The 63,643-nt window shown below is 40.2% G+C and overlaps 1 protein-coding gene across 1 annotated transcript; it reads right to left on the bottom strand.

Annotated features, from left to right (window-relative positions):
• Nucleotides 1-17,357: 17,357 nt before the first annotated feature.
• LOC103185939 (natural cytotoxicity triggering receptor 3 ligand 1-like) lies at nt 17,358-29,490 on the bottom strand. The gene is made up of 8 exons (XM_007904703.2): nt 29,196-29,490; nt 26,898-27,209; nt 24,201-24,314; nt 23,039-23,082; nt 22,674-22,784; nt 21,627-21,743; nt 18,439-18,554; nt 17,358-17,828 (listed from the first exon to the last, which is right to left on the bottom strand). Exons 1-7 carry the CDS (start codon nt 29,488-29,490, stop codon nt 18,462-18,464), a joined length of 1,086 nt encoding a protein of 361 aa, XP_007902894.2. The 3' UTR covers nt 17,358-17,828; nt 18,439-18,461.
• Nucleotides 29,491-63,643: the final 34,153 nt, after the last annotated feature.

Below are 63,643 nucleotides of genomic sequence, written 5' to 3'. Positions count from 1 at the left end.
TGTTGATAGATCGTTCCTCTAACCCTTGGGATGATTCTTGTTGCTTCTCTCTCCTTCCTTCTCTGGACTGTCTCTAGGGCAGCCCCTATGTTGCGGTGACAGCTACTGTACACAGTGACTTATAAGGTTTTGAATCTCAATAGTATCATTCAACCAAAAATTAATGCAGAGATTTAAACTTTGTATTGCCATCCCAGGAGTCCTTGCCAGACTACACTGGCTCCTTATCACAGAATCGATTGACTTCAAGATCCTCATACTGGTTTACATAACCACGCATTCCCTGACTGTCCCCCACAATCTCTCCGACCTGTTTACTCTCCACACCGCTCCCCGCCGCCTCCCCTCGAATGGCTTTGGCCTCCTGCTGGTTTCTCGTCCCCTCCTTTCCAACATCGGTGGCCGAGCTTTCATCCATTCCTGGTGATGGGCGCAAGTTGTTTCATTGCATAACAGTATGAGCACAAGTTGGTCTTCAAATTAATTGTAAAGAGCATCTTCCAGACAGACAAATGTGAATAACACAAACCATTTGAAGGTCGAAGAGATGAAATTAAATAGTTGTAAATAAAATGATACTGAAATTGCCATAGCATCAACTTGACATTAGAGTCCCAGCTGTTTGTTCAGACAAACAAATGTGAATAACAATGACCCGCTCTGTTCTTCTCCACCTCTGTCTAACACCTTAGGCTGCCTAAAACTTTCATACACGCAATCATAACATCGAGGCCTGATGTTTGCAGGACAACTGGACAATGTTTGAAAGTGCGAATGCCTTACAGATGTGTTTCACTCGCTTGTTTACCAGCGTTGTTTAATGAGGCGAGAATGGAACCCGAGCCCCTCCTTACTCCATTCATACCTAATGACCACACAATCCGACACCACAGTAAAGAGCCCAGAAAACAAAGTTTGGCTCCATAAAGTAAACTTTTATTGACAAACGAACAAAAATATGATATATTTCACATTTTACAACTGCAAGCATTAATAATAATAGTAATAACAGTAATAATAATACTAATATGGTCCTTTGAAGATACACTGCGAGATATAATATCACAATATAATATAACAAAAACAAAAATATTACAACAATAATGTAATCACCATAATAATAGCAATCATAATATTAATAGCAAGAATAATTGTAAACATGAGAAACTAACCCCACCAAAATCCAACAATAGGAATAATAATAATAATAATAACAATAATAACAAGAATAATACTAATAACAATAATAAAGATAATAACAATTAAAAATAATAATAACATGATCTTCCAAGGAGAGGAGCAGAGGAGCCATGATCCAGCCAGACGAGAGGAGAGGGGAGGAGTGTTCGTTGCTCTCAGTCATTAGTTCTTTTCCTCCAGGGAAAACAACACCAGCAGCAGGTCCTGTGTGTACGAAAGAAAACAACAGTGATTCCCGGAAACAACTGGAAACAGCTGAATATTAACAGGATCACAACAGTATTCGACTCCCACCGACAGTCTCCGCATCACAGAATCCAGCCGTTTCTTCAGTGAATGCAACGTCCTGTGCTCAACCAGCCTTCCTGGCAACCCAGAGAGTCTCACTGAGAGAGCATCACTGAGAGCGCATCACTGTACCTTTTCCTCTTTTTCTTCTTCTTCTCGGCTTCTGCTGCTGCTGCTCCTGGTGGGAACATAAAAAGACACTTTGACAATGACCCTCCCACACGCGAGTATCCCTCCAGACCGACCTCTCTGCAAACTCTAAGGTCTCACTCAGCCACGAGAGGGATTGGAGGATTAGGAGCAAAGTCTTTGAAGCAACGAGACTCGGGTGGAATTAAACAAGGAGCGAGACCAGGCTTGTGATCCAGGCAGCCCAACGAGTGCAAGATCCTTTCCCCTCCCCTCCAGACATGGTGCTCGTTCATATTCCCTGTAAAGGGTAACAGGCTGAGGGGATCTGCTGGAATGTGAAGACAGAATTCCTGTTCCCATTTCCAGTTTCTAGCCCCTGAGCTGATTGGCAGAGACATGACCTGCCCCAAATGGGTGACTGAGAGGAACTCACACTCTCCAGGAAACGGACAGAGACTTTTGCTTACCCCTGGAGAGTTCCTTCACTCCCACTTCGACCGATGTCTGTGGGGACAGAATTTGCTAGAGATTAGACAGTCACTGAAAATCAGCAGCTTGAATATAGACTGGAGCTCCTCCACCTTCTCCACTTCTCTTGCGATCGCAGCATTTCTTGCATTACCTGCTCTCTCTGGCTGCCCTGAACTTCTTCCTCTTTCTGTTCTTCTTTGTCCTAAAGACAAAGTGAAAGATTCAGGCACTCGCTCAGATCTTGTGTCATCCTGGTTCAGTGGTAGCGCCCTACTCTAAGACAGAAGGTTTTGGGTTCAAATCCCACATCGGGACTTAGAATCACTTAGTCTAAGGTGACACTCCAATGCATTGCTGGGGGAGTGCTGCTTTGCTGGAGGCACCAATCTTCGGATGAGATGCTAATATGAAGTCCCATCTGCCTGTTCAGGTGATGTTAAAGATCTCGTGGTACAATTTGAAAAGAGAAGGGAGCTTCTCTCTCCCAGTGCCCTGGCCAACAATGCCACAGGTAAAATTGGTCACTCATTCCACACAGTTTGTCGGACAATGCTGTGCGTAAATTGGCTGCCGCGCTTCTCCCACAAAGAAACAGTCACTACACTTTACAGCATATCCTGTGAAGAGCTTTGAGATGCCTCAATGACACGATAAGGCACTGTATCAAATGCAAGGATTACTATGGTAATAAGTATTATGAGACTCCTGATAGCGAGGCGACAGGTGATAGGGATGCGGGTGGGAAAGCTCTGCTGCACTGTATGTTACCAGCCGCCACCGTCTACACTGTAAAGCATCTGCTCCCTTGGCCCATTAGTTACACAGCGACTTGCCTCCCTGGGCTCACTCACTGACTGTGGAACGTCCACTTTTACAACAGTTTTATTCTTGGGTTCCTCCATGTGTTCGTTTTTCTTCAGCCTAACAAACAACAACAACAACAATTTGCACAATGCCACTCACATTTCAAAAGCTTCACACAGACATCAGGAGCTCTGAGCAGCCAGGGGAAGGGCAGGGTTTGAGGATAGGAATGGCCAAAGTGATTCATTTCTGAGAGGAGTTTGAAGGCAGAAACAGACAATGCGAGGTGAAGGGAATTGGGGGCAGTTCATGAAGTGCGGGTGCGTAGCAAAAAGCTTACCTGCTCCTCGCCTCATCCCTCTCTGCCGTGATGTTCTTGACCTGGAAAGTTGACAGAAAGAAGAGGATTATCTGCTGGCAAAGCCCTGGCTGAAGACATTGCCAGATTGTGCTGGAGAATATCAAGTCTCCAATCCCGACCGCTCGGTGACTCTATGGGTCTGACACTCACCACTTTGGCATGCCGCTCCTGAGCCTCTTGTGCCATCGCCAGCTCCAGGTCAAGGGGGGAAAGCAGTCCTTTTTCCTGAAATACAAAGCTGCTGTTAGTGTGCGCTGACTTAGTTTCTTGATTCTAACTACCCTTAACTATCCAGATCCTTGGGACGTCCTCACATTGCAGGGGTGTGGGAGGCTCAAGTTTCCTATTTGATTTCTGTATGTGTTGGCTGGGAATTAACTGGAGTTTGTCCTCGCCCCTCCGACCCCTGTGTGTGAGAGTAGCTTCGTAGATCAGGGACATCACCAGACTTCTTGTCCATTATCCTGGTATCTCAGTCGGGAGCTCAAAGCCACCTGTCATGGACATACCAGCCTCCCACTAACTGGGATGGTTTCTTGCCATGTCCAAAGATGCAGTTGGATTGGGAATTGCCGTGTGCTGGATGCCGGAATGGCTCCATAGCTTTTTGTGGCAAACTTCTGTGTGAAACTGGCTTCCGCGTTTTGTCCGCAAAACACACAATCACTACACTTTCCAGTATGTCCTGTCAAATGCTTTGAGATGTCAGGATGACATAAGAAGCTGCTGTATCAAATGCAAGAATTATTATAATTATTGTTACCTGATTGGAGGAGTTTGAAAGAAGAAATTCCATGCACCGTTGTGTCATTATTTCTTCTTCCTGAGAAAAAAATGGGTTGTCATTGAGATTGGCTCCGGGTTAGGCAGTCAGGCACATGGCCCTACTCACCCAGCAGACAACAACAACGACAACAACAATTTACATTTGTATAGTGCCTTTCCCATCAGGAGGAGGTCCCAACCATGGAAGACGGTGAGATTACTTTGGGAAATGCTTTACAGAATCTCCGGTGAAGCGCTTTGAGATGTATGAATGACATTATAAGGAATCAAATGGAAGCATTATTGTTATAATAAATATTATCCAGAGATTGTATGGGTGGGGACACAGAGCTGCACTGGATGTGAATGGGACGTAATCAGCTGCCACCACCTATGCTGCTCTGTAAAATGCCCGCTCCCTCATCACATTAATTACACAAAGACTTGCCCGCCTGCGCTCACTCACGGTCTGTGGGAATTGTTCTGTTCCAAACTCATTATTCTCCTCCCTTGTCTTCTTGCCGTTTTGCTGCCTAACAAACAACAACAACAACAACTTAACCTATAGATGATGCTGCTCACATTAGACTCAAGTCTCAAAGAGCTGCACACAGACACTGGGAACTCTGATCAGCTGTGGGAAGGGCAGGGTTTGAGGATGCCGCCAAAAGGAACGGCCAAAGTGATTATTTCTGAACTCGATTTGAAGGTTGGAAGAGACGGTTCGAGCTGAAGGGATTTAGGGGAATTTGCAGACAGCTGTGCGAGTAGCAAAACCCTTACCTGCTCCTTTCCTCCTCCCTCTCGGCTGAGATGTTCTTGACCTGTAGCAGAGACACAAAGCAGAGGATTAGCTGCTGGCAAGGCCCTGGCAGCCATGACTGTCTGAAGACATTGTAGGACTTGGCTGGAGAATGTCAAGTCTCCAAACCTGGTTGCACTGTAACTCGGTGAGTCTCCGGGTCTGACACTCACCAGGTTGGCTGGACGCTCCAAATCCTGTTGAGCCCATGCCAGCGCCAGGTCACGATATGCCACTTGATCTTCTTCCTAAGAAACAAACCTGCCATTGGTGTGTGCAGAACCCATGTCTTAATACAAACCCTGTTACACCGCTCAGTGGGCACTGGCCTGCTTCATGTCTCCCACCCTGCCAGCTCTTGATTCCATACCACAGCTTCAGTGTAAACCCTTAATTGTCCAAGGCTTTGGGACGTCCTCCCAAAGGGAAATGCGCTTTTGTTGTTGTTGTTGTTGTTGTGTTGTTGTGGTGCCGAGCAGCCGTGATCCAGCGAGCAGGCAGTTGGTGTAGTCCAACATGTATCCTGTATGGTATTTGTATGTTGTGGGTGTGAATTAAGTGGGGACTGACCTCTCCCTTCCTTTCTCTTGTGTGTGAGAGGAAGCTCTCAGATCAGGGACAACTCCACTTGCCAGCTTCTCACTGACTGGAATTGGCGCTGTCCATGTCTGGCAGTGCAAGTCAGATCGGGAATTGCCATGTGCTGGATGCTGGAGTGCGATTCCCAACTGGGGATTGATGCATGTTTCCCAATGCCTTTCTCTCATTGATTCCACGGCTCTTTGTGGGAAACTTCAGAGTGCAACTGGCTGCCGCATTTAGTCCCCAAAATGTAGTCTCTTCACTTCAAAGTATGTCCTGTAAAGTGGCTTGATATGTGTCAATAAAATGATAAGGCGATGTATCAAATGCGGTTATTATGATAATTATTATTATTACCTCATTGCATGTGTCAGAGAACATAAAATCCATGAATAATTCCTTTGCACTTGTCTGGTCCTGAGAAAGAAATGGATTGTTATTCAGACTGGCCCCAGTCAGGCCGTCAGGCACACGGCCCTCCTCACACAGCAGGCAGTTGCAATACTTTGGGAAATGTTTTTAACATTGATTTTTGCTGATTTTAACCCAACCTGTAGTGTCACTCAACTGGTCACTCGTCTTGGACATTCCCAGGCTCACAGGCTGTGTACAGAGGCAATGAGAGGGTCATGTCTCCTGTACGTTGGTCCGTGTGTTGTGGCTGTGAATTGTGTGGAGATTGTCCTTCTCCTCCCACACCTCTCGCACGTGTGAGAGGAGCCTCTGAGATCAGGGACATCTCCACACTCCACAAGCCTCGCCCACACACTCACCTCTGGCCGTGGCTCCTCCTCCTCATCCCCCCGCGGAATGTCCTTCACCTTCATCGCCGTAGCTTCCAGGTTCCTAAGGCTGAAGTGAGATTATAATAATAATAATTCTTGCATTTGATATCGCGCCTCACCATGTTGTCGAAATGTCTGAAAGCGCTTCACAGGATATACTGTAAATGGTGGTGACTGTGTGTTTTGTGGAGTGGACTATATGTGGCTGAAGTGGCTACAAGGTCACAAGCCTGGCACAGAATATGGAAATCAATCCTGTCCTCTATGTGAGTCTCAGTAATCCGGTTCCTGAGCCGGGCGGGTCCACAGGGCACTGCTGATGACAGCCGGGCTCATGGACAGAACTTGGAAAGGCCGACCAGCCACTGTGGGCAGAGAGACATTCACACTCAGCTCCTGTTAACACTAAAAGCCAAAGCCCTAACGGATAGGCTCGTCCGAGCTGGAAAAGCAATGGGAAACCTTGCCAGACAGCAACATCAATGGTAAGCTATGCGGTTTTAGCTGGTTACACTCCAGCCGTATCCCAACGCATAATCTGGGGCGCGAACACTTGGCTCTTGCCAACCTGCACCTAATAATTTCTCGAATTAGTTAAGCAGGTTGTATCCCTCCAGGGAGAGAGTGTGCATTCCCTTCCATCTCTGGAATTTCCATGTGTAGGGGGGATGAATGAAAACTTCAGCTTGGTTTAGATCAAATGAGACACTGGATACCCCCCCCCCCCCCCCCCCCCCCCCCCGCTGCCCTCCACAACATGAGGATAATCATTAAAGAAGCAGATCAGAGGGCTTAGGGTTTAAATGTGGATAAATCTTACTGTGGGAAGTCAACGTGAAAAAAGCTCTCAAAAAAATCAAGTGGAAATCTAGGATTTATAAATATAAATCACAGGGTTAATGGTTGATATATATAAATCGATAGTTACACCTTATTTTGAATATGGTGTCCAGTGTTTTATGTCACCCCACTTTAGGGAATATTCATGTGTAGGGAACGTTCAGCCAGATTGCCCCAAACTTCTAGAATTCCTTATAGAAATCCATCCTTCTCGCCCGTCCCTCTCTCCTATCGAATCCCACCTGAAAATGCACCTCTTTGACTGTCCTTTTCGCCACTCTCCCCTCCCACCTCGGTTTCAGCTCCGGCAGCCCTCAGCCTTTGTAAAGAGCTTTAAGATGCTCTCCCAACAGTGAGAGACGTTACATAAATAAATTATGGTTTGAGCCAATGTAATAGTTACGATCTCTGACTTATTATGACACTTACCATATACAGTTAAATGTGATCCAGATCCATTTACTGTTATATTTCCCTGAAACACCATTGTACAGTAATAGGTTCCAGAATCCTGAAGTTCTGCATCCAGGAGCTTGAGGGTGGCTCTTTCAGAAGCTTCGAGGTGAGATGTTTTCTTGTGACTGCTTCCCATGTATTCGCTCGCTCCCTGCTTCCACCAGTAAATTTTCACTCTCTGGTTGCGAGAGAAGTTGCAGGAGAATGTCACATCTTCACCTCTGTTGATAGCGATGTGTTTGGGTCGTTGCATTACTTGGATCAACGTAACGTCAGCAACTGTCAGAAATAAATTCAAACATTGTTTTGAAACAAAATACTATAAGAGATAAACACTTTCTTTTTCCGAACACTTGGATATTGAATATGCACAAACCTTTAGAAATTATCCACAGGAGAGACAGACACTGAAACACAACACTCGCCAACATTGTGATCTCTGACTGAGACGAACTCTGAATCTGTCACTGCTTTGTAACAAGGGGTTGCATTTGCTTGAGATGAGATGTGAGAGTGATGCTTGGCTTCCTGTCCCTGAGGGCGTAGATGGCCTCCCACTCTGATATTATAAAATGTTTTCAGACTTTCGCTGTACGTGAAAGGTGTTATATTAGTGAGACCTTATGAGTCGCCAATGAATTGTTTTGTCACAAGATTGGAGAGCCCAGCTTGCCTATTCCTTGTTGATAGCTCATTCCTCTAACAATTGGGATTATTCTCATTGCTTTTGTCTCCTTCCTCCTCTGGGTTGGCTCTCGGACAGCCTCTCTGTTGGAGTGACCAAAACTGTACACATTGATTTACCAGGTTCTGAAGCCTCAATAGTATCATTCAAAACAATGATTAATGCAGAGATTTAAAGTGTGCATCGCCAACTCACCAATCTTTGCCAGGCTACACTGGCTCCTTAACAATGAATGGATCGACTTCAAAATTCTCACACAACCCTATATTTCCAGTGGTTAGATTGGTAGCTCATTGGTTTGAGCACTCGCCTTGTAAGCGAGAGACCTGGGTTCGATTCCCGGCAGGGCGAAACCTTGGGCGAGATTCCTTACTCCACATGCCTGATGATAATCCCTCATGAAAAAAAAACAATAATAAATTGGTCACTTGAATTCAGGATGTTCTGGGATACTGCTCTGCACAATCAGTTGCCTTGTTTCGACCACAAATATGCAGTCAATTCACTTTATAGAATATTTTGTGAAGCACTTTGAGACATCTAGAAGATGTGAAAAGTGCTATATCAAAAGCAAGGATTATTATTTATTATAAATGAATTGTGAAGCGCACCTTTCAGACATACATCTATAAATAAAGTTAACCATTTATAGCTTGAAGAGATACTGTTAAATAGTTCTAAATAAAATGATGTTGACATTGTCTCAATTTGGTAATAGAGCTCCCAGCTCATATATACTCAAGGCGCTGTAGCAACATATGGCCGAGTCCATTACATTCCACTGTTACCCGAACAGAAGATCACTTTTAATCTATGGATTTGGGGAGTATTTTCCAATTAATGTCAAAATCTGTGTGCTAAATATTGTTTTGAATGATATTGTTGAATCGACTGTGCATTTTCTGTGCCACTCTTGCTTCCAAACACAGTCATTAACTTAACAGCAATGTGTTTTAAAACGTTTTCATTTCATAAAGGCAGCAGGTGAATTGCAAGGATGAGCAATAGGTGTCAGCTTGTCTTAGCATTCTAGCTATTGAGTCAGAAGATTATGAGTTCAATGTTGACAAGAGTATTTTAAGAACATTCTCTAATGGGGGTGCTATCCTTCGAGTGAAATGTTTACTTGAGGTCCAGTTTGTCTTTTCAGCTGGGTGTAAAATACCCTACATCGCTACTGGAAAACAGAAGAGATTTTTTCCTGGTGTCCTGGCCAGACATCGCTAATTAAAAATGATAATTTATTTAATATCTGTTTGTGGACATTTCTGTCAAATTGGCTACCGTGTTCACCTACTGTAATGTAGTGCTGCACTGTTCAATATGAAATAGTATAATCTTTACATTTGAAATAGTGCATTTCACTCATGGAGGACGTCTCGAAGCACTTCACAGGATACACACTAATTACAGTAGACAATATTTGCCTTTGAACCGCTTTAACATTACAGCTCTGTTTCGAATCCCAAGTTTATTATAACCATCAAATAACCCTTCAATATTAGATATCATAACTGATTTTTTCTAAATTTGGTAAATGTGTGGGGTGCCATGTTTCTGTGTTTTGCTAATTCTCTTTATACTATCATATAACATGAGCTCACTCCTCTTCTTCATCTATATGCTTCCTCTTGCGCTTCCGCTTTCCATACGCAAAAATGTTGATGTGTACGTGAGATACATGGAACTCTCATTTTGGTTTGGATACTTCCAAACATGGTGCTGTATTCCAGCAGATGTCAGACATCAGCCAAGCCCAAAAATGCAACTATTCAGGTTTCCAGCACCTTCACAACATCACCTGAATCAATCAATATTGCTCTCCCTGGTGCATTCATCACGTCCAGGCTTGATCATTTCAATTCCCTACTCATGGGACTCCCAGCATCTCACTACGCAAGCTGCAGACCCTCCTGTGCTCTGCAGCCCTTCTCCAGAACCAGACTCTTAACACCTCCAACAAAAACAGAAGTCGCTGGGAATACTCAGCATGTCAGGCAGCATCTATGGAGAAATGAAAGTGAGTCAAAGTTTCGGGTCCATGTCCCTTGGTCTGAACTGGGGTATGTTTTGAGGGAGAGGCTTTTAAAGACTAACAGAGAGGGGAGAGGCAGGCCAAGGAAGGCAAAGGAGAAAATAGCGTAGAGGACAGGGGATGACGGGTTAAAGAGGTGTTAATGATACAAAACATAGCAGTTTGGTGGTAGGGGGAGGGGGTTGTTATTGCAACAAAGCAGGGGAGTAGAGGTGTTAATAATCCAAAAGAAATGAGGGGAAAGATGCAGATCAGATGACATTGTAATGATAATAACAATAATAATAATAATCCTTGCATTTGATATTGCGCTTTTCACGTCGGGAGGACCTCCCAAAGGTCTTCACAGAACATACTGTAAAGTGAATTGACTGTACATTTGTGGGCGAACGCGGCAGCGAATTGCGCACAGCAGTGTCCCACAAACAGTTGTAGATTGAAAATGACCAATTTATTATTGTTTTTGGTTTTGGAGGGATTATTATTAGGCTCTGTGTGGAGTAAGGAAACTTGTCCAAGGTTTCGCCCTGACCTGCTTGGAATTGAACTCAGGTCTCTCACTTGCAAAGCGAGTGCTCTAACCACTGAGCTACAGGACTGCACTGCCATCACTCCCACTTTGAAAAAGCCCTCCCTTGGTGCATCGCAGCTATCAAGCTACCGGCCCATCTCCAACCTCCGCTTCCTGTCCAAGTTCCTTGAAAGAGTTGTCGCCTCCCAGCTGCGCTCTTTCCTCTCCACCCATGCATTATTCGAACCCCTTCAGTCGGGTTTCCATGCTGCCCGGAAACCATCCTGGTCAAGGTCACAAATAACATCTTGACCATCTGCGACCAGGGCTCCCTCTGCCTCCTCGTCCTCCTCGACCTATTGGCAGCATTCGATACGGTCAACCACTCTATCCTCCTGCATCGCTTGTCCTCCCACCTCAACCTTCAAGGCCCTGTCCTTGAGTGGTTTAGGTTGTACCTCTCCCACCGTCTCCATTTTGTTTCCACAATCGGCTTTTCCTCCAGCCCCCGCACTGTCTCGTGCGGTGTCCCTCAGGGCTCTGTCCTCAGTCCCCTCCTCTTCACCCTCTATATGCTCCCCCTTGGTGATATCATCCGCAGACATGGGGTTAACTTCCACATGTATGCGGATGACACCCAACTCTGCATTCTTCCTCTACCCTCAACTCCACGACCACCGATGTCCTGACAGCCTGCCTGTCCGACATCGAGTCCTGGACGAGAGACAACTTTCTTCAGCTCAACGTGCGCAAAACTGAGGCCCTCCTGATTGGCTCACATCGGTGCCTCCGCACCTCAAACGCTGACAGCATCAGCATCCAAGGCTGCACTCTCCACCTCTCAAAGCCATCAGGAACCTCGGCGTTCTGTTCAACCCTGAGCTGTTCTTTCTTCCTCATATCCACTCCACAACTTGCACCGCCTTCCATCATCTCCAAAATATCGCCAGACTACGGCACTACCTCACCCCTTATGCTGCTGAAACTCTGGTCCATGCCTTTATCACCTCAAGGCTGGACTACGGGATCTGTCTCCTCGCCGGCCTTTCCGGCACATCCCTCCACAAGCTGCAGGTCATTCAGAACTCTGCAGCTCCTGTAGAGTCCCGCACCAGGCTTTGTGACCACATCACTCCCACCCTCGCTCACCTCCACTGCTCCCCATCCCCCAGAGGATTGAATTCAAGACCCTCATCCTCACCTACAAGGCCATTCACGGCCTTGCTCCCTCCTACCTCTCCGACCTACTATCCCCCTACCTACCTGCCCATACTCTCCGTTCCTCTGCCTCCGGTCTACTCCACATCCCCCGTCCCAACTGCCCTACCATCATTGGCCGGGCCTTCAGCCTCTCAGCCCCTGGGCTCTGGAACTCCATCCCCCAGTGCCTTTGTCTTGCTTCCTCCCTTTCCTCCTTCAAGGCCGGTCTCAAGACCTTTCTCTTTGACCGCGCCTTCAGCTCCCCTCTCGACTCTCTACCCATTCCTCGCTCCCTCGCTCCCCTCCCCTCACCCTGACCATATCCCCCCTGCTTGAGTCCTGACCCAACTGACCAGCGCCTTGGGACGTCCTTCCGACGTGAAAGGCGCTCTATAAATGGAATCTTGTTGTTGTTGTTGAAAGGAAATGTGAGGGGAAGATTTGTTTAGTGGTTGGATCACGCTGGAGGTGCCGGAAATGGTGGAGAATTATTTGTTGGAAGTTGATGCTGGTGCGGTGGAAAGTGAGGACAAGGGGGACCCTATCACATTTCTGTGAAAAGAAGGGAGGGGTGGGCGCAGAGGTGTGGGAAATAGGGAGGACACCCTGCCTACTACATTGGATGGGAATCCTCGGCTAAGGAAAAAGGAAGACAATTCAGATGCTCTGGTGTGAAAGGTGGCATTGTCAGAACAGATGCAGCAGAAGCAGAGGAATGGGAAAAGGGAATGGAGCCTTTACAGAAGGTGGGAGGAGGTGTAGTCCTTGTCACTATGGGAATTGGTAGACTTGTAAAATATATCTGTTGATAATTTATGCCTGAGATGGATATGGTGAGGTAGAGGAAGTGGAAGAGTCAGAGATGGACCATGTGAATGTTATGGAGGGTTGAAATTTGGTTGTGTTATTGGTGAATTTTTCCAGCTCACTGCTAGAGCAGTAAGTAGCCACAGCACAGTCGTCAATGTATCTGAGGAGCAGGTCAGGGAGAGGACCTGAGTCCTTAGCCTGCAACAATTTAGCCTGTATCCATCTGAGAGTGCTCCACCATTGGCAGTCTGCTTTTGAGGATTCTCCCCGAAACCTTGCAACACACGCCTTCATTCCCTCCATCTGGCTCCTCCTTCTATCGTCCTCCGCCACAGTCAAGCGCTCTCAGACGCTACTTTGCTTGAGGAGCGCTATATAAATGCAAGTTGTTGTTGTTGCTCCTTCTTCCCCATTCACATCTTCTTGTTCGACAGTGACGACCGTTAGACAACCCCTTCGCTGGGCGTCAGGTTCTTACACTGTTAAGCGCTCCAAGACTCGATCCTGCAGGAAATAATAATCCTTGCATTTGATATAGCGCTTTTTCACATCTTCTCGTCTTCTCAAAGCGCTTCACAGAATAGACTATAAAGTGAATTGACCGTATATTTGTGGGCGAATCAACTGTGCATTTTCTCTGCAAATGAAAATCAGTTTGCTTGCAAATAGTGTCAAATTAGCTTGCTTGCTTGCAAATAGTGTCATTCAACTTGACAGCAATGCGTTTTGAAACGTTTCAACACCATAAAGGCACAATATTAAATGCAAGGATGGGGAATAAGCGTCAGCTTGGCTCAGCACTCTGGCCGCTGAGTCAGAAGATGATGGGTTCAACCTTGTCATGAGTACTTTCAGAACATCCTCTTATGGGAGAAAGTTTTACCCGATGTTCTGTTTGCCTGTCCATGTGGGCGTAAAGTATCCTACGTCCCTACCGCAGAAAAAAACGATTTTCTCAGTGTCCTTGCCAAACATCCCGAGGTAAATATGATAATTTATTATAGATCTGTTTGTGGGATTTTGCTGTGCGCAAATTGGCTAAAGTGTCATCACATTAAATCCAGTGAAGCGCTTTGTCCGCATGATAAAACATTGATCAAATGGGAGGATTATGATCATTGCTATCACTATTGGGCAGCTGGTGATGGGACGAATTAATGCAGAACTGAAACTTTCTGCAGATTAAACAATTCTGTAGTAGTATTCTATAGCTTTGCAGTCCTCCTGCAGTTCATTATTGAAGTGAAAGAAACATTAACATAAATCAACAAAATAAATCTAGATATGAAGTTGAAAGCTGCATACGCTCTTGATGAGAGGAACACATAGACAATAATTATAATCAATAACTGTGATACTGGGCAACCAAGATATCGTGACCATTGTTCGGTGGAGTGTTCAGGGCCGAATGGAAATAAATAGATGGGGAGTGGGAGAGCATTGTGATAATATTGTGATAAATGAATGGTAACAATTGAGGTTTAAGAGTAAACTCAGTTCAGTTGATCAGTTGTCTCTGCAGCAACAGATTGCGGTTTCCAAACTCGTATCTCAATTAACCTCATAGACAAGGTGAACACGGCATAAGAGTTAACGGAATTCATTGATCGCAAATGTTTTTTGCTTCAGAGACAAATGGGTTTCAGTGGACGAAACCTTAAGCCAATGGCGAGGACAGTCCATGTGGTTGTAAGAAAAGCGTCAGCCGCTATGGTTCCGTTTCAATTTCCTGCTCTATGTTTAGGAGCTCAATCATTAGGTTCAGACTGAACACCAACTGCAAATGTTAACATATTAAAATAAGTTGAGAACGCGGCAGAAATATGTTTAAATTATAGAATCAGTTTTCCGGTAAAGGCTTCTGTAAAACAATACTCATTGTAAAACTTTTTAAAATTACTAAACTTATTGCAATGTCTCCTCAGGTGGAAAATTCCCAGTCGGGAACACGTAAAACAGGAGAAGAATAACATATGTTCAGCCGCAATGAATGGTCAGTTTGCGATGTATTTGCTGATACCCAAAGAGCTGTAACCCAACACTGTGTCGCGTGTTCAGTAGAGGATGCGAATAAATAGGTGACAACATGAAGGATGTTACAAGAAAAGGTTTCAGAGTACTTAATTGTACATTTTAATAACATATTATTAATGGTTATTTCACTTTGGTTTTTGTGTGCAGCGCTGCGTTTCTCTCTGTTCTGCTAATTCCGCGCTCTCTTAATTCGGAGTATTTCTGCTTCTGTTCAGCTTTTCATCTGCTTTACAAACGCTCTCTCTGTACCAGAGACATCAACATGTTTCCAAATGTTCCTCACGTGGTCTGTAAAGCTGCGTGTTATACGATTGGTTCGTTGTGTTAAATGAAAGCTGTTTGAGCAGATGGGTATGAGATGCGAAAAAAGTACGTTTCACAAGTGGTTTTGTATACATAGAAGAAGCCCTGAATACTGAAAATCAAGTTCACAGCTGTGCGGCCCCCGCAACAGGTTATTAAACATGAAATATCACACGGGACACAAAATACTTCAGATGCTGGAAATCCGAAAACAAAAACAGAAGTCGCTGGGATCACTCAGCAGGTCAGGCAGCATCTATGGAGAAAGGAACGTGAGTCAACGTTTCGTGTCCACGACCCTTCGTCAGAACTCCGTCAGGCCCCAATTCTGATGAAGGGTCGTGGACCCGAAAGTTTGACTCATTTTCCTTTCTCCATAGGTGCTGCCTGACCCGCCCAATATCACATGGGCGTGTTGTACCTTTCCTCCCAACTATGTAGCATAGGTCTTCATAGAAATAATCACATTTTAATGTTTTTCTTTGCTTATTAGTACTAAAAATTGTATTTATTTCAACAACTTTAAACCGTGTCGATATCCTTCACCTTTCTACTTTCTCCCCTGCGTTTCCTCACCCTTTTCTGTTTCTGGTTTGTGCGAGAGTCACACACCATTCCATTGCTGTCTCCTTTTCTTTCCCTATCAAATTTGGCCCTTTGGTTTAGAACATCTCATCCTTATGTGGGGCGTAGGAGGGGGAGATATTGCTTACGCAGAAAAAACACTTTCCTTTTTATAGCAGCTATGGAGTCGACAAGCCACAAAGGATTTACACGAATTAATGTTAAATATAGTGACTGTATTTTGTAAACACATGTGACAGCAATTTTGTGCACAGCAAAATTCTACAAACAGCCATAAGATGATTGACAACTAAGCAGAAGCTTCTTTTTTTCAGGAATGAAGTAATAAGATCATTAACTTGCAGAATCGACAGAGTAAACTTCCTAGAGTCTCATCCGAATGACGTCACCTTAATGCTGCATTATTGCAGCATTCCCCCCCCCCCAGCAATATACTGGAATGTTATCCAGGACCATTGTGTCCTAAATCTACTGCTAAAGCAGGAAGCATTTCAATAATAATAATAATAATAATAATCCTTGCATTTGATATAGCGGTTTTCACGTCCGGAGGACGTCCCAAAATGCTTCACAGAACACACTGTAAAGTGAATTGACTGTATATTTGTGGGCGAACGCGGCAGCCAATTGCGCACAGCGATGTCCCACAAACAGTCGTAGATTGAAAATGACCAATTTATTATTGTTTTTGGTTTTGGAGGGATTATTATTAGGCTCTGTGTGGAGTAAGGAAACTTGCTCAAGGTTTCGCCCTCTGCCTGGAATTGAACTCAGGTCTCTCGCTTGCAAAGCGAGTGCTCTAACCACTGAGCTACAGGACTCCACACAGTAGCACAGGTAATAGGTAATACAAAACCAGGCCCACTGTATTTAGATCTGAAAGAAGTGTCAGACAACTTAACAGAAGGGATTTGAGTTCAAAGTGAACCCACTGTGGAGTCCAGTATAGTGCACAGATAATGAAAGAGAACACGTGCAGAAGATGTGCAGAATGAGTTGATTATTGAAGTGTCAGCACTTGTCATTGATTATGTTAATCCTGAAACTTTAGGTTTGAAATTCCACTTAGATTGATATTAACATTCAAGATTCTTCAATACAGTAATGGAAGATAGTTTCCAGTAATCCTTAACAAGAAATGACTTTCACATTAAAACTGATTATGTGTCGCAATGTCTACACGTTGTAATGCATATTAATCTTACATTGTAAAAATATATTAGTCTTAAAGATTGACAATAGGTAGAATTCAGGCCTGATAGCTGCAGCCGCCTACATGCTGAATAATGCAGAAACCGCTAATGGTGGAGAAAAGTTCATAAAACCACACTCTACATTCAGTCCGAGAGCATGAGACACTTGTAATGGAATCATTTAGTGTGAATATCACAAACCACAAAAACAACAGGTTGAAAGCCCAATTACTTCCTGTCCAGTACATTTTAACAGATACTTCATGGGTAGAACACCCACACCTCAATCTTTCCACTGCTGAAGGATGAATTGATCAATTTTGAGCCACTTTGATATTTTATTCACCAGATTTGAAGCTAACTCATACCACCCTTGCTGAATATTGAAAAAACAATGTGATTAATGGAGAAATCACACGACTTCTGCTTCAGATTGTTCTTTATTGAAAAGGTTCACAAAAAATGATACGGCATATCTTTAAAAAAGGTGATAAAGCGCGATACAATATGACGCCAAACTTATTTAAGCTGATTATGGTTTGTGTTTTTGAGGATTGTTTATTGTGGTATAAATGACCATTTCTGAATTAAAAAATTCGCCAGATAGGTCTAATGACATTATCAGATAAATATAAAACATCATTAGTACTTAAATCCAAAAATAAATTTAAGAAGGATTACTTTTCTACAAGAAACCACCTAAAATATTTAAAGCCCACATGTAACTACAGTTGTGTTTGACGGATGCAATTCATTACTCCACATTGTATGGAATGACTAACATTGTACTGTACACTAATCAGCTTCCAAACATATCATTGTGGATCCTGTTTCATCAAGATGGCCTCTATTGCTCCTTTCGATTTTCTTGCCCATGACTTGGCTTACTCTGTATTCTTGTCATCGTGTTCAGATTTTCCTGTTTTCTTGGAGGCAGAAAATTCTAAAGCATCATATGTCAGCTGCTAAGCTGCCCCTTGATTAGCCTGTAAAGCCAATGTTCGGGAACATTGTTAGTTTATCCTTTTGTCCAACTTTGATAAAATACTGATAGTTTTGTAAGTGTAGTTCTAGGTAAAAGTCAAGGCATGGGGTTGGGGAGCAAGCAGGAAAATTAGATTGGCTTAACTGTGTGGAGCAAAACACAGCTGGTCAGTTAGTAGAGGGAACAAATTTAGGATAATCATAAAAATTGAAAACTGAAAAATTGGTGTTAGAAAAATTCTTCACGCAAAGTATGGGCACAAAGTTTTATTTCTCTGTAAACGAAGAAATGGGAAGGACAGATTCTTAAAGAGTGAGAAACTCAGTGGATTGGTGAGCGAATAGAAGTTTTAGATTGGGCTAATTGGTGTGGAAAAAGCATTCACACAGCTTGGTTTGGGAAGAATGGTCTGTTTTGCTTCTCTGGCATTATTCTATGATTCTTGAACTGCAATTTTCTCTGGAAATACTGGTGATGTACTAGCAGCACAATATTGGTGTGAGTGAGCTGAGTCGCTATGACAGAGAATATAACCAATATACTAAAATTGGTTTATAAAATTGTGACATTAGGTCTTAGCTCCCCGTAGATTACTCTGAGTTCTTTCTCACCTGTATCTCGGTATACACTGCATTTACTTCACGGTGAATATTTTTTGTGTTGTCTTGGAGTCAGAAAAATGAAGAGTAGCATATGTGAGGTTGTTACCAGCTGCCCCTTGCATGGTCTGTAACAGGCAAGGATTGGTAATTTAGTTAGTTTGCTCTCTTTGCAAAAAAATCAGAAATATCATTGAAAATACCCATATAAGAACATAAGAACATAAGAATTAGGAGCAGGAGTAGGCCATTCGGCCCCTTGAGCCTGTGCCCCGCCATTCGATAAGATCATGGCTAATCTTCAGACCTCACTCTTATTACCTGCCCTATCCCCATATCCCCTAATCCCTATTTTTTAAAAATCTATCAGTCTCAGCCTTGAAGATGTTCAAGGACTGAGCATCTACACACTTCTGGGGGAGTGAATTCCATAAATTCACTACCCTCTGAGTGAAGAAATGTTTCCTCAACTCTGTTCTAAAAGGCTGACCCTTAATCTTAAGACTGTGACCCCTGGTTATAGATTCTCCTACCAGGGGAAACAAACCCTCAGTGTCTACTTTATTCCACCCTTTAAGAATCTTATATGTTTCAATAAGATCTCCCCTAATTCTTCTGTACTCTAGAGAATACAGCCCTAGTTTATTCAGCCTATCCTCATAGGTCAATCCCCTCATCCCAGGAACTAACCGAATGAATCTACTCTGCACCCCCTCCAGGGCAAGTATGTCCTTTTTTAAATAAGGAAACCAAAACTGCACACAATACTCTCGGTGCGGTCTCACCAAGGCCCTATACAATTGCAGCAAGACTTCCCTACTCTTGTACTCTAAACCTTTTACAATGAATGCTAACATGCCGTTCGCCTTCTTAGTTGCTGCTGCACCTGCAAACTAACTTTTTGAGATTGGTGTACAAGGACACCCAAATCCCTCTGCACTCTAACACTATCTAATCTCTCCCTCTCTAGAAAATAATCTGTTTTCCTATTTTTGCTACCTAGCTGAATAACTTCACACTTTCCCATATTAAATTCCATCTGTCACCTACTTGCCCACTCCCCTCGCCTATCTATATCCCGTTGCAATCTTTTTGCATCATCCTCAGAGCTTACTCTCCCACCGAGTTTAGTGTCATCCGCGAATTTAGATATGTTACATTCAATGTCCTCGTCTAGATCATTGATGTAAATTGTAAATAGCTGAGGCCCAAGCACTGATCCTTGTGGCACTCCACTAGTCACATCCTGCCAATTCGAGAATGACCCGTTTATCCCTACTCTCTGTTTTCTACCCATTAGCCACTCTTCAATCCATGCTAATATGTTCCCATTAATCCCATGGGCCTTAACCTTGTGCAATAGCCTTTTGTGTGGCACTTTGTCAAATGCCTTTTTAAAATCTAAATATACTACATCTACTGGTTCTCCCCTATCTAACCTGCAGATACATCTTCAAAAAACTCTAAAAGATTAGTTAAGCATGACTTCCCTTTTGTAAAGCCATGTTGACTCTGCCTAATCTTGTTATGGTCTTCCAGGAATCCCATAACGACATCTTTAATTAAGGACTCAAGAATTTTCCCTACTACTGATGTCAGACTAACTGGTCTATAGTTCCCCATCTTTTCTCTCCCACCCTTCTTAAATAGTGGTGTTACGTTTGCAATCTTCCAATCAATGGGAACCGTTCCAGAATCCAGAGAATTTTGGAAGATCAAAGACAAGCCATCCACTATCTCAGTAGCCACCTCTTTTAAAACCCTAGGATGTAGGCCATCAGGTCCAGGAGATTTATCAGTTTTAAGACCTGATAATTTACCTAAAACCATTTCTTTACTAATATTAATTCCTCCAAGTTGCTCGCTAACATTGTCTTCTTGGTTCCCCTCTATTCTTGGTAGGTTTTCAGTGTCTTCTAAGGTGAAGACAGTAGCAAAGTACTTGTTTAATGACTCTGTCATGTCTTTGTTCCCTACTATAATTCCGCCCGTCTCTGCCTGTAGCGAACCCACATTTACCCTTGACAGCCTCTTCCTCTTTATATATTTGTAAAAACTCTTACAGTCTGTCTTTATGTTCTTCGCTAGTTTGCCCTCATATTCCATTTTCTCCCTCTTAATCACTTTTTTGGTTCTCCTTTGTTGATCCCTAAAGTTCTCCCAATCCTCGGGTTTACTACTTATCTTAGCTGTTTTATAGGCTTCTTCCTTTAACTTTATACTTTCCCTAACTGCTCCAGTTAGCCACGGTTGGGCCACCTTTCCCGTGGCATTCTTATTCCTCAAAGGAATACGTGCTCGCTGGGGATTTTGCACTATCTCCTTAAACGTCTGCCATTGCTGGTCTACTGTCAAATCCTTTAGTCTAACTTATTTTGGCTAAATTCTTTCTCATACCAGCAAAATTGGCTCTACTTAAATTTAAAACTTTTGCTTCGGACTTAACTATTTCTCTCTTTAACTTAATGCTAAATTCCATCATATTATGATCACTTTGCCCTCGAGGAGCCTTAATTTCCAGTTTGCTGATCAGCCCTGCTTCATTGCACAAAACAAGGTCTAATATGGCCTGTTCCTTGGTTGGTTCTTCGGCATACTGATACAGATAATTATCCCTAATACATTCTATAAACTCTTCTTCTATCATATTTTTCCCAATTTGATTGTCGCAATTTATGTGCAGATTAAAATCACCCACAATTAATGTTTTTCCTTTACTACGTGCTCTGCTAATTTCCTGATTTATACCTTGAGAGATACTGTGACTGCTGTTCGGGGGGCTATAAACTACTCCCACTAGAGTTTTCTGCCCCTTGTTGATACGTATCTCCATCTTGTTTATTCCCATATCTCACTTGATAAAGCCAACTATTCAGTGCTATAAGTATCATAGATGTACCTGGCTCCAACCCCAATTTATATGGAGAAAGCTGCAATGAACTCAACATTCATTGATGTGTGTGTGTGTGTGTATGCGCGTGTATGTGGTGGTGGGGGTGGGTGGTGGCGTGTAGGTGGTGGGGTGGGAGTGGGGCTGATGGTAGGTTTCCTACCATGTATAGGCCCTACCATATTACTTTATATGTTAGAGAACCTACCATCACTTTGCTCTAATAATCAGCTCCTGCAGCTAACATTGCCACATATCATTGATTTTGGTTTCCTGTAAACGCCCTCCAATGTCCTTCGCGATTTCTCACCTGCACTGCGGTATACTCTATATTTGGGTTGCTTTTCTTAGGTTTTCCTACTGTCTCCGGGCCAGAAAACTCCAAAGTAGCATATACCTGCTTATCATCTTCTGCCTTTTGTTTGATCTAAAAAAGCCACGGAATTGGAATTTAATGAATTCAGTCTTTATACGAAAATTCAAACAGAAAAAAAAATAACCATTGGAATCTCTTTGATAGTTTCTTCTATAGCTCAATTGTAAAGACAACTGTTCAGTTCCAAACCCATCTGTAGGAACCCAGAGGTACCCAGCTCCCTCCCAGAGTTGTCCAGGCAGCGAGGCAAATAACCTCAACATCCCTTGCCTGGGAATGGAGAGGGGGGACCTCTCAGGTAGTGTGCAATTCGTCAATTGTCTGTCGGAAAGAGGTGCGTAAGACTGTTTCCATTAAGTAGTGATGTCTATCGAGGAGCCTAATTTGCTGCATGCACTGTCTAGGCTCACGAATAAAGAACAATATTTGGGATAAGTTGTTGAGGTCTTGGGGACTAGAGGCCCCGTTCAGTATATAATTCATGGGCCTATCGACTTCTTTATTGAAACTCACAATAGGCTCTGCTTTTACTACCTTACCAAAACAAGGCCCAGTGTGAAAACAATCTGCTGAACTTTCCTTTCGCTCTTTAGACTAACGTATACATGTCCTCTATTTTCTGACTCTCTTATCAGCGGGAATAGCTTCATTCTTCATACCATGTCAAAATCATTGCGAATTTGATACACCTTTATCAGATCCCCTCACAACTTTCTTTGCTCCAATGGAAGCAGATTTCTCCAGCTTCCTTATATAATTCTCACACATCTTCTTGGCAGATTTTAACATAATTTGTAATTTGGTGCATGTTGATCAGATCCCCTCTGAACAGTCTCGCTCCAATGAAAACAAACCACACTTCACAAATCTTCTCTGCAGGATTTAACATCCTCCCTGAAGTGAGGTGTCCAAAACAGAACACATGGGCTTCAATCTCTTTATTACGGTTAGAATAATATAATTGTATATTTTCAGCTGTACCTTGGCGTACACTGTCCTGTCCTCCTGATGTTTAGGTCTTGAAAGTTTATTGGAACTTTTCAAATCCAGTGTGATATAAGTCACCGTCTCAGCATCTCCTCCTTGCATTGCCTGTAAATCACAAACTGAAACTCTCAACTTTTGCCCTAATGTATGGGAATGTTTTCTCAAGACCGGTTGGCTTGTTTATTATGTTACCTGCATTGCTTTGGTGCCTCATATTGGTGTGAACCCAATTTGAATGACATAGTGAAACGGGTAATCAGGTAAGAAATATTTTGAAAACATCCTCATATAATTATAAACAACACAATCCTTTTCAATGCTATCAATCACCCTTTAGGTATGCATGGGATGTATGTTACCTGTTGGTTATGATGGTCTGGATCATTCTGTTTCCTGTGTACCCCTAAAATGAATGAAATACAATAACTGACATTTTTACTGAATCTCCAATTGAGAATGAAAACAATAATAATATAATAATAATAATAACCCTTGCATTTGATAAAGTGCTTTTCACATCTTCTAGATATCTCAAAGCAATTCACAGAATATATTGTAAAGTGATTGACTGTATGTTTTGTGGGCAAAACACTGCAGCCAATTGCGCACAGCAGTGTCCTTCAAACAGCCGTGGATTGAAGTGACCAATTTATAATTTTTTTTCTTGAGGGTTTATTATCAGGCATGTGGAGTAAGGAAATTTGCCTTAGGTTTCACCCTGCCAGCAATTTATGTGTGTGTGTATACATGTGTGTATGTGTGTGTTTATATATGCGTATGTGTGTGTATGTGTAAATATATGTATGTGTGTGTATATATGTGTATATGTGTATGTATGTGTGTATATATATATATATATATCTGTGTATATGTGTATGTATATATGTGTGTGCATATGTATTTGTGTGTATATGTGTGCATGTGTGAATCTATATATATTGATATGCGTGTCTATATATGTATGTATGTGTGTGTATATGTGTGTATACATAGGTGTGTGTGAGCATATATGTGTATGCGTATATGTATACGTGTATGTATGTGCATGTATATATGTGTGTGTGTATATGCTTGTGTGTATAGATACGTGTATGTGTATATATGTGTATTGGTGTATGCGTGTATATGTATGTGTATATGTATGAGTCTGTGTGTATATATGTATGTGTATCTATATATGTGTGTATGTGTATGTGCGTGCGTGTGTATATATATCTATGTGTTTGTGTGTGTGTGGATATGTGTGTGTGTTTATATATATATACGTGCATATGTGTGTGTACATGTGTGTGTATATATATATGTGTGTGTGTGTATATGTGCGTATGTGTGTGTATAAATGAGTATATGTGTGTATGTATGTTATAGAATAAAAAGCAATTGGGCAACTAGAGCTTCTAGGTCTATATTTCGATGCAAAACCGTCTTTCTGTGTCAACGGAGGACAATAGCACTTGCACACTTACATGTCTCAAAATCAAGCATCCAGAATTAATCAGAACAAAACAAATTGATTCTTACCTTTCATTTTCATAAATTTGGATCGATTTCCAAAGAATACTAAAAGCACCAAAAAAAACAGCCCCACTGTACATCCAGCGATCAGTGATAGATATAGCAACCGATCCTTTTCTTCTATCAAAATAATATAAGATCATAATAATGAAATAATAATCCTTGCATTTAACATAATGTCTTTTCACATCGTCAAGGCGCCTCAAAGCACTTCACATGATATACTGTAAACTGTTGGATTGTGTATTTTTGGGCAAAACACAGCAGCCAGTTTCCACACAGTAATGCCTTACAGTCGTTGTGAAACACAACACTTTTATTTGGGGGATTGTTGGCCTGGACACTGGGAGATGAGAGGTTAAACTGCACATTGTGATGCAATGGTTTACAATTTCAGTAATTGCACAATTCTCCAGAAAGTAAAGTGTTTTCAGGACAAATTACGATTTTCTGTTTATCCATTTTAAGTAAAATCTATATATTATATTAATAATAATAATCCTTGTATTTGATATAGCACCGTATCATGTCTCCAAGATGTCTCAAAGTGCCTCACAGAATATATTGCAACGTGAATTAACCGTATATTTTTGGGCATATAATGGATGTTTCAGGTGACTTGTTTTACCCATTGAAATTAAGATATTCGATTATATTTACTGTAGAATAAGAGAGATGAAACAGAAAGTTAATTATTTTATAGAGAGACAACTGCAGATAATGAAACATGTTGGCAGGGCACAAGTGATGATTGACGTTGAACAGAGTCAAATATTGCATACATTGTGCGCTAAATTACATTGGGATACGGGCTGCAGGGTCATTAGTCCTCAGGTTTAACTCCCGATTTCAGGCGAAATATGGTTGAGTTCTGACGAAAAACACAATTATTAATAATAAATAATAGTCCTTGCATTTGATGTAATACCTTAGTGTCTTTTGACTATATTTTGTGGGCGAAACGCAGCAGCTAGTTGCATCAATAATATCTCACAAACAGTGAGTGAACACTTTTATTTGTGGGATTATTGGCCAGACCACCAGGAGAGAGAATCTTCCTTCTCTTTTTGGATAGTTTCATGGGATTGATAGCGTCCACTTGAACAGGCAGACGGGATCTTGGTTTAATCTCTCATCCGAAGGATGTCACCTCTGACAATGCAACACTGCAACACTGGATTGGAGTGTCATCTTACTTAGACTATGTGAATCTAAGTCCCCAAATGAGGTTTGAACTCAAAATGTTCTGACTCAGAGGTGAGTGTGCCAGCACTCCGCCAGGCTGACACAGAATTATATGAAGCCTATGAACAGAGACTGTGATCTGGGAATAACAATAGTTAGCACAGTGAAACCAGGTCAGACAGAGCATTAAATATATTTCAGGGACAAAATATTAACTCATAAAAAATCGGAAATGTGATGAAAATTATAGATGTCGTGCTCAGATTCCTCATAGATTAGAAGGTAATCTTTTGAAACCCAAGGTTTTAATATTTCCAGGGGCAAGTGATATTATTTTACAACACCAATGGTTCAAATATTCTACGATGACTGTTGAATGTGATTCTATATGCATGAGGCAAACCACATGACAAGAGAAGATAGATATTCACAGTGTGAATTGGGAAACATTTGATATAGTAATAAGAACAATAATAATAATCATTGCATTTGATATAGTGCCTCATCACATTGTTGAGATGTTTAAAAGCATTTTACAGCATATATTGTAAAGTGAATTAGCTCTATATTTGGGGGCGAAATGCGGCAGTCAATTGCACCCAGTAGTGTGCCATAAACAGTCGTGGATTGAGTGACAAAATTATTATTATCTTCTGAAGGGATTATTCCCCCCCCACCTGTCCCCCTTCACGTAGGGAGGTGTCATGGAGTGCTTAAAGTAACAACAACAATAACAACTAGATTACATTAGTATAGCCCCTTTCACGTCAGGAGGCACTGGACAATGTGTAGCATTTCAGACCTGAGCTGGGGTCAGGGTGGGAGAAGGGAGGGGAGGGGAAGGGGGATGACCGATGGCATGGTCGAAGAGGAGGGTTTTGAGGCAAGACTTGAGGAGGCTAAGGAGGGGCCGAGGCGGAGTGATTGGGGACGGAATTCCAGAGATGGGGGCAGAGTGGCTGGAGGCTCTCCCGCCAATGGTGGGGCGGGTGGGTCGGGGGGACGTGGAGCAGGCCGGAGCCGGCTGAGCGGAGGGAACGGGTGGGTTGGTAGGGGGTTAGGAAGTCACTGAGGTAGGGTGGGGCGAGGCCATAGGCTTTGTAGGTGAGGACCAGAATCTTGAACTGGATCCTCTGAAGGAGAGGGAGCCAATGGAGTAAAGATGTAGACTGTGTGCTACTCATGGTAGCGTTTAACAGGCATGTTATCATTAAATAGATTAGATTGAGGAGTGGTACACTTTATAATTTTCAGTGTAGCACATGATCCAGTTTGGACTTTTCAGTAGCATCAACTTTCTGCAAAATAAAAAGTAAAACTAACCTACCCACTGACACAACCGAGAAAATCATTAAACATTTCTTATCGTTCAAAGATTCTTCATTTTAAGTAGAATGTTTTTACATGAAGCAAATTATGAAACTGTATGGCTGCCATTTCTCACGTGAATTAACAGAAGGAAATATTCTTGTAAAATACAGTTAACACTAATTAATACTGCAATTATTGGATTCCTACCTATGTTGGGAAGGTGAACCGTGTAGTTGCCAATTCCCGGAGTCTGGAGGCTGAGGTGAAACACCCGACAGGTATAAACAGTCCCATTCTGGACAGACTGTGTCTCCTCCATACAGCTGGAAGCTTCAAACAATCCCTCTGCATTCAATTGATTAGTGGTGATTATCCCAGTTGTAATTTCGGTGCTGTTTTTAGACCAAGTGAAGGTGACATTCTCTGGATAAAATGCGGTTGTTTCACACAAGAGAGTCAGAAATGGAGATGAATCTTTTTGAGGAGCATTAGAGGAAAGCTTCAGTACAATTGGGGGCACTGCAATAAAAAATCTTTGATATAGCATCTGATCACGTCTCAATTCACTTTGCAGGCTTTATTGTAAAAAGTGTTGCCTGCATTTGCTAGCAAACACAGCAGACAATTTTGTGCACAGAAATGTCTCACTATAGCCATGAAGCGACTGACCAAATTCACCAGCTATTAATAAAACTTTTTGAGTCACTTCCCACTAATCTAGAATAATTTGACATTTTTATGTGATCTGGATTCTGGTGTAAGAGGCACAATTTTCACGTTTGCAGAAAACACAAAAATATGGAAAATGAAGAAGGTGCATTCAGTTATTGCAAGAAGATGCTATCCAACTTCAGGGGGAATGTACAGATTCATTGAATGGGCAGAGAAATGACAAATTAAATTTAATGCAGACACGTGTGAAGTTTACAGTCTTTAAGGTGATGAGGGGTTTTGATATAATGAACCTCTGGTCAGAGAGTCGGTGACTAGATGACTTCAAATTACGATAGTTAGCAAAGGAGCAAATAAGGAAGTTTACGATTTTTTTTTCACACAGAGTGTTAGGATATAGATTGTCCTGCCGGATGCTGTGGTCGAGACACATTGTATGATCGTTACTACTTTTTAGAAGGGAACTGTAAAAATTCCTAAAAGGAACTTCAAAGATTCAGTATAGACAATATGAGCCAAATTGTCTTCTTTGCTATAAACTTGAGAAGTCACAGGTCTCTGATGGGATTCCAGATTGTTGAGGAAACCAGTGAAGAGACAGTAGAGGCTCTACCAATGATTTTCCAAATGTGTTGGAAACTGATAGGGTGCGGATGATTGAAGGGTGCCAGAAGGAGTGCCATTTTTCAAGAAAAGTGCAAAAGATAAACCAGGAACAAAACAGCTGGTTAGTCTCATTTCAGTTCTCAGTAAAAATTTGGAAGCAATAAGGGAGTGTTCCAGAGTTTTGGAGTGTAGTGGCTGAAAGCTTGACATCGATATTGGGGCGGAAGGTGAGAGGAATGAGCAAGAGGTCGGTGCCAATCGAGCGGAGGCGCCGGTTGGTGCATTGGGGTGTGAGGAGGTAGGAGAGGTAAAAGGAGGTGCCAAAGAGTGAAGGGATTTGAACACGAGTGTGAAGATCTTGAAGTCAATCCAATCGGTGATGGGAAGCCTGGCCAGAACTGGTGAGATGTGGGTACGGATGTTTGGTTCGAGTAAGACAGGCATGAGTTAATCACCACCCTCTGCCACCGCTCAGCTGGCTCCGGCCTCCAGTTCGTCCCTTGCCCCCTCCGCTCCACCATCAGTGGCCATGCCTTCAGCCACTACACCCCAAAGTCTGGAACTCTCTCTCTCAATCCCTCGGCCTTGTCCACAACCTCCTCACTTTCAAATCCCATCTAAAGACTTTCCTTTTTCATCCCGCTTACGGTCACCTCCCCTTTCTCTCTCCTCCTGGCTCAGGGTCAGACTCTCCCACTATAAAGCGCTCTGGGGCACTTCCCCTCGTGAAGGGCGCTGTATAAATGCAAGTTGTAGTAGTTGTGTTGTTGAGTATATATTGATGAAGATAGGGAGAAACTAAATATTCTTTTGTTGTAAAGGTTTAAACGGCACTGCTTAAACTATTTCTAACACTCAATTGTACTATAAAACATCTAATTTCAAATGTTCTTACTGCGCCCTATCTTCAGTCTTGTGAGAGCTGACTCGACCGGCTATTCCCTCGCCCGGGGCTGCACAGAGCGCCCACTGTGGCTGCACAATTCCTTCCCGAAATCAATCCTTTTCACCATTCCCTCTCTCCTTTCAAATACTTCCTGAAGTTGTAGTTCTTTGACTGTCCTTTTGGCTTCTCTCCCCTCCCAGCTTGGTCTCAGCTCCTGTTGCCCCTCAGCCTTTATAAAACATTTTAAGATGCTTTCCCAACAATGAGAGGCGATATATAACTGTAAACTATGGCTCTAGTAAAAATAATAGTTACAATCTCTGCCATATAGTGACACTTACCACAGACAGTTAAATGTGATCCAGCTCCATCTACTGTTATATTTCCCTGAGTCACGACTGTACAGTAATAAATTCCAGAGTCTTGGAGAGCTGCATCCAGGAGCTTGAAGAAGGCGCTTCCTGTATTTTCCAAACCAAATACTTTCTTGTGATCACCTGCCAGGTATTCACTCTCTCCCTGCTTCCACCAGTATATTCTCAAACTCGTGGTGAAAGACAAGGCGCAGGAGAACTTCACATTTTCACCTCTATTGATAGCGACGTGTTTGGGATGTTGAGTTACGTGGATCGACATCCCGTCAGCAACTGTCAGAAATTAATTCAAACATTGTTTTGAGACAAAAGTCCTGCAACAAAGAGACAAACCCGATACTCGGTACACTCGGCAAGATAGAGACTCGGTTGACTATATGAATGGATGCAACTAGAATAAGAACTTTATCCTTGTCTTTTTTCAGCAAACTAGGATATTGAATAAGGACAAACCTTTAGTAATGATCCACATGAGAGACAGACACTGAAACGCAACACTCGCCAACATCCTGATCTCTGACTGAGACAAACCCTGTAAAGCTGTCACTGATCTGCAACAAGGGGTTGTAAGTCAGTTGAGATAAAATGTGTGAAAGTGATGCTTAACTTCCTGTCCCTGTGGGCGCAGTGGGGCTCCCACTCTGATTTTATAAAACGTTTTCAGACTTCCGTACCTGAAATGTGATGTTGTGATTGTCTCCTATAAAATCTATGATATTTTACGTCAGACTAAACCAATATATTTGGTAGTCTAGTTCCTACTCTGTCAAGTAGTATTGCACAGAGCCTATACAGAGATACAAAGGGTAAAGATTTCAAGCAGTTTAAAGTTCATCTCTTTCAAGCACTTATTACATCTGTGTATATTTCTTTGCAAAGTTATATTTACATATATATTACTGAGATGAAGTGATGGCAGTTGGTTAAGTACTGCTTGAACCAGGAGATTGCAGTCCCACTATGATGGATGCAGGAATAGAGGCAGTGGAGGGGGAAGTGATGATCTACTGTGCAACTTAGTTCATAAAAACCTTTGTAAAATGAAAACGTTCAAAATGAAAATGTTTGTAATAACGTACTTTTTACTCTCCTACATTAACATTTCGAATAGGAGCAACAGCTACTTTGCATCATTTGATAATTTCAATGCACTGGTGAACTTGAAGGAAATTTGTTTCATATCCATGCATTACTCACGCATTTGGAGATAAAGAACAATATTGTGACCATCACTAATATTATGCATAACTTTGTTGTTTTCACACTATTTGTTCCTTTCTCTTTCAACTGCACATAAATATACACCATGCACAATCTATCGGATTTATAATCATTTGTGTCTTACAGTTAATATATATTTCCACAATCATTCTCACCATATATTGTTAATATTAATAATGCATTGTTGAATACCAATAGTGCTAATTGTGTAATCCTACGATTGATTGTACTGAGTTCTACTTTTGAGGCAATACATTGTTGATTTTAAATAAAGTGCATTTACAATTGCTAGTTTCACTGTCTTTTGACGCAATATTATCGCTGATTAAAATTCAGATTTTTTATTGTACCAAACATGACACTTTTAAAGCATTGATTCAGCATGTATAAGAATGTTAGTTCTAACAAAATCTGCAAGGATAAAGCTTAACTTTCATGGTTATTTTATAACCTCAGAGACAGATAAGATTAAAAAGAATTACAATTTAAGTTTTTAAAAAAGACAGAAGTTAGCAATAAAAACAATAAATGGTGCCCACAAAAAAAAACAGAGCAGTAACTGGAGAAAACATTGTTAGAGATACCATTCTTTGGAGCTATTAAACCAAGGTCCCATCTACCTGTTCAGGTGAACGTTAAAGATTGCATGACTCTATCCAAAAAAGAAAAAGGAGTTGATACAAGGCTCCTGGCCAACAATCCTCCAAAAGAAAATTGGTCATTTACTTCAAGACTGTTTGTGTGATAATGCTGCGAGCAAATTGAATACTGGGTACCTACAGAAAAATCCAAGTAAAATGCTGCTTCCCAGTAAAATCCTTTGATGATTTTGAGGCACCTCAATGAAGTGACAAAGCCCTACACCAGATATAAGGATATTAAAGTAATGATTAGATTTGACTTAATCTTGGGACTGTATCTGGTTCCGTTTTGTCCGACTAAGTAACGGCAAAATCCTTAGGTTCTCTGATATGTATAGAGTTGTTCAACTGAATGGCATTTAATAACTGCAGTAGAATGAGAATGGCACAGGTTTATTTATTGCACAATAGCATGAGCTTGTGCTTAATTTTATGCTTCGAAAATATTTTTTATATTGTCAGGTGGGCACCTGACACAAAGATTGTCATGCAAACACCCATCATCATGCTTCAGTCAGATCAAGCCATAGCCACCATTGTGACTATATTGCTGATGCCACCATCTTGAACACAGGATCACAGTGGGACAAGATGGTAGTTGCCCACAAGTGCAGAACCATGTTTCTGTATGGCCGAAGAGGCTTTTGATTGGAAGACACAAAGCAGGCATGTCTATTTGACAAGTCCCTTTGCATGAGGCCCTGGATTAAGCAGCTGGTGCAGAACGTGTCTGGTGCATAGCATTGGAGATGGACCGAGGCAGCTGGCAAATCACAAGTTGTACAGGACCTGTAAAGGTCCTTCCACCACACCAAAGGCATATGTCCATCAGATTGTTGATGAGGAAATGCTGAGGTATGGGGAGAGACAGCTGCTTGGAGGGACAATGGTGCTTCCTGGATCTGAATTGGTAACACAGGTTCATATATCCAGGGCTTGGAATCAACCTTGATTGTTATGCAGAGACATATACATGTGCTGCTCAAACTCAGCACCTTCAACTTCCCATTGCTCAATGGGAAGGGATCTGTGTCCTAGCTATGGCAGGAAGATGGTGGCAATGTTATCACAAATGTAATGCTTAGCTGGGTTGCCCATGAGGAAACTTGCAGGGTGTTCCTGGTAGATGCCATCCACCTACTGAGGGCTCAAACCTGTGCTTCTTGGATATCAACTGACCACTATCCTCCTTGGGGGGAGGTAAGCAAGATCTCCTTAGAGCTGCAGTAGCTGCAAGATGACATGCTGTGAAGCAACCTGTGCCTGAACACACCAAATTCAGCGGACTTCAGAAGATAATCTTTTGTCTACGGATTTTGGGAGTACTTTCTAATTAATGTTAGAATATGCACTAAATAGTGGTCTACATGGTTCTGTTGATTTAACTGGGAGCAATTTATCAAGGAACATATACAAACTTGCCTTCAAATACACACATAACAGTAATTTCTGCAGAGCGCTTTGAGAGTTTATGACTTAACCTTCCTCTTCGACCGTGCTTATGGCTACCTTCCCCCAACCCCGCACCCTCAGCTCAGAGTCAAGCCCCACCATTGTTAAGCGCTCTAAGACACTACCCCATATGGAGGGCACTATACAAGTGCAAGTTGTTGTTGTTGTAATGATGCATAAGAGGATTATTATTAATACAACTGACCAGCTGGTGATTGAAGGAAATAATGTGGGGTTTGAACGTACATCCACCACAAATGCTCCTTTTCCCTCGAAATACCACAGGTTGGCGCTGCAGACCCTGCCACAGCATCAGTCGTTTTATGAATTGTCAGTACTTCCTTTAAACTTCAGTATTCGTTTTTTCAATGAGGTATCCACAATTCTAAGAAGGAAGAGTGGCAATGCAATTATAGACAACAAATCTAACTCACTTGTTGTAGTTTGTAGTTTGCCAACCTCTATAGTTCATTTATTGCACTGTGAAAGAAACATAAATTCACCAATAAAAATCGTTGTTCTGATGTGACTTCCGAAACAGAGTTGGTCTTGTAGAGAAGAACAGGCAATGTACATGCACTCATGTGGTGACCACCGCAGGGTGGAGAGTAGAATTACATTTGTGTCAAGAGGGAAAGTGATAATTTGGAGATAGATAAAGTTGTGATTTAAGTATAAGCTTAGCTCAGTTTGAAGCATTCCTCTCTCTGGAGGAGCAGGTTGGCTGTTCAAATACAATGCTTGGACCTGAGCTCATACTCTGCAGCTAAAATGATAAATTGATTTCTGTCAGGTGCACTCTACGATTCTGTTTCAATGAAGATCTTTTTCCCAATATGTTGACCAACAATCTTCTTAACATATTGAATACTCGTGATATCCTACTGTGGGAAATATGATTCCGGAGGTGCCCTACAACTGCACAATGCACTTGACAATAATTGCCTTTGAACCATTTATTGTGTTATTGGTACTGTATCAAATTATATGATTATTATAAAATTGAAAGAATTCTTCAACAGTAATTTCAATAATCTAAATTATAATTGTTTCTTTTCTTCTGTATTAAGAACCGCCTTTCTCTCTTTTATTAATTCTATCCCCTCTTTAGACTTTGCATCTTTCACTTGGTTATGGTTTGCAACTGTCTTAATAACCATCCTTCCTAGAATGGAGCATGTCAGCATTTTTTCTTTAAAACAGCAGGGTCTTATACAAGGTGTTATACGAGTGGCTCAATGTCTTCAACGATCTTATATAATGCTGTCTGAGCAGACTGTTGAGCTGTGAAGTATTAGATTGCAAAGTTATTTGCAGAGAAAATAAAGAGGCTGATAACTGAATGTCTGGTTAATCGTTTCCCCTTCCCACAGCAGAGGGCGGAGCTTATTTCTTTTCTGAGGTGGACACTTCCATTTCTTTATTGACGTGGTGGAAACCATAAATATTAGTGTTTCAACACTTAATAAATCAGCAGATAGCAGTGTAAATCAGTAAATCAACTGGTATTTATTTTACACATTTGAAATGCAGTTGCACCACTTCACATCTATTCACTCCCTCTTGGCAAAGCCATCTGCAAACATGGGGTAAACCTCCACATGCATGTGGATGACAAACAAATCTACTTTGCCTCCTCCAGTATCGACTCCAGGTCCGCAGATGTTCTACAAGCATGTCTGGTAGGCATCAGGGCATGGATGAGCGCAAACTTCCTGCAGCTTAACGTGGACAGTACAGAAACCTTGTTGGCTCCTGTCAAAGTCTTCACTCCTGTGGAGTGAACTCTGAACTCCTCAACCTCCCTGGGTTCTCCCTCAGACTCTCTGAGCCATTGCGCAATCTAGGCATCTGGTACGACCCCCAGCTGTCCTTCATCCCCCACATACCATACATAGCCAGGCTCCACTGGCTCCCCAACACCGAACAGATCAACTTCAAGATCCTCACACTCATGTTCAAATCCCTTAACTGCCTGGAACCTCCCTATCTCTCCGACATCCTCACTCCCCAATCCGCCACCTCCGCTTGACTGGCACTGGCCTACTGCTTGTCCCTCGCACCCTCCGCTCCACCATTGGAGGTTGCACTTTCAGCCGCTCTGCCCCAAAATTCTGGAACACTCTCCCTCAATCCTTCCGGCTTGCTCCCTCTCTCACCTTTTTGAAGTCGTGCCTCAAAACCTTCCTTTTCGCCCGTGCTTATGATCACCTCCTCCTCCACTAAACTTAATAACCACACGATATTCAGGGTGAGCTCTCACATGAACTGTGAGCAGGTATCCATTGTTATATTGATAGTATAGCTACTGATCAAAGCTGAGCAACAATTATTGCAAAAGCTAGGGGAACAATAAACCACACTTTATATTCAGTCTGAGAGAGGGCGAGAGATTGTAATGGAATTATTTAGTATTACTGTCATAAGCCGCAGAAACAACAAAGGTGAAATCTCATTTGTTTCCTGTTCGGTACACTTTAGTAGATGTGTGAACAGTAGAACGCCCACACTTTAACATTTTCACTGCAAAAGAAGAATTCCGCCATATTTTGTTAATTGAGTTTGAAGTTAACCCATACTAATTGTTACTTTGTGAATATTGAAAGGGCACTAAAGGAGAAAAATACAATCTTCATAATTGTTCTTCATTAAAAAGTTGGCAAATACGATATAGCATTTTGTCAAACACATATAAACAGATTATTTTTGTATAAGTATGGTTGTTGCGTAATAACGACTATGTGTAATTAAAGAAAGCACTTGTTAATAATAATAATCCTTGCATTTTGATATAGTGCTTTTAATGTCTTCAAGACTTCGCAAACCGCTTAACAGAATATACTGTAAAGTGAATTGACTGCATATTTTGTGGGTGAAATGCTGCAGCCGATTGCACACAGCAGTATCCCACAAACAGTCATGGATTGAGTGACCAAATTATCATTATTGTTTTCTTCTTGAAGGGTTATTATCAAGCGTGTAGAGTAAGGAAACTTTCCCAAAGTTTCGCCCTGCCCGGAATCGAACCCAGGTCTCTCGCTTGTGAGGCGAGTGTTCTAACCACTGAGCTACAGGACTCCGAGTATCAATTTAAGTTTAAAGACCTCGGGTTAATATTATACACAGTAATAGAAGGAATATAAGTAAGATGCTTTTTTCTACAAGAAGCGTCTTAAAATACTTAAAATAATAATAACTACGGTTGTGCTTGAGAGATGCTAATGGATTAGCAACACAGGGCTACTATAGTCATTTCTCCATACAGTAGGGAACTACAACTATTTTGCTTGAACAATCAGAATCTGCACAAAGATTGGAACATTTTGGGGCATTTGGTTCTCTATGGATGTTTCTGCTCCGCTGCTGTTCCTCATCTGTACCTCGGCATACTATTCTTGTCGATAAGGCTTTCCTATTTTCTTGGAGTGGGGCAAATTTACATCACATCAGCCTGTTACTGGATGCCCCTCGATTGACCTGTAAAAAAAAATGTGCCATGTTTAGGCATAATGATATTATTTGGTAGGTGCTAAATATATATTCATATGAAATGGTGGGTGTTAATCAAATGTTAAGTAAAGCAGGGAAACTTTTTAATTTTAAGTATTTTGTTGAATGGACACTGATACATTTTTTCCCCAATAGTCAGCCAATGATTAGGTAGCGGGCACAACCTTAAACTAATCACAGAAAATTAAAGAGGGTTGTTGGATAATTTCTGAATGCATAGACTGGTAAAAATGTGAATTGTTCTGCAATCAAACAAACAAAAGGGGATAGATCTCAGATTTCAGCCCTAGCTGAGAGTACTAACAACTGAGCCAGGCTGAAATAAACAATGGTACGCAAGTAGGATAACAGTGGAAGACAGACATACATGTGAAACCAGTCTCTATGAAAGATACACTAAATGTGACTTCCATTATTGTGTCAGCGTGCGCCTTGTGACATCTCCCCTGTCCTTCTGTAGTTTCTCACCTGTATTTCAGCATACTGGGTATCCTTGTCGATACGTTTGAATTTTCCTGTTTTCTTGGATTCCGAAAATTCTAGAGCAGCATATGTCAGCTTGTTTGGAGCAACCCCTTGCTTGATCTGCAATGATTGGTTTTGTTCACTCTTGATGGGAAACTTGAAAACAACCTACAAAATACTAACTAGAATCTCCATCTCAGATTCATGCGGAGAGAGCTGCATTTGTACTCTGCAGCCGTCTGCCACAACACAGTACAATTTTATTTTAAATAGCACTATTCACATCGGGAGAATGCCTCAAAATGCTTGACAATGCTGGTGAAGGGAGTGGCCCAAACAAAGGGAGCAAATTTCATAGATTTATAACTGGTACGGCTATTCCAGTGTAGCTGGTGTTTAAGGTCCCATATGAGCGTTGATCCAAGATCCTATCTCTGATCTCATATTCTGTTTCCCCCCATATTGTATATATAGTATTTCGCGTACATTTCCAATATGCTCAATTTTATTGTCTCTTAACCATTTGCCCATTCTTGTTTGAAGGTGTACTTATTTGCCACCCCAAAAAATGAGTGGTAGATAATTCCACATTCCCAACACTTTCTATACCAAAATGTTTTTCCTTATCTCTGTTCAGGACCGCCCAACTCTGATTCTAAAACCATGCCCTCCAGTTCCAAAGTGCGCAGTAATATTTTTTCCTTCTCCACCCTGTCAAAGTCTCCCATCATCTTATATTCCTCTGTCCTATTGAAGAGGTAGGGATTTTAACGTCTATTTAAAGATAGACCAGTTCAAGGTAGAGAGAGGGTCAGTGGAGTGTAGCGAGGATTGGTATGCGGAGTTTGGTGTGGGAGAGAAGGCAGAATTAATCAGTGTGGCCATTGTTAATTGTCCTGCTCAAAAGGGATACACTAAAAGGGGTTCCACTCGGCCGTCCATTGAGACGCAACTGTTGCTCTATTCATTGCCTGGGCTCCAGGATCACACATCAATCTGTGTAACCGTATGTGAGGTCTGTTCAGTGCTGGATAGGATGCTCGAAGATTTGAGGAGGGAAATTACTGAATGCAGCAATACATAAAAAAAACTTAAACTTATCAACTGAAGCAATTTTAACTATTTACTTTGGTAATAATTGATGTTGGATAAATTATTTATATCTGGAGTTTGTGTTTTTCAGCTCTACCTGTGCATACACTGTACTCTCCTCTTGATGTTTAGGTCTTGAATGTTTCTTGGATCTTTTCAAATCCAGTGTGACATAAGCCACCGTCTCAGCATCTGATCCCTGCACCCCCTGTAAATCGCAATATGCAACTTTCAATTTTTACGCAAATATTTGGGAATGTTTTTCAAGAAGTTTTCCAGTTTCCTTGCCTGTGATGCTGTGTGCAAATGATCGGTACATTGCACAGGTGCCTCGTGTCAGTGTGTACATAGTTTGAATTGCACAGTCAAAACGTAATGACTTGCAAGAAATACATTACAATATAATGATAATCCCCGCATTTGATATAGTGCCTTATCACATGGTTTAGCTGTCCCAAAGCGCTTCGCATAAGATTTTGTAAAGTGAATTGACTGTGTATATTATGAGCGAAACACGGCAATCAGTTACGCACAGCACATGCAGTCACTCACCTCACAAACAGTTGTGGATTGAGTGACCAATTTTTAAAAACATTTTGGAGCGATTATTACTCCCGGAAAGTAATCCGCCAGTCAAATAACAAGAGTGTTTACTTACTGCTAGGTAAACAGAGGACTGGAGTAACAAAACTTGCTTAAGGTTTCGCCCCTCCCGGGAATCAAACCCGTGCCTCTCGCTTGTAAGGTGAGTGCCTCTAACCACTGCGCTACGAGACCTTCAAAATATTCTCAATATTCTCAATTATAAAAAAAAGTTTTACTTTATTAATCACACTTCAGATATGAAACATCAAACTGGATAAATATTATAATTACCTGCTCGCCACGATGGTCCAATACATTATGTTTCCTGTGCAACCCTAAAAAGAAATGAAATTTATTGAATAAAATATTTACTACTCTCCTATTTCTAAATATATTTTAGTAAGTAATTCAACGCCCTTCATAATTAAACATACAAGCACTTAAAACCTAACCCAATCTATCTGGCTCTCTTTCTGTTTCTCCTATCAACAAAGTATGCAGCACTATGAACCTTAGTGCTTCACCTCACCTTCTCAATGTAAAAAGGCATGATATTTACAGTTACATTTTGCAATAATGGTTTCAAAATATCACGCCTACCATTGATGAAAAAGCTTTCTAATATGGGCGGACCTGTCTATACATGCCTCAAGAGTAGATTCCATACATCTGTTGTAAACTACAAACTGCGAACTGTAAAAATGCAGCTGATTTGATTTACCAATCTTAATATGAGGAGTTTTGTATTTCTGAATACTCGGCAGTATTCTATAAATCTTAACGCAGTTTTACGAAAAAACAAACAACTTCGCCGAGCCGAAGAAAATTTTACTCCTCAATTTTTTTAATTCTGCGTCATCGTTTCAATTACTCATTCAAATGTTATATTACAATTAAACACTTACGACTAACCGGAACAAAAAGTTTCAAACTCTTACCTTTCATTTTCCCAATGATTATTAAAAGCACTAAAAATGCAAGTCCACCTACAACACAACCAGCAATCCTTAAATAATTATTGGGATTCCCTACAAAAAAAGATGAGAGTTGAGAATTATTCATAATCTCCATAAGTACACACATCACCAGAAAAGAAACAGTTCAGGAGATTTCACGATCATGTTTGTTCTATTATGGTAACCGGGACATTTCAGTGATTTGTCTCTTCCTTCACCCGCAGAGTACGGTTTACTTGTTTAAAATAAGTCATTAATTTATTGTTACCGAAGTGTAAAGGACAGGGACAGGCAGATACGTTGTTAATTGTATTGTTAATATTCCATAAACTGTGTCATGGTAATGTGAAATACAGCTCCTGTGTGTGTAACCCATAGACTCAACTCCCGAACTCAGCTCTGGCTTCAGGGGAAATACTGAGTTCAGTTCTGAACTAAGCATAATTGTGATAAGCCTGCGAGCAGATATACTTTGAGGGCAATTTACAAATAACTGTATTTAGCCCATTGAGAGAAAACATACATGATACATAATATTAACTCGTACAAATAGCATAGGATGGAAATAAACAATTCCTACTCACATTCATTACAAGTTAAATCTTTCAAGGATGAGATTTTAACATTTCCAGAGGCAAATTATATTGTTTTACATTCCCTGCAGTTAATGTATTCTCCATTAAAACATGAGTATTTTATATTTATATATACCGTCCTTAGGATGGATGTTAATTCGAGCTCATATTTCCTAAGTGGATGATAGATACCGTGACACTATTTTAAAAGAGAAGAGAATTCTCCTGTTACATGACCAACAATCCCCCATCTATAATTTGTAATTTATTTATTGTTGTTTGTGGGACATTGTTGTCCGCTGTGTTCACTTAAAAAATACAATCATTACACTTTACAGTACATCATGCGAAGCGCTATGAGCCATCCTCCTATCTTGAAAGCCACTTCTATCCAATATGAGGATTATTGTTTATTATCATAGGGAGTTTAAATGAAGCAAACATTATGCCTATAATTTATGGTGCGGATTAATAGAAGGTTATAAAAATAGTTTTTAACTAAGAATAGTTAACTAATTCACTTGCCATGGCACGATTCGAAAAGAGAAGTTGCTCTGGTTAACAATCCCCCAAATTAACTTGGTCGTTCGATTCATGGCTATTTATGGAACATTGTTGTGGGCAAATTATTTGCTGTGTTGGCCTACAAAATACAATATAACCTGTAAATATTGAGATGTTCTCCGGACGTGAAAGTCTTTATATCAAATGTAGCATTATTAATTGTTATTATAGGTATTTTACATGAAGTAAATTGTATGGCTATATTTTAAGATGCAGAATAAAAGAAGGAAACATTCCAGTAAGAATAGTTAACTCTAATCCACTTGCCTTTACTTTCTGCTTCTGGAGGAGGAACAATATAAGCAATTTCTGCAGTCTGCTTAATAAGATGGGACACTCGACAGGTATAAACAAGTCCACTCTGGACAGGCTGCGTCTCCTCCAAAGAGCTGGAAACTTCATAAAGCCCATCCGTATTCTGTTGCTTTGTGGTAATTATCCCAGTTGTAATTTCAGTGCCATTTTTATACCAAGTGAGGGTCAGATTCTCCGGATAAAATGCAGCTGTTTTGCACACAAGGGTCAGAGTTGCGGATGAATTTTTCTGAGGAGCTGTGCGGTCTATCTTCAGCGGATCTGGAGGAACTGTAGAACAAATAACGGAGAAACGTCTGGTTACATGGGTTCAGTTATGGGATTAAACTGTACTCTGTTTTTGATGCCACTATAATTGTGTCTTATCTGTATTTTATATTTTTATACTATATTGTCGAAGGTGTTGTTTGCGGATGAAATGTTAACCAAGACTATGATTGCCTTTTTAGTTGACACCAAATATAGTAAATGTAACGGGGCATTACTGGAAACAGAAGGAAGTTTTTACTGGTGTCCAACTGGCCAACTGGCCTCCAAAATACATATCTATTATTTACCTGGTTCTGTGCATATGACTACCTCGTTTGCATCTGTAAAATATTCACTGTACATCATAATAAAGGCACTGAAGAGTTTTGAGATTTTTACACTTGAAACAACTTGTATTCTCACTTACCACATACAGTTAGCTGTGATCCAGTTCCATTTCCTGCCATTTCCCCCTGAATACTCAGTGTGCAGTGATAGACTCCAGAGTCCTGGAGAGTGGCATCAAGGAGTTGAAATAGACCACATGCTTTACTGTCAAAACCAAATATTTTCCTCTTATCGGGCCTCCTGTGCAGGTATTGACTCTCGCCTTGCTTCCACCAGTGCACTTTAGCATATGAGTTGGGGTCAGGGAAAGGGAAGGCACAGTACAACTTGACATCTGTACCTCTGCTTACAGCCTGGTGCTCGGGGTATTGGGTCACTTCGATCAAAGCTCTACCAGCTACTGCCAGAAATAAATTAAAACATTGATTACAAACAAAAACACAATGATGAGATATATACACACAGAGCAAGATAGAGACAGAATTAATCATCTTTGATTTAGCGTCCTTAATATTGCAAACACCTCTCCAAGTGCTTTGCGGAATATACTGCAAAATGTTTAACTGTATATTTAAATATGAGGCAGAAAATTTGCGTACAGCAATCTACCACAAACAACCATGATATGCATTACCAACCTTATTTGAGGGAAACACCCTTCTCTTTATGAAAAGGCCAAGGGATTTGTAAATATCCACCTGAACAGGCAGACGGAAACTCCATTGTTAACATCTCTTCACGGCACTTCTTATGGTCCAAGCATTGCAATGGAATGTCAGCCTCGGTTATATGAGTTCTAAGTCCTGACGTAGGGCTTGAACCCATAATCTTTCAGGCTCGAGTATGCGAGTATCATCAACTGAGCAAGGCTGACAGTGGATTTTATATAAATGGATATAACTAGAAGAAATACATTATCTTTGTTATTTATCAGAAAATTGAGTTGTTCAACCACAAACCTTTAGAAATTATTCCTATTAGACATAGACGGTGAAACACGAGAATCGCCAACATTCTGATTTTCCACTGAGACTAACTGAAGCTGTTGCTGATCTGTAAAAAGTAATTGCTGTTGCTTAAGATGAGATAAGTGGCAGTGACGTTTGATTTCCTGTGTGCATCGGCTCATGAGATTGGTTCGTTGGGTTGGATGACATTTGCAAAGACATTTGTCTGGCTTTATAAATAGAGTCATAGAGTACAAAAGTGAGAAAGTACTACAAAACCTTTATAAATCATTGGTTAGAATGTCTGTTGGACATCAAGTCCTGGATGAGAGCTAATTTTCTTCAGTTGAACGTCAACAAGACCGAGGCTCTCCTGATTGGCTCCGGTCAGCGCTTCCTCACCTCAGGCGCTGACAGCACCATCCACCTTGCTAAGCCAGTCCAGAACCTTCGCATTTTGTTTGACCATCAACTATCCTTTCTACCCCACATCCGTTCCATGACCCACTCCGCCTTCCCCCTCCTCTGCCACATCACTCGGCTCTGCCACTGTCTCACACCGCAGGTCGCCGAAACCCTCATACATACTTTCATTAAATGTTGTTGTTAGGTCTCAGCTGGAGTATTGTGTCTAATTCTAGGCATTATGCTTCAGGAAGGATATCAAGTACTTGGGGAGTGTCAAAGGAGATTTACCAGAACGGTACCAGGGATGGGGGACCTTAGTTATGTGGAGAGACTAGAGAAACTGGGAGTGTTCTCCTAAGAGCAGAGAAGGTTAAGGGGAGATTCAAAAGAGATGTTCAAAATTATGAGAGATTTTGATAGAGTAGATTGGGATTAAGTGTCTCCATTGGCCCAGGGCATTGATTTTCTCAGTTTTCCCACAATCTCTCCTTTTCAGGTGCAGCATATGATGGTGTTTTAAGCAAATAAAACACATGTACTGCCAAACAACTTTCCCTTTCACCTACAGGAGTGGTACATTAGAAAAGGAAAAGGGAAGACTGGAATATTTGGTATTAGCAAAGCACATATTACTGGTAAAAAAAATGTCATCCTTAATGAAGAGAGAACATTCAGTTTTGAATAAATTGAAACGTCTAGTTAGCTAATACATTTTTTATCATAATTCATGATAATTAATAAAAAACGAGATGGACCGTACAACATCTGCAATATTAGATATCACACTCCACGGATGTTTATAAGTAATCTTTACATTTTTTTGAACAATCGTTACACATTTGCAAACATGTTTCTCTTTGACACGCAGTATTGCACAGAGCTTAGAAAAACATTCAAAAGACAGAGTTCACCAAAAGATGCACTTGAACTACCCTTCACATTACATCCTATGCAGCACTGTGAGACATTCTCCCAACATGAAAAGCGTTATATCATATATCAGGATTATCAGATGCAGTTTAAGTAAATAGAAGATGAGTAGCAATAATGATGGCTTGCTGCCATTCAGACTATTTGTTCCGCCTTTTTTCTCGATTCGTTTTCAATACTTTCCCTCAGTTTTTCTGTCTTCTTACAGTCAGGCACTTTTCATCTCTTTCCCTATAATAAAAGAATGTAGTTATGAATCTTGCTAATCTATTAATCCTAATATTGGATTCACAAATTACTGCTTTCATATAAAGTCAGACAAGGACATCATTTATCTGGGCTGTGCTATAAATTAATTGAATTATTATCAAACACAATTACATTAAGAAAATGTCTTTTGAGTTTCCGCAACAATTTCTGTTTCATTGGTCATATTGCTACTTCATTGAAAATATGTTAGAATTTCAATTCTGGCAAGATCTGATAAGATAAATGTTACTTGTAAATGATTATGACTTGTCTTCAAATGATAGGCAGGCAGGACAGACAAGCAAAAATAAATCAAAAATAAAAACGGAGAATAACGTCAAAGAATAACCATCAGACAAACACCATCTAAACAGACAGAGGATACCTCAGTCTCGCATAACTCATTCGAATGATGACATTTCCAATAATGTAAACACCCCCTGACCCCCACCCAGAATTGCATTGTATCATCTGAGACTTCAAAGTCCCGACGTGAGGCTTCGATTCTGTTTCCGACTCAGTGGCTTGCCAGCACTTGCTGAGCCACATTAATACCTAAGGTATCCATACTCTAGCTGACTCTAAAATAAAGTCACAGAATATTTTAACAACGATGATCATATACTTCTCATTTCTGAACCGACAGTTATTCTACCTACTGCAAATACTTTGAAATTACACCAAATGGTTACTTAAAGCAATGAATGTGTTACCTTTAAAGAGGGTTTTTTCTGAAATGGTCCACAATGATGATGGCCAAGATCAGGATTAGTAACATGCTCAATGTAAATCGGATATTGCAATAGCATAAGGTTTATCATCAAAACCTACAAAGTAACGATAGAACAACAACAAACACAAAATTACATTTGTATAGCGTCTTTCACAGCGGGAAGACATCCCACCGTGGTGGACAATCAGTGTTTCGAACAGTGAGACTTATGTTCTTGTAATCCTGACATATGATATAGCGCCTTTCACGTTGGGAGAGTGTCTCACAGTGCTGCATAGGATTTAATGCAAAGGGTAGTTCCAAAGACCATTTCAGAAGTAAAGGAAGTTACAAATACAGATTAGATAGTTTTCCTTTAGGAAATAACATTATGGGATATAGTACATAGGTAGTTCGGGACATATGTGCATGCGACCGCCAGGAAAGTGGAAGGCAAACTAGATGGATCTTGGTCTTTTTCTGTCTAGCATTTCTTATGTTCTTATGTACTTCGCGCTTATCGTGAAGGCGTTCAACTAAAACATAGCTGAATGCCTAGACTGAGAGGTGAATAATTTATGATGTGTTCCTGCAAAACAGCATGAAGGCATGCACCATTTTGGATTTTGAACTAAATGTGACAGTTAAAGAAAAATATTTTAGACACAAGAACTCCAACAGCACCAACTTTATATGAAATAAAGTCAAAAATGTACCTGTCCATTTAGTAAACCAATAATTTTGCTGTGGACTGAAAACAGTTTACAAGTTACTTTGCGGAGAGTCTGGCAGCTGTATTTTATGACACCTTTCAGCAACTCTCACGATCAGGCAAACCGCAAGTGCAGATTAAATAATTTAAATGAGTTAATTGGAATGTAATTCCATGGAAGTTTAACATTATATAAAAAAACTTTCATTTGATACAGCTTCTTGTCATTTTGTTGCGACGTCTCAAAGTGTTTCATAGAATATATTTTCAAGCGGATTGACTATGCATTACTTGCATGACTGATTTGCAATGTTAATTAAAATTAGGAATTGTTTCTTTATGAGTAGTTAAAATTATTTGAGACTAAGACCACTGGCGAATAGCTTCAGGAAAGGAAGTCATGTAGATAAGTCTTTAAAACTTAATTATTTTCCAGATTATTTTCCAGATTTATAGTGAATTTTCATGAAACAAATTATATAACTAATTTGATGAATATATGGAAATATTCCTGTGAAAATGTAGCAGACAATGAGATTGTTGGTTTCCTACCTGCATCAAACAAGTTAACCGTATAGTTGGCAATTCCTGGACTCTGGAGGCTGGGGTGAGATACTTGACAAGTATATACTGTCTCTGTTCTGACAGTCTGTGTCTCTGTTATAGAGCTGGAGGCTTCATACAGTCCTTCGGCATTCTGCTGCTTAGTGATAGTTATTCCAGATGATATCTCAATGCCATTTTTGTACCATGAGAGATTGAGATTCTCTGGGTAAAACATGGCAGTTTCACACACAAGTACCAGAAAGGCAGATGAAAATCTTTCGGGAACCCTGGAGAAAATCTTCAGTGGAGTGGGCAGAGCTGTAGGATGGATAATGGACCAGAATCAAGTCACTTCCGCTCAGTTGGGGGCACTAACATTAGGAATTTAGGAACATAGTTTGTTTATCATAGAATCATAGAATTATACAGCACAGGAGGAGGCATTTGGCTCATCGTGTCTCTTTGAAAATTCAATTCAATCCCACTCCCCACTCTCTCCCCATAGCCCTACAAACTTGTCTTCCCCAAATATTAATCCACTTCTCTCTTAAAAGTTGTTATTGAATTGGCTTCCACCGGCCTTTCAGGCAATACATTCCAGATCTCAACAACTCGCTGTGTGAAAACATTTCTCCTCATCTCCACTCTGTTTCTTTTAACAACTATTTTAAATCAGTGTCCTCGGGTTACCGATCCACCCGCCAGTGTTCCTTACTGTTTACTACTTTTTCTAGTATATCATATTGCACATCATATAATTTGATAGGTATCCAATTCATTTCTCTGCAACACTTTTAATTCTGGTTTATTCATTTATATTTTCCAAACTATTATTTGGTTAACTTATAACTTTGGCACCGGAATCTATCAACGTTTTCAATTGTGAATGAGTTATTATCAGGGAGTGGCAAATGGTAACACAAAGAGCTTGTGCGTATCAATCCTCTCTGAAGTACAATGTTTGAATTACCACTCAGTAAAATATTTTTTTCCATAATTTAGAAGAGGGCTGCTAATTTTTATTGCTTCTGAATATATATATTTATTGCTTCTGAATATATAATCGAATCATTCAGGTACATATAACTGAGAACGATGGAAATAGTAATAAACCAGCTGGGCCTGTAGTTGCAGATTGAAAGTCGGGAAAGAAAATCAATTCCATTGCTACAGAGACATTCACAGATAAATATAGCTACTGCAGATAAGCTTCATTCTATCAGACCTTAGTAAACGGGAGAAATATTTTGAAGTTGATATTACATTTAATGGGAACTAAATAGACAATAGTGAGGGGGATATGTTGAACCTGTCTATGAGGTAATAACATTTGCCTTTCAAACCAATCACCATGTAGATCCTTAATTGTAAATTTCTGGAATCTTTATTGTAGTATGTGCCAAACCTGTATTTCAATGATCCTGACAGAATAAAATAGAGACACAGTCTCTCAGTCAACTGCATGTCAATGCTGGTGACTATGCATAACATTTTAATACAACACATTATAAATGTAATCTCCAAAATATAATCCTGTAAATAAGAAATAGACACTGCATATGGACCTTCAGCTCAACCTTTTAACAAACGCAAATTAATTGAGCTAAGTTGATAAAATAAGTTGAATTGAAATATATGTGTGTTTTGCATGTGACATTATAATTGGTATGCAGGTAATTAAATACTGATGCAATAATAATAATAATCCTTGCATTTGATGTAGCGCTTTTCACGTCTTTTAGGCATCTCAAAGCGCTTCACAGAATATACTGTAAAGTGAATTGACTGTATATTTGTGGGTGAAATGCGGCAGCCAATTACACACAGCAGTGTCCCACACACAGTCCTGTTTTGAAAGACAAATTTATTATTGTCTTTTTTTGAGAGATTATTATCAGGGGTGTGGAAGTAAGGAAACTTGCCCAAGGTTTCACCCTGCCGGGAATCGACCCAGGTCTCTCGCTTGCAAAGCGAATGCTCTAACCACTGAGCTACAGGACTATATAGTTAAAAAGCATCAAAGTAAAGGCTTCATATTCTCAAATAATTGCAAAATATTCTCCGCCGTTTTTAGATTCTTAGTTTCATGTTGAAATTTGAGAAATTTGAAACTTGTGCATCAGCACTTACCGAGTACAGCTAGACATGATCCAGGTCCGCTTCCTGCCAGTTTTCCTTGAAGTACAGGAGCACAGTAATACACACCAGAGTCATGGAAACTCACATTAAGAAGTTGGAAGAAGCCTCTTTGTTTATTTTCCAATCCAAATATTTTTCTTTTATCACTCCTTGTTTGCAGGTATTCATCATTTCCGTGCTTCCACCAGTACACTTTTAAACGCGGATTGGGTTGATCGATAGGAAAGATACAGTAGAAGGTAATGTTTGTACCTCTGGTTGCCTCAACATGTTTAGGGAGTTGGATCACTCTGATCGCAGTACCGTCAACAGCTAACAGAAATAAATATAAACCCTGATTAGAAAGAGACAAAAAAAGCTACACAGAGCAAATCTTGATAAATAGACCAGTCCTCTCTATGTAAATGGATAAAACTACATAAAAACGACTTCCTCCATGTCCTTTTCCAGAACATCGGGTATATTATAGACACGCACCTGTGAACATCATCCCTATCAGAGACGCTTGCTGAAGCAGAAAAATCACCAACATCTTGAACCTCAATCTGATGCTTGTCTGTAACAAGGCATAGCAAAAGCTCAAGTTAAAAAACATGTGGTGGTGACATTAGACTTCCTGTCTCTGTATTTCAGGAGTTTGGATTCACCTCTTTCTTTTGTGGGGGGAGGGGGGAGTATTGCAAATACATTTGTTTACCTAGCACTAACAGAATCTTGTGTCTTCTATTTCTTAGCAAATACAGTAAAATGAGCTTGAAAGTAACCGTCAAAGCTGACAATATCTTTGATGAATTGATTATTTTCTCTCTTGAAAGTTCTGGCGAAGCTTAGCTGTTTCCAGTCTCCAAGAGTCATTTATGTGTCATCAGCAACCAGGGTTAATTCTGTGAGATCTGTTCTCATGTAGGCAATCTTACTTAAAGTCTATCATATCAGATCGGTGTAAGATAACCATTTATTTCAGGGACTTTTCCCACATGAAGACCAACATTCATAATCAATTTTCATACGTAACACCAAGATAAAACAAACTCTTTACTTAAGATCAACATTCAGTTCATTGAATAAATAGATGCATAACTAATATTTTAGTTCGTAGTCTGGATAAAATGCATCGAAGTTATCACTTCTTATACACCAAGGAACATCTTGAAGGATAAGATAATCCCAAACTCGTCTTCATCTCCCATGCTCCCTACATCCTCGACTCCGAAACCACATATGAGTTAATTGGATTTCCCGGTGTCCAAATCATCTCTACTGCTTGGACTTCCTCTTCCCACCTCTTCCAATTCTGCTGACTCCACAACCTTAACAACGCACATCTTTGACCTCCAACTTGATCACAAAATATACAGTCAATCCACTTTACAGTATATTCTGTGAAGCGCTTTCAGACATCTCAATGCTGTGGTAAGGAACTGTATGAAATATCTTCCTCATCTCTGCCTCTCTCATCTCCCACATGAAAAAGACCACTGGTTCTTTGGCCCCCGTTTACAAACAGCTGCTCTACAACCAGCTGCTGCTTCTCTTCCCTTGCTATCTGAAGTCACCAACATCTTTTTTCATCTTGAATTCTTCACCTACACCTCGTCCGTGATACAAATGCATGTGTTCGTGATATTCTGTGCCTTGATAACACCCTCAGCTCTAGAACCCCTGTTGGTCTGACAAAGTTCCTGTCAGACATCAATTCCAGGATGAGCTTTACTTTTTTCCAACCCAATGTTGAAAAAACTGAGGATATCCTGCTCGGCCCCTCCCTCCCAGCACTAACTCACTGCGGGCACCCCTGGGTCAACATTCACAATTTTTTATTCCAACTCACCGTGTCCTCGCGGAACAAAAATATAGTGACACAGAGTCGCAAACAAAATCTCAAACTAAGTCAGAAGCAACAGGTTGTGTGCTGTTCTTATTCAATGAAAAACATTTAATAAAACAACTGGAGTGTGAAGCGCTACTTATTTTGATGTTTCATTGGTATTTAAGGTGATAGCATGACCACATGGTTAATTTTGGACTTCAACTTAATTGTGAAATGTAAAGAACACCTGTCAGACAAACAAATGTCTATAGTGGAAACTCTCTGTAATTTGACTTGCCACAAGTTCAAAACTGCTCTAAGTCAGTGCTGTCCAGCCCAGATTGACAAGTGGTCATGTGTCAATCATATCAGGTCAGTGTAAGCGAACCATTTATAACAACAACAATACATTACATTTGTTTAGCGCCTTTCACTTTGGGAGAACGTCCCCAGGTGCTGGACAGTCAAGGATTGGACCGCAGCTGGGGGTTGGCATTATGGAGAGTGGAGGGTTAGGAGGATAGAGGTAAAGAGGGCGACCGAAGGCACAGACGAAGAGGAGGGTCTTGAGTTATTGAAGTTAAATGTAGTAAAACATTGATACAGTGCCTTTCATGTTGAAGTGGTTCACAGGTAATTGTTGTCAAGTGTAAACAGAGAAGTCTGCTCATTGGGAGCCTCATCTTTGGGGGCATGGATTCTTCCCACTCAACTCCTGTTAAGTCTGGAAGCCCAAGCATGCTATGCGATATAAACGGTCAGACGAGAAATCATGAATTTGAAATACCACCATATTTTGTACTGTAGATCCCACATACATTCAAGAAGTTAATGACCAATTGGTATCGAAGGATATTGGCCTGGAAAATATTTTTTGGTCGAATGGTATCATGTCATCCATTGGAACAGACATTGAACAGACCATGGTTTCAGCTCAAGGATTGCACATTGGACAGTGCTGCATTCCCTCAAAACTGTGCTGCAGCTCAACAGTGCTACAGAATAATCTTGCATTTGAAATAGTGCCTTACCACGTCTTTGAAACGACTCACAGAGCTTCACAGAATATACTGTAAAGTTGACTATATATTTTGTGGGTGAAACACGGCAGCCAATTTTACACAGCAGTGTCCCACAAACAGTTGTTTATTGGTGAGCAATTTATTATGTTTATTTAAGGAATTATTACCCTCGGAAAAGTGATCTGACAATCGACTAACAACCGAGTTCCTACTTATTGCGAGGTAACCAGAGGCGTGTGGAGTAAGGAAACTTAGCCAACATTTTGTCCTGCCAGGAATCAACTCCAGGTCTCTTGCTTGTGAGGCGAGTGCTCTAACCACTGAGCTACAGGTCTCCACTACATACCAGAACAGAGCACGTCAGAATGTTTTCAACATATAAACATATAACCTTGAAGCCACTTTACCTTTAGATAAGCCCGCTTTATCGAGGTTATTCTTATTCACTAATTGACTATTTGACACTTGATAAGCCCGGGTTTGAACCCTCATGAGTTGGATAGCAAGTATTAGAAGCTCCTTGGAAGCTTCCCGGTGAGCAGCACAGCTCAGTTAATTCATCAAAACATGTACATAGCGCCTTTCATGTTTGTTTGCAGTGATAGGGTAGTGCGAGATGATAGAGGGAATTAAATGCGAGAATGAGGACTTTAGGGGTGGACCCTGAGGGATGGGGAGACAGTGGAAACAGGCAAGAATGGGAGTGATAGGCTCGTGGAGTCTGGTAGGGACAGGCAGATTTCTGAGTAAACTACAAGCTCTGCAGGCAAGATTGGGCAGTCCGGCAAGCACTTAATGAAGCCTGGATGCAATAAAGGCATGGATAAGCATCCAGGGGAGAGGGAGACAGGCATAAATTATTGCAGAGGTAAGGGAAACGTGAGTGAATGAGATCATCTGTGAATGAGAGCAAGGTTTGAACGACAGTCAAGGTTCAAACAAGATGAGATTTTGGACTGGCTCTGCAAGAGTACATGTCTCTGAAGGTTGATGCTATCGGTGCTTAGCGTGAGAAGGAGCTGACCAGAGACAAGGAAGAGAGCATATATCTTGTGACATGGGCTGAACTGGGAAGAGTGCTTTTTTTGTAATTTTTATTTTATTGAATGAAAACTAAAATAGGGAGTAAACATAATAATAGTAGTAATAATAATAATAGTAATCCTTGCATTTGATATAGCACTTTTCATGTCTTCTAGATGTCTCAAAACGCTTCACAGAATATACTGCAAAGTGAATTGACTGTATACTTGTGGGCGAATCGCGGCAGCCAATTGCGCACAGCACTGTCCCACAAACAGTCGTGGATTGAAAATGACCAATTTATTATTGTTTTGTTTTGGAGGGATTATTATTAGGCGTGTGGAGTAAGGAAACTTGCCCAAGGTTTCGCCCTGCCTGCAACTGAACTCAGCTGTCTCGCTTGCAAGGTGAGTGCTCTAACCACTGAGCTACAGAACTCCACAATGAATACTTATTGCACTTCTTGATTCAGTCAGTGATGGGGGGACACCAATTTTAAATAAGTGTCAAACGAACGGATAGGAAGTTTACGCAGTTACGTGTAAATTTCTTTACGTAGTTGCCGAGAATGTGGCATTCTATGCAAACAAAAAAACGATAGATTCTTAGATTTTGAAGCGGAATGTTCAGGGGAGTGAACAGGACATGAGATTATTGGTTCATGTGGAGAAAAGCACCATGACAGATATGATTCACCGACAAGTCTGCCTTGTGCTGTGCTATTTTATGATTCAATAAACTACAGTTGCACATGAGTATACCCAGACTCTGACAGGCAATGAAAACAATATAAAAATAGCTTGTGAGCCATCTATCGGGTATTTTGTGGCTCATGCTTCATTGTAGATCCTATTTTTCTCCTCTTATATTTCCTCAACTGTATCTCGTCATATTCTGCTTTTGTATCTCTTGTGGTTTTCAGTTTTCTTGAGAGTCTGAGAAGTTCAAAACAGAGTTCCTACAGAGTTACAGGTTTCCCATTGTTTTGTCTGTAATACCAAGGAATCTCAAACTTCGCTTCTGTTGGTAAAGGCCTGCTCAGTGCAAAATGCGTTATAGGCAACCCAGAGGTTCTAGGCCTAATGGCTGGTGTGTGGCTGGGAGGCTGCCCAGCTGTTACGTGAACTTATGTCCTTAAGAGTTATATAATTTGTGGCACTCAAGGCTCACACGTGGAGATAAATCTTTAACTAAGTGGTGGAGGGGTCTGTTTAATTGTGCTTGTGTTCAGGTCTGAAGGGAGGATAGGATATTGATGAAGACAAAAGATTAGATGTATTAAAAAGGCCGGATTAACCAATAAATAGGTAAACCATGCCTTACCGACCCGAGGTCTGAGGGGCCCCGGCTATGATTGATACCTTTACCACCCTGCTGCACCACTGTCCCTGTCGCTGGGCGGAGAGTGGTACCTCCAGCTCTACCCCTCAAGGTTGCTCGACGCACGAGGCAGCGCTTAGAAGCGAGAAGAGGGGCAGAGTTGGACTTATGACTCCAGCTCCGCCCCTCTTGCCATCACTCACCGGTTAAGGCTGGTGCACGTGAGTGATGGCAAAAGGGGCAGAGCTAGAGATATGAGTCGTATCTCCAGGAGGTCTGTTGATGTAATAGGCAGCCTGTGGGGAGCAGATGTCATGTCCTGCAGCAATAGAGCTTATCATAGTAGTGCTGTTTTTTTTGATGTCGATGGTGTTGATCAGATTGTGCACTTTCTGGGTTGCATATAAAAAGCGTGAGAAAACTCCACGAGAAATGCTAAAGTATATTAAATAGAATCACTTGGTGGAATCAACATTTCCAAATAGGGCAGTTGTTTTCGTATGTTCTTAACATTACCAGTAACCATCTGTGAAGGTGAACGCTCGTTCTCAAAGATGAGTCTCATCAAAAACTCACCCGAATCAACAGTGATCCAGGATAGCGTGAATGGACTCGCACTAGTGTCCATTGAGCACATGAAGTTTTGATCATGTAGCTGACATCTTTGCAAGAATGAAGTCACCCAAGAACGTATCTTAAAAAGGTATTGTTACATGTTTTGCATGTGTAGTTCAAAGGGCCCCCAAAAGTGGTCTGATTTAACCCTTAATCTGGCCTTGAGTGTCAGCCTGGCTGAGTTGGTAGCACTCTCGATTCTGCATCAGACGATTAGCAGAGAATATATGAGTTACAAGTTCCAGGACTTGGAACCCATATATTCTATGCTAACTCTCCATTGCAGTGTTGTTTTGATGAAAGTCTCATCCTGTAGATGAAGCATTAAACCGAGGCCCAGTTGTGTGTTCATTAAAGATCCCATTTCACTCTTCGAAAAGGTGTCCTAACCAACCACTCCCAAATAAAATGGGTTGCCATGTTTGCCCATGAAATACACAATCACTTCACTTTGCAGTATATTCAAAGAAACATCTGAGAATTTTACCGAAATGTATCATATCAAGGATTGTTATTTTTAGTATGATTAAGATTATTATTAATAGCAGCAATCTACAAAGAAGCTCATAGTTATTAATTCAATATTAACTCTATTAATATGGTAAGAATTGATAGCAAATAAAATCATTTATATCTCAATGTTGTGTGTTTCAACTTTACTGATTTCTACTGTCTTCTCCTCTTAGAAATTTTTTCAAATCCAGTGTGATATAAATACCGAAACAGTTGGCAAACCTCGATCACTTATAAATTACAGAATCCAAATTTCAAATTTATACCTTATTCTTCCAAATGTATTTTCGAGGAAACCCACTTGATTTGTGTCTGATGTGACAGTGCACTAAAGCTACATATTAGGATGAATATAATGTGAAAGGCATAACGAGGCATTTGATTAATTGTATACAAAATGCATTCAGAACATTCTCGAATAATTATTTTTAAAAATTTTTTTTACATTCAAACAATCACCCTTCAGAAATGTGCGACCAGCTGTTTTGAAAGTTGTTACCTACCTTTCATGGAAGTGCAATATTTGGGAACACCTGAAATAAATGGACTAAACAAAATATTTGCTAAATTTTATTTCTAAGACGTGTTTGGGTTAGGGAACACAAAGTTGTTGTACAGAAGCTTCTGGGGACTGATTTTTCTATGTAACAGTCTTCCAGAAGTGTTAACACACTGGCAATCTGCTCTTCATCATTAAATCACGTTTCCGATTTGCACATTTGTGGGACATTGCTGTGCACAACTGGCTATCGCATTTCACTCACGAAATACACAGTCATTTCACTTTACAGTATATTATCTGAAGCACTTTGAGACCTCTCAATAACGTGATAAGGAGCTATATCAAATGCAAGGATTATTATTGTTATTACATGTACAACTATAAAAAACAATGTTAAATGTCATATCACTGTTACTTCTCAATCAGTATGTTATTCTCTTTCTGATTCTTTTTCAACCAAGTTTTCTGCTTTGTGAACATTGGTCCTTCACTTTGGTTTTTCCATTTTTTAAAAAAAATCATCTTCAAGGTCACATTTTATCAGAATAGTTGAAATCTTCATTTTCTCCACTGATAATTGTGCTAAAACGTAGTGTGCTAATATGATCGTAGCATGTTTGACATCAATTCAGAGAATTCTATATTCACATTTCTATCACTATTCAGGCGGGTTGCATTTTTGAATATCGCAATATTGAATAATAATTGGTGCATCTTTACGGAACTTTGCTAGTCAAACTTATTTCCCCTTGTGTCACCCAGGAATGTTTCATATACTCATTGAAATGTATCCAATGTAAACGTTTGCAGTACATCTGAACAAAAATACAAGAGTTCTTACTTTAATTTACAGTTGGTGATTTGTACTTTCAGTAAGCATACATAAGGGAGAATGGAATAAAGGTGTTTTGAGAAGAGATTGAAGCGCATATAGAGCATAAACACCGGTACCAACAAGTTGGGTTCAATGCCCTGTTTTATACTTCATTATTCTATGTAATTATATGTAACTGTGTCAGAAAAAAGGTGTTAGGGGAATTTACAATATTAAGTTCTTCTTTTCAAAATAATTGTTATGACAACTGGAAATTGTTTGAGATCTTGAGACTGTTTAATGTATTAAAAATGGAAACCTTGACATTTTATAAAACCACATCTGTAGTTATAATACTGTATAACACCGCTGATGTCAATAATAACTATTTTGCATCATTTGGTAATTTGGTAATGCACTGGTGAATTTCACAGTAGTGATTTTCTCTCCATGTATACAACGCATTCTATCTATTCCCCTGCTGTACTGGAACATGCAATGTGCATTCTCCATTGATTCTGATTTCTTGTAGTCAGTAATTTCTCACTGCTTCTGCCTATGAGAAAGGAAAACATTTCTGATTATTACTAAATAATTATTCCCATAATTGATTTCATTAATTCCTACATTTGACACAAATTACTGTTTTATGTCAGGTCTGTTTTAAATGGCAGGATCTTATATATTTCTTCATGCGTCAAGAACGTTGCTAATTAATTGAATTTTTATCACGCTAAATAAAAAATAGTCTTTTTTTAAATATATTTTGAGCATCCACAACAATTATTGTTTTATTGTTTTCTCACTAACAGATTTCAGTTCACTGATTCCATCAAGATCTGAAATGATAAAGCTGCTTTGTAAAATGAGAACATGATGTTAAGTGATCAATGCCGAAAACACAAATCAGAAATGAAAACAGAAATTACATTGCATAAAAGATCAGAACCCGAAAGAATATTGTCAGTTAACATTTCAATGTAACTCTTAATGTTGCATCTTTGACTTAATTTGCTCATTTATTCCAATCATCCGCTGTACAGATACTTGAGGAAGTTCAAATTTAAAATTGTTTTTATGATGCTGATAGTTACATTAATTTCAACTGAACTCCATATGAAGAAATTCATTTTTCAAATTTGCAGAACTGTACCACACAATTGGAAATGCTTCAACATCACAACTTCAATACCTTTCACAAAGTCTCAGAATATCTTAATGACTATGAACATATATTTCTCACTTGAGCTCCTGCTGTTATTCAGCAAATATTTTAAAATCAAAGCATTTGCAGTCACTAAAGTTAATAACTGTCTCACGTTTAAAGATGAAAAAATCTGAAATGGTCCACAATGACGACGGCCAACAGTAGTATTATGAATACGCCAAAGGCAAGCCGAGAAATTGCCATTACATCGTAAGAAGCTGCAAAATAAAGCAACCACATGAAGCAGTGTTCTCTGCTCAATGTCATTAAGTGATTAATATTAATTAATATAGTAATTAGGTGGTTTAAGCACCGGCAAGAAAATATGATGGTCAAATACAGAGAAGCATGGGCGCGTAGTCGACTTTAGCCTTCTGTGCAAAACTTTACAAGAAATAAGAAATCAACATTATGGGAGGAAATAATTATATATCGTGGACATAGTATTAGCGTATAACAAAAATGGGAATGGGATACAAAAATAGAATCCATTCTCACATTCATCATGCGTTATACATTAAATGTTTGAAAGCTGAGATTTTAATATTTTCAGGGGCAAGTGTCATTAATTTGCAATCTCTAGAGTTCAAATATTCTCCATTGAATGTTGAGCCTGCGTCAAATATTTGGGTGCCATCCTTCAGATGAGATTATGAACCCAGATCATGTCTTCCTGTTGAGGTGGATGTTAAAGAGCCTGTGGCACTGTTGGAAAAGAAAAGCTGCTCTGGTACTCTGGTCCCCAAATTGGTGGTTCACTTCATGGTCATTGATGGAACATTGCTGTGTGCAAGTTGGCTGCTGCCTTCGCCTACAAAATGCAGTCATTACACTTTACAGTATAACCTGTAAATCGTTTTGAGAACTGCTCCGGAGGTGAAAGTCTTTATATGATTATCAGTTGTTATTATAGTCATTTTAGGTGAAGCAAATTGTATGGCTAGAATTTAAAGTGCAGAATAAAAGAAGGAAACATTCTAGTAAGAATAGTTAATCCCAACTTGAAAGCTATTATTTATTATTGAAGGGAGTTTAAATGAATCAAACATTATGCCTATTATATATGGTGCGGCTTAATAGAAGGATATATTCCTGTAAAAATAGTTAACTAATTCACTTGCCATGCCATGATTTGAAAAGAATAGCTGCTCTGGTTAACAATCCCCCAAATTAACTCAAATGTTAACTTCATGGCAATTTAAGGAACATTGTTGTGTGCAAATTACCTGCCGCATTGGTCTACAAAATACAACATAACCCGTAAAGTGTGTTGAGACGTTCTCCGGACGTGAAAGTCTTTATATCGAATGTAGGATTATTAATTGTTATTATAGGTATTTTACATGAAGTAAATTGTATGGCTATATTTTAAGATGCAGAATAAAAGAAGGAAACATTCCAGTAAGAATAGTTAACTCTAATCCACTTGCCTTTACTTTCTGCTTCTGGAGGAGGAACAATATAAGCAATTTCTGCAGTCTGCTTAATAAGATGGGACACTCGACAGGTATAAACAAGTCCACTCTGGACAGGCTGCGTCTCCTCCAAAGAGCTGGAAACTTCATAAAGCCCATCCGTATTCTGTTGCTTTGTGGTAATTATCCCAGTTGTAATTTCAGTGCCATTTTTATACCAAGTGAGGGTCAGATTCTCCGGATAAAATGCAGCTGTTTTGCACACAAGGGTCAGAGTTGCGGATGAATTTTTCTGAGGAGCTGTGCGGTCTATCTTCAGCGGATCTGGAGGAACTGTAGAACAAATAACGGAGAAGAGTCTGGTTACATGGATTCAGTTATGGGATTAAACTGTACTCTGTTTTTGATGCCACTATAATTGTGTCTTATCTGTATTTTATATTTTTATACTATATTGTCGAAGGTGTTGTTTGCGGATGAAATGTTAACCAAGACTATGATTGCCTTTTTAGTTGACACCAAATATAGTAAATGTAACGGGGCATTACTGGAAACAGAAGGAAGTTTTTACTGGTGTCCAACTGGCCAACTGGCCTCCAAAATACATATCTATTATTTACCTGGTTCTGTGCATATGACTACCTCGTTTGCATCTGTAAAAATATTCACTGTACATCATAATAAAGGCACTGAAGAGTTTTGAGATTTTTACGCTTGAAACAACTTGTATTCTCACTTACCACATACAGTTAGCTGTGATCCAGTTCCATTTCCTGCCATTTCCCCCTGAATACTCAGTGTGCAGTGATAGACTCCAGAGTCCTGGAGAGTGGCATCAAGGAGTTGAAATAGACCACATGCTTTACTGTCAAAACCGAATATTTTCCTCTTATCGGGCCTCCTGTGCAGGTATTGACTCTCGCCTTGCTTCCACCAGTGCACTTTAGCATATGAGTTGGGGTCAGGGAGAGGGAAGGCACAGTACAACTTGACATCTGTACCTCTGCTTACAGCCTGGTGTTCGGGGTATTGGGTCACTTCGATCAAAGCTCTACCAGCTACTGCCAGAAATAAATTAAAACATTTAACACAATATATTAAAGAGATATACACACAGAGCAAGATAGACACAGTTAATAATTGTTACATTTGATACAGTGCCCTTAATATTGCAAACACCTCTCAAAGTGCTTCATGACATGGGTTGTAACTGCATATATAGTTGGCAAATGAGACAGCAAATTTGTGTGTAACAGTGTCCTATAAGCAGCCATGATATAAATGGCCAACCTTATTTGGGGGATTGTTGGCAAACTGCGAGAAACCCCTTTCTCTTTTCGAAAAGCTCCAAGGGATGTTTAAACATCCTCCTGAACAGGCAGACGGAACCTCTGTTATCACAGATCTTTAATGGAATGGTCAGCCTCGACAATATGAGTTCCAAGTCCTTAGGTGCGTCTTGAACCCACAACCATTGGATTCAGGGGCAATAGTACGATCAACAAACACGTAAATTGGGATCAGTGAGAGGTGCAACAGAACTTGACTTCTGCATCTCTGATGAAAGACTGTTGTTCGAGGTATTGGGTCACTTTAATCAAAGCACCACCAACAACTATCAGAAAGAAATTCAAACATCGATTATAAATAACATGGTGAAGACAGATATATAGAGCAAGATAGAGACATAATTAAAATTCCTTACATTTGATGTAGTATATTTAACATTGGAAAGTCCCCTCAAAACCCTTCACAGCATATACTCTAAAATGTAATCAGTGTGTATTTCGTTGGGGAATGAGGCAACCAGACAATTTGCTCCGCAAACAGCTGTAAAGTGAATGATCAGTTTTACCCGGAGAGATGATGGTCAGGACATCGGACATATTTTTCCAACATTTCCATGCCACACGGATTCTCGATTTGAAGTCTAATTTGAAAGCCTGCACCTCCAACAATGCAATAGGATCCAAACATTACCTTGCAGTGCAATCCCAGACTGTACAGGTTTAAAGCCTTAAGAGTGTTACCAACTGAACTAGGCTGACAAACAGACTTTATATGATGAATATAAGTTAAATAAATACTTTTTCAGAAAACGGGAAAATAGAATAAGCACAAACCTTTAGAGAATATTCCTATCAGAGACAGGTGATGTAACATGAGACTCGCCAACATTCTGATCTCTGGTGAAAGTCTGGTGTTTGAGGTATTGGGTCACGCCAGATGAGCCCTGAAGCTGTCACTAGTTTGTAACATAGAGTTGAAGTTCCTTGAGATGAGATATGCGGCAGTGACGTTTGACATCCAGTCTGTGGACTCAGGAGTTTGGTTTCTTGTGTTGAGTGACATTTGATTGATATTTGACATTTGTCTGATTAAAGGGTACTGGAATTGTATATCTTATGGGGAGCAATGCTGAAAAGTAAAATATATGTGAAATAAATGATTTAGAGAAAGATTACAATGAATGTTCTGAAACATGATTGGGTCTCTTACACCGAGTGATTAGATGGTTTAAGTAGAAAAGCTAGGGCACCATTTTTGAATTATAAGCACATGTTTAATCTTGTGGAAAATCTGCCAAGAGGATATAGCAAAGCACTTCTCCGAATAAACTATAAAGAGAAATGCCTTTAGGCGGTCTCGGCAGCCCATTTGCACATTTGGCCTGATTGTTGGCATGAATTATCATCAAACACAAGTATTGTTGGCCCGAATTATCATCAATCACAAGTTTATTGAATTGTATTACATTTCTGTTTCAATTGTTCAAATTGTTATTCATTTGAACATATTTCATTAGGTCAATTATAAATATATCTTATAATAATAACAATCCTTGCATCTTGGAAAGTAAATCTTAAGTGTAAACGATTATGACATGTCTTCAGATAATAGACACATAGGATAGACAGACAAATTAAAATCAGATACAAAACCAGAAAATAACTTCAAATCTTAAGTGTTTGATCAACGACTGGATGAAAGGATGCAATAACATTTGAGATTGATGCTTAATTTTCTGGCTCTGATTTAATTAATTTGCTCAAAAGTATAAGCGTTATATGCTAGATGGCAGTTCTCAAATTTGGGATTTTCATTCTAGAATAAATTGTGAAAATCATCAGTTTATATCATGCTGTATATATATATATTGTTTTTAACTATTTCTAACAAAATTGCTTCTTCAAATTTACTTAATCTGTACTCTACAACTAGGTTAGCTCCAACACCTCAACACAATTTCTTAATTTTGTCATTCTGTGAGACTTGTATACTTTAACAACAATTCTCAGATAATTCTCTCTTCTGATCCAATAGCGATTCAATAATAATAATAATAATCCTTGCATTTGATATAGCGCTTTTCACGTCGGGAGGACGTTCCAAAGCGCTTCACTGTAAAGTGAATTGACTGTATATTTGTGGGCGAACGCGGCAGCCAATTGCGCACAGCAATGTCCCACAAACAGTCATAGATTGAAAATGACCAATTTATTATTGTTTTTAGTTTTGGAGGGATTATTATTAGACGTGTGGAGTAAGGAAACTTGCCCAAGGTTTGGCCCTGACCTGCCGGGGATTGAACTCAGGTTTCTCACTTGCAAGGCGAGACACTGAGCTACAGGACTCCTGGTCTGTATAGAGATTCTCACTGTTAATATCAGATTATATAGAGGTCTCACTGTTTCTTTGTGTATTTGTGTGTGTCTGTGTTTGTGCGTCTGTGTGTCTGTGTGTGCATCTGTGTTTCTAACTCTGTGTGTGTGTTTGTGTGACTCTGTGTTTGTGTCTGTGCGTGCGTGTGTCTGTGCCTGTGTGTGTGCAAAGTGTAGTGACTGTGTGTTTTAATTGTTCTCACGGTTAATATCAGACTATATCGTGGTGTCACTGTGTCTGTGTGTGTGTGTCTGCGTCTGCGTGTGTGTTTGTCTGTGTGGGTGTGTTTGTGTTAGTACGGCTCAGTGTATGTATATCTGTGTGTATACGTATGCCTTTGTGCTTGTGTGTGTGTGTGTGTCTGTGTGTTTGTTTGTTTGCATATATGTATTTGTATGTCTTTGTGTGTGTGTTTCTGTCACACACACACCCTCTGTCACACACACCCTCTCACACACACACAGACCCTATCACACACACCCCCTCTGTCACACACACACATCCTCTCACACATACACACACACACCCTCTGTCACGTACACACACACCGCTGTGCCCCACGTGTTGGCGGCGGTGCTGAGGGGATGTGACCGTGAGAGGAGCTTTAATGGCGACTGATTGACTGATTCAAAGTCCTGTAAATTAAACCAAAACGGTTCCTAAAACTAATGAATATTTCACCATTGAAGAGGATTAATTCTGGTTGGAAAACTGATGAGGTTTAATGTTCTATCTTTTTTTAAAAAAATCTTAGTTTTACAATATCTATGAATCAAATACTTCCCAATGAAAAATTGACATCACATGTAGTACTCTAAATTGTGATATTAATTAATAGTTGCAATTATTTATTTGCTAGATTAGTCAATATTATTAATGAATAATTCTTGCATTTGATATAGAGCCTTAGCGCGCCGTTGAGACGTCTCCAGGTGATTCATATGTTTTTGTTTGAAGTGTAGTGACTGTATACCCTGTAGGCGAACTGACAGTAAGATTTTTGACAAACTACCTGTTGCAGGAAAGGGAGCCATGTAGATAAATCTTTAAAAATTGAACTGTATGACTAATTAACGCTATAAATAAATTCACAAAATATTTATGTGAAAATGTAGCTAATCCTAATTTACTGTAAATTTGTTGCATTCTCGTGTCCAGAAAGTTAATTTGCAATTCCTGGATTCCGGAGGCTTGGGGTGAGATACCAGACAAGTACTCTGGAGAACCGGTGTCTATTTCACAGAACTGGAAACTTCATTCAATCCCTGCAAATTCTGATGTTCAGTGAAATTTATTCCAATTGATAGTTCAGTGCCTTTTATACCAAATGGGGTGAAGGTTCTCCAGGTAACATGTGGTCGTTTCACACTGAAATTGCAGGTGAATCCCTTCCAGAAACTCTGGAGAAGATTCTCGGTAGAGTTGGGGGAACTGTAGAACAGATTTTCACCACAATCACATTGCTTAGGCTCATTAAGGGGCAATAGTCTTAATTCTGATAAGTAATCGATTCATTTTTCTGCAACACTTTGATTTTGGTAAATTTACTTTGCAATTTATGCATTATTATAATATAATTTTTGAGTTATTTGCCATCAATAACCATGGTTTCACATATGAATGAGTTATTATCGGTGGAATTATTGAAGAAATATGGACAGTAGGTATACCCCAAAGCGCTTGCACGCACCATTCCTCTCCAAAATACATTGCTTGTCAATGTCTCAATTATCACTTTAAAATAAAACTTTATTTAGAGTTGCATACGTTTATTATTTCTAAAGATCTAAAAGATTTATTTATGTAGGTGTAAATGGGGGCAATGGAACAAATAATCAAGCGTAAGTCTCTTGTAGTTACAGATTGAAATACAGATTATATATTGCCATTTATGG

Source organism: Callorhinchus milii, unplaced genomic scaffold (genome assembly GCF_018977255.1).
Source record: "Callorhinchus milii isolate IMCB2004 unplaced genomic scaffold, IMCB_Cmil_1.0 Scaffold14, whole genome shotgun sequence".
NCBI lineage: Eukaryota > Metazoa > Chordata > Chondrichthyes > Chimaeriformes > Callorhinchidae > Callorhinchus > Callorhinchus milii.
This window is presented reverse-complemented; position numbering and strand designations above follow the sequence as displayed.

What these genes read in the sequence shown, in the direction of transcription:
- LOC103185939 (XM_007904703.2), bottom strand. Translation starts at nt 29,490, where the DNA reads ATGTCGATCCACGTAACTCAACATCCCAAACACGTCGCTATCAATAGA. An exon ending in GGTTCACCTTCCCAACATAG is followed by an intron (nt 24,315 to 26,897) that starts GTAGGAATCCAA and finishes TTATTTTGATAG; the next exon opens with AAGAAAAGGATCGGTTGCTA. An exon ending in CAAATTTATGAAAATGAAAG is followed by an intron (nt 23,083 to 24,200) that starts GTAAGAATCAAT and finishes CATTCATTTTAG; the next exon opens with GGGTACACAGGAAACAGAAT.